Genomic DNA, 72,089 nt, shown 5'->3' on the forward strand with positions numbered 1-72,089 from the left:
CCTGTATATCACTGTCACGAAAGTTTTAGTCGTTATATCAGTTTTTCTAGATCGTAAAAGGACCATTTGTGTAAACACTCAACGTATGCTTTCCCGGCACTGAAAGTGTTCTACGTTTTTCTTTGTTAAAAAATGTTCTCAGCTATCACCTGTTCCGCTGAAAGAAGTGACATCAATTGTTCCCATGACAGAACTGCTAGCGTCAAGCTTTGCTGCAACATCAGAAAACACTGTAGCACTCTCCATATCAGGATAATAAGGAGCAGCATCACTCTGACCTTTGACAAATGTTTGAGAGCGCTGCTATTCCTTCACAAGAACTGGCACATCACTGGCAGGTGTGGCTTTGAAGACACCTCCACAACGGTTGGTGCTGCCTTCCCCTAAAAAAAAGCAAGAGAATGAAATGCATGGACAAAATAAAACTAAAATGAAGTACTACTATCAAAAATGTCATTGAAAAAAGAAGAAAAACAACGAACAAAGCAAACCTGCTCCGTTCCCAGTGTCCTCTTGGAGGCAGTAGCTTTCTGCCAATGTCCCACCGTGGCTTTCCCATGTAAGCAAAGCAAAATTTTCTTGATATAAAATTGATATACAATTGTTGATATAAAAACAATATAAAATTCTCCACACTGGACAGCGCTAGAAAGATGCGATGGAACAAGTTGATAACGGGATGGATCATTCCGGCGACGCTACTGGTGTTGTGTCCACCTGTGAAATCATAGAGCAAAATGTCGATTTAAGACAATGTCTTGACAAAAGGCCAACTAAAAGCACTAACTACTAAACTAAACTAAACTAAACTACTAACTAAAAAGAGAATAAAAAAACCAACAAACTGCAGAAAATCTCCTGGATACAAAACAATAGAGGACGGTTGAGGGGAGCCGACAGCAGAATCAACTGTAGCCCGGAGCGCTCACTGGTAAGTTGTTCAGTTAATTAAAGTGTGTTAGACATGTGTGTGTGTGTGTGTGTGTGTGTGTGTGTTAATGTCCATATGTTTCATAACAAACATATTAAAATTGTTTAATGAAAATCGGTACACTTTGAGTGAATATCAGAGACTATCACAGTTTCCAGAGGGTCTTACCCCAACAATAACAGTGTGCAACCGATTATCTTTCTGCCCCTTCCAACCAGTCTCCACTCAAAAGGGTTAGGTGAAGGATGAGGCACGATGAGCTCTCCCTTCACAACCACTTTTGGAGAGAATGTTGGAAGTGACCTGCCGGGAGAAACCTTTGACTTTCGTGCTGTTGGCGGCGCTGTTGTCTCCAGTTGGCGATAAGCAGCATTTCACAGCAATGTCACAGGGACATGGTTTCACAACATAGCAAAGTTATTCATAAAATAGCCATCACGTGACATGACAACAAATTGTACAATTGTACTTACACCATCTCTGCTTCACAGCTCTGGGTGGTTCAATGGGAAGTGGTTGGCTGCAGAAAAGTACTTGATGCCTTAAAACAACGATTAGGACGAATAGAAATATGCATACATAGATGTCAACTTTGTTCATTAGAAATATTTATTGAATTGGTTTGTCTAAAAATATATACTCCGTTATACATTTAACTGTACTAAAATTAAAATATGCTTCCCATGCATGCCGCCACAGGATGGTATTCCTCACGGAGCAAATAGTCAGACGCGGAAGGAAGTCCAGGACAAACACCTATACAAACACACATAAAAAAAAAGGTGTTTATTACAGTACATTTGTTTTCAAAATGTAAAATATGTTCTGCAGAGCTCACAAAGCAAAAGTATTAATAGTACCAATACTACCAAAAATGTACTAAACATGAAGCGTAACTTTGGCCAGCGACTGCAGACACTGACCAGGAGGCTGCGAAAGTCTACTGCTGCCTCGTCGATGGTCCTGCTGGCCGTCAAGTCGCTGCTAGGGGCTACAACACAAACTGCGTCAGGTCTCCGAGACAAAAAAGCATTCAGTACCTCGGTCCCCTGGCATCTTCACAAATCCATCCACAATGCTCCGTAGATGGGAGTCACCAACAAGAAGTACAAACTAGAAACATAGAAAGTCTTTTTTTTTCATGAAAATCACAACTTTTGTCTTCAAGTATTGTTCATAAATAATCAAACAAAAATACCTTCTTATCTGGAGACTCTGCTGTAATGACCAGCTCGTGGCTTCGTCCAGTCACGGTGGAAATTGGCTACAGGCGCACTTTCTGGTGATCACCTGTTTCTTAACAGACAAAAACCCAAAATAAATACTACTGACTTTCCACGAGGCTTCTAAAAGTGTTGAGGCACAATAGATAAATAAGAACAGCACAAGACACTAATTCGACAATAACATTTTGAAATGGCTCCATAACTTAGAAACTGATCATTTTCTAGAACAAGTGTACTGCAATTTAAAGCATCCAAAAACCTTACTGCTGGCTGTAAAGGTGAAACTATTTTTTCTATTGATTGGTCTATAGACCATCATATCGGTTAGTCAATTAACTCTACAAGTACCAGCAGAATGTAGAGAAATAGCTGTAGCTTGAATGTTATTCTCCCTTGTAAGTCGCTTTGGATAAAAGCATCTGCTAAATGACTAAATGTAAATGTAAATGTAAATAACAAGAATATAAACAATTAACAAAATGCGGACAAATAATAGACAGGAATACGAAGGTACGCCCCCCATTGCATGCTGGGGTTTTCACGTGGCATACCCCATGCTAACGCGTCCTTGTGTCTCGTAAAATGTTTAGTGTTGAGTACATAAATCACGGATCATTTTTTGATGATACAAAAACTACTTTAAAAAATGATAACCCTCAAAAAGATTTTAGACCTGAATTTTTGAGCCTCATGGGAACCCCACCTGACTTTTTGATTACACAGGGGACCCACCATGTTATGGTCTATTGACATGCAAACTTTGACACTGAACACTTTTTTTAATCAATAGGTCAGATTCTGATTGAAAAATATAAACCTTCCAAAAGTATAATTATTAATTTGAAAGGATATACAACCAATTTAAGAAATCAGGCCTCAGGCCAACACCACTTAAACATATCAAAAATTGGAAAGTAAAGATTATTTTTCTACCTAAGCACGCTGTAAGTAAATGTAGTAAATTTGAGCATATTATGCAGATCATTTTCGACTTAAATACCGGTTCATCAATTGATTTCCAGATAAGTATGACAAATACCACATATACTTTAAAAGAGAGCACAGACTCAATTGTTATTGAATTTGATGGTTTTGACAGTATAATATTTTCTTCCAAACGTAATCGAACGGGGAATAAACCTACACCCACTGTACAAAAGGTAGATAAAAAATTACAATTATTTATTATAAAATAAAAAGGAGCAGATGGCACAAGAAAACAAACAAGGGCTCACACAGGGCTCAGTAAGTCTCCTGATATGCTTTGTAACAAAGAAAAAGTGCAATGTATTCACGCGGGGGAAGAGTAGTATGGTGGTAAACCCTGACCTTTGGCCTTTGCCTGCACCTAACTATCCATTTTCAATTAATCTGCTGATAAAAACCTACCCTACGGTGGTCGGCAGGAAAACTCACTGCAAATAGACAAAACACAAGCAAATTCAGAAAACATCATCATCAATTTGACAACACAGGCAAGAGATGCAAAACAATGGAAACATTTGCACAGAAACAAACTTAAAAGCAATTCACCACGGACACTTCATTTGGGGAATATATCAGATATGATACACAAACATTTCTTGATGTTTTTATTTTAAGTTTGTTCCTTCGTGAACTTTTCCATTGTGTTGTTGCCTGTGTTGTCAAATTGATGATGACATTTTCTAAATTTGCTTGCGTTTTGTCTATTTACATGTATTTTCTTTAGTTGCAGAGTTTTCCCGTTGGCCACCGTAGAGTCAGTTGTTATCAGCAGATGAATTGACTTGCGGCCTTTGACTGCACCTAACTACTAATTATCAATGTTTTCGCCTGATAAAATCAATAACTAGTTGAACTCCAGTGTATACCTGGGTACTCAGGATGCCAACGAACAACACAAACATCATCAAAAATGAAGTTGCATCAAATGAACCAACATTTTTGAGCAACGTGAACCAACATGTTTGAGCAAATGCTTTAACAACTCTATTAATAAATTCTTCTCGCACTTTCGCATTGGATGGCAGTGATACGATTTTTTACATAGTACTTCAATGCAGTCCAGCTTCGCTGGTTTAGAGCTTCAGGTGAAGCTCTAATACATGCATCACACTCAGTCCTTCCCGGCACTTTACCACTTTCAATGAAAGCCTTCAGGTTCTTTTCCACCGCATGGACCTCCTCAGGTAACCACCTCCTTCTCTCAGAGATTTCTAAGATAGAAATAGAAATGTAAAAGGACAAATACAATTAGGAGTGTAGACCAGGTCTTTCAATCGCTGTATCTTTTGGTTACTCTATTCTCAATTCAGAATCAGAAATGGAAAAAATGGGGTATGAGTGGTTTTCAAATTTTGCTTTTTTGGAGATACAAAAATCAAAATTGAAAAATTATTTTTCCATTTCATGACCAAAGGATGAGTGAAATTTAAAATCAGGTTTGACTTTCATTTTTTTTTATTTCAATAGGAAAAAATAAAATCACAACAACATCATACAACAACATACACACCGATCAGCCACAACATTAGAACCAGTTACAACTATTTAGGACTCCAAAATTCAGTGGTACATTTCTCATGCTGCTAAATCACCTCCATACAGCAATGTGTATGAACCAGCAAAATGGGATGCTGTGATTGTTCCAGATGTCCCACATGATCGCGACTTTATAAATGTTATCTTTTACTGTTTATCCTTAAAGTCAGGCACTGCCCGAGGATAACGGATATCATTGCAGAAAATATTCTATTTCAGCAGGCAACCACTTGTACAGCCGGCCCACCCAAATGACAGAGAGCACATATTGCTTTCATAAGTTAAAAAACAAAAAAACAAAATGCACAGCACAAACACAGTAAATATGAAAAAAAAATCGATAAGCCACGAACAACGTGCACACACGATGTAGGTCGCCCGCTGACTGACGCCGACGCGCCAACTACAAATTTCCACGGTCGTATCTTGGAGCAGTCAGTCGTAAGACGATGCTAATTTTCGCGACTATCGTATCTTGGATTAGTAAGTAGATGCAGTCATAAGTCGAGGTACCATTGTACCTTCAAATAAAGTCTAAACTGGCAAAAAACAGTCCGGACTCTCTCAGCACGCTTTGGTGGAGAACCGATCAAGTGAAACTTAGCTAGCGGGTCCGTCTGTCTGTTTGAAAACCGTCTCTCTCTCACAGTACCGTCTCCCTGCCCCAACACACAGTAAACTAAATCTAAATGCTAGTTAACACTCCACTCCAACACACATTTAACTAAAGCTAGATACTGTGCATGTTAAAAACGGCTTTATAAAATAAAACAAAGTCATTAACTTTTGCATGCATAATCTCTCCGTGTTATATCGTGTTATAACACAAAACCTGCTAGCATTTAACAGCAAAAACGTGTAACAATTGAAAAGTTAACTTTCTAAAACATTTTTTTTTCGTGCACTTACTCTATATCCATTTTATTGCCCCCGTTCTTCTTCTGCTGTTTCAATATTTGGCACAGTCACGGCATGAGGAGATAGGGTAAATATAGTGTGCTTCTCTCAGACGTTCTCCTCCCGCAATGCGGAAGCTTCTCCAAAAAATTACTCCATCCAAATAAATTATTTTAATATATTTTAATAATGCATTCCCAAAATTATTATTACATCATGCTAATGTGATCGTACAAAATATACCATTAAGATATTAAAAAAAACGTCTATAATGACGCATTTTGATAACCAAATTATTATTTATTATTATGAATACGTGGATTATTCTTTGTAAAGAAGAACGATTGGGCATTAATTTAATGAGATTAAGTTTCTCGGTGTTCGGCATAATTATTAAAATTACTACTATTCATTGTAGGATAAGATAGTAATCTTTATTAATGAGGGCATCAGACTCCCTGGACTCCTGCCGAAACGCTGACGGAGGGAGAGCGAGGGGTAACGCAGGTAGCCGAGCTCGCTAATGATCCTTCCCCGTAAACACCCCGTGGAGGTGATTTAGCTACGTCGCCTTCAGCCGTGCGCCACATTTCCCGGCCCCGCTCCTTGTAAAGCTCTGAGTCTGCCTACCCCCACCACCCGACTCCACTACCGCCGCCAAGCTTGCACGTCAATGCCGGGCTTCGTCATCGTCGACAGGTGAACCCAACTTGGCCCCTGTAACCCGTGAGATTGTTCCGCCACACACACACTTTGTTTATCCCCCCTATTATAAAAAAAAAACAACACAACGGGCCGTGTCGGCCAGGGGATGTGTGCAGCGGTGGACTCTGGCCACACACAGAAGCAGGATGGCAAGCTCCCTGCTAAAGGGGGGGGGGGGGGTCAGAAGGACCCTGGATGGCAGGGGAGCTCGGAGGGTGGGGGCAAACGAGCGTCCGCCCGCTGAACGTTGACAGCCTTTAGCAGCAGAACAACTGCACGGCAGCTCTGCTGGGACACGAGGAGCTGCTGGAGAGCTACTGGAGAGCTGAAGGCTGCGGCATGAGAGGAATTCATAACACAAGGCGGCTTCAGCTGTGTTGATATGACTTGCATCATTGTGTGTGTGTGTGTGTGTGTGTGTGTGTGTGTGTGTGTGTGTGTGTGTGTGTGTGTGTGTGTGTGTGTGCCGGGACGGTTTGTTATGTGAATGTGTGTGGTGGGAGAGGATATACACAGTGCTGTGAGTGCATATGGGTAGTACGTAGTCCTGTTTAAACCACAGTGTATAGGTTAACATGACTGTGTGTGTATACATACTGGATGTACTGTCACGACCAGAACAGGGAGGAACCCAAACGCACGACACAGGGACACGGGAGGCAGGCAAATAATAAAGTGATGTTTATTAACCGGGACGGTGGAGCTGGCCGGGGGGACCTGGTCGGGGGGGGATGGAGCAGGGCAGGACAGGGACGATGATGACCAGGAGATGGGGTCCAGGATCCGGATGGAGAGACGGGGAACCAGGCTGGGTGGAGAGTCCTGGTCGACCAGCGGAGACAGACAGGTGAAGGGAAGGCGAGACAACAAGACATAAACTAGGAACTTGGAACTTGGAACTGGGAACTAGGAACTAGGAAGGGAGCCAATGGCTGACGCGGCTGACGCAGCTGACGCGGCTGACGCGGCTGACGCGGCGATGCAACTCGGGGAAAGCTAGTTGCTAACCTCCCGTTAATTAGGGCCTGGAAGACCGCTGGGGCATTTGACAGCCCAAAGGGCATAACAAGGTACTCAAAGTGTCCGAGCGGGGTGTTAAAGGCAGTCTTCCACTCGTCCCCTTTGCGGATGCGGACCAGGTGGTAAGCGTTGCGGAGGTCCAGCTTGGAAAAGTGGGTGGCCCCCTGGATGGGGACGAAGACTGAATCCATCAGGGGCAAGGGGTACTTGTCTTTGATCGTGATATCGTTCAGTCCCCTGAAATCGACGCAAGGACGGAGGGTCTTGTCCTTCTCCGCAACAAAGAAGAACCCTGCGCCTAGCGGAGAAAACGAGGGACGAGTAATCCTGGCAGCGAGAGAGTCGCGGATGTGAGTCTCCATGGCCTCCTGTTCAGGCCGGGAGACGTTATACAGGCGACTGCAGGGGAGTGGGGCGCCTGGCAGGAGGTTGATTGCGCAGTCATAGGGGCGATGAGGTGGTAAGGATAGCGCCTCCTGCTTGCTGAAGACCGGGGCTAGGTCCAGATATTGCGATGGGACCGAGGGCAGGTCAGGGCTCCTGGGGACCCCCGGCGGCGCGCCCAGCGGCGCACCCCGCAGCGGGGTTGGGGCCGAGCCGAGGCAGTGGGCATGACAGTGTGTGCTCCAGGAGCTCACGCTGCCCGAGCGCCAGTCCATCTGAGGGTTATCGGTCTGGAGCCAGGGGTACCCCAGCACCACGGGATTCAGTGGGGAATCAATAAGGAAGAACCTTAAAGACTCATGGTGGTTGCCGGAGAGTAGCAGCTTGAGGGGAGCTGTCTGGTGGGTAATCCGGGTCAGATGCGACCCATTCAGCTCCTTGACCTCGAGCGGTGCGGGGAGAGGAACGGGTGTCAGCCCTAGCTGGCGTGCTAGTCCCTAGTCGAGGAAACTCGCATCTGCCCCGGAATCTATGAGAGCAGAGGAAGAGAGTGTTATATTTCCCCAAGAGAGGGTAGCTGGGAGCAGCGGACGGGAGAGAGGGTCGGTGCTGGAGCGGCCGGAGCGTAGCCCTACCGAGGAGTCGCCCTCTCGTGGCCGGACCGGGCAGGTGGCTCAGAGGTGTCCCAGCCGACCGCAATACAGAGAGGCACCGGTCTGTAGGCGGCGTGCTCGCTCCTCTGGGTAGATCCGGGAGCGACCAAGCTGCATTGGCTCGGCATCGGAGAGAGTCGGGGGACTTGTGCGGCGCCCAAGAGTAGCGGGCGCTGGAGACTGGGGCGTGGCCGCCCAGGCGGGAGGCACGGACTGGAGGCTCGCCCCCTCCCTCTCGCGCTGGCGCTCCCGTAGCCGGTTGTCCAGGCGGATTGAGGTCTCCACTAGTTGGTCCAGGTCCGTGGGCTCGTCCCGCCGTGCCAGCTCGTCCCGCAACTCGTCGTTCAGGGCACGCTGGAACACGTCCTGCAGGGCTCCGTCATTCCAGCCGCTTTCCGCGGCTAGAGTCCGGAACTCGACGACGAGGGAGGCGACGCTACGGGAACCCTGGCGGAGGGAGAGGAGTCTTCTGGCGGCCTCCTTGCCGCAAACTGGGTGGTCGAAGACTCTCCTCATTTCGCGGGTAAACAGATCGTAGGAGAGACTCACGGGACCCCCCTGACTCCAAACCGCGGAACCCCAGCCGAGAGCCGCCCCTCTCAGGCAGGAGATGAGGAACGCGATGTGGGCACTATCGGAGGCGTACGACGACGGCCGCTGTTGGAAAACCACCGCGCACTGCACAAGGAAGGCGCGGCAGGTGCCGAAATCGCCGTCGTAAGGCGCTGGAGCCGGAACGTGGGGCTCAGGGGGAACGAGAGAGGCGCTGGGAGCCCTGGTGGGGGAAGGAGGGCAGGTCGGAGGAGCAGGGGAGGCCACGGGGGCCGGAGGGCCCTGCAGGCTGCTGACGGCCGCAGAGATGGTCCGGAGGTGTTCCGCGATGTCCCGGAGGACCCGGTCATGTTGCCCAAGCAACACTCCTCTGTCCCGGAGTGCGCGGCGGAGCCCTTCTGTGTCGGCTGGGTCCATGTTTTCCTGGCCAGACTGTACTGTCACGACCCGAACAGGGAGGAACCCAAACGCACGACACAGGGACACGGGAGGCAGGCAAGGGATGTTTATTAACCGGGACGGTGGAGCTGGCCGGGGGGACCTGGTCTGGAGGGGATGGAGCAGGGCAGGGCAGGGACGATGATGACCAGGAGATGGGGTCCAGGATCCGGGTGGAGAGACGGGGAACCAGGCTGGGTGGAGAGTCCTGGTCGACAAGCGGAGACAGACAGGTGAAGGGAAGGCGAGACAACAAGACATAAACTAGGAACTTGGAACTGGGAACTGGGAACTAGGAACTAGGAACTAGGAACTAGGAAGGGAGCCAATCGCGATGCAACTCGGGGAAAGCTAGTTGACGGTCTGGCAAGGAATGGCTAGGAAGCTGGGGCTAAATACAGTGCGGGTAATTGATCCCAGGTGTGTGCAATTGGGTCTGAGTAGGGAGCTGCAGATTGGGCAAGGGCGGCCTCTAGTGGCGCTGGGAGGCCGTGGGCCTAACATGAACGGGTACATTTATTCCTGTGCTAGTGTGTGTGTGTGTGTGTGTGTGTGTGTGTGTGCATGTACGCATGTGTGTGTGGGTGTTGGGAGGATTGGTCATGTGAATGTGTGTGGGGTGGGAGGGGAGAGATGCAAGTGTGTATGGCATTTAATCCATAGGACAAATGATTTTTTAAAAGTGACTAGTACTCATTTTTTTTAAATCTTTCTTTCAATCTTTGTTTCTTTCAATCTTATTTTCAAACTTTCTTTCAATCTTATCATAGAACAATAAACACAATGGGGTTGTGCTGATGTTAATGGATCAACCTTTCTTTCGTTCTCCTTTATTTCAATCGTTCTTTCAATCTTTCTTTCAATCTTTCAATCTTTCTTTCAATTTTTCTTTCTTTCTTTCAATCTTTCTTTCAATCTTTCTTACATTCTTTCTTTCAGTCTTTCAATATTTCTTTCAATCTCTCTTTCAATCTATCTTTCAATCTTTCTTTCATTCTTTCTTTCAGTCGTTCAATCTTTCTTTCAATCTTTCTTTCAATCTTTCTTTTTTCCATCTTTCTTTCAATCTTTAAATCTTTCTTTCATTCTTTCTTTCAATCTTTCTTACTTTCAATCTTTCTTTCTTTCAATATTTCTTTCAATCTTTCTTTCAATCTTTCTTTCATTCTTTCTTTCATTCTTTCATTCCTTCTTTCAATCTTTCATTCTTTCTTTCAATCTTTCTTTCTTTCAATCTTTCTTTCAATCTTTCAATCATTCAATCTTTCTTTCATTCTTTCTTTCAATCTTTCAATCTCTCTTTCAATCTTTCAATCTTTCTTTCAATGTTTCTTTCAATCTTTCATTCTTTCTTTCAATCTTTCAATCGTTCTTTCAATCTTTCTTTTATTCTTTCTTTCAATCTTTCATTTTTTCAATCTTTCTTTCAATCTTTCAATCTTTCTTTCAATCTTTCATTCTTTCTTTCAATCTTTCAATCGTTCTTTCTTTCAATATTTCTTTCAATCTTTCAATCTTTCTTTCATTCTTTCATTCCTTCTTTCAATCTTTCTTTCATTATTTATTTCAATCTTTCTTTCATTCTTTCAATCTTTCTTTTATTCTTTTTTTAATCTTTCTTTCAATCTTTCAATCTTTCAATCTTTCTATCAATCTTTCTTTCAATCTTTCTTTCAATCTTTCTTACTTTCAATCTTTCTTTCATTCTTTCTTTAAATTTTTATTACTTTCAATCTTTCTTTCTTTCAATATTTCTTTCAATCTTTAAATCTTTTTTTCATTCTTTCATTCTTTCTTTCAATCTTTCTTTCATTCTTTTTCAATCTGTCTTTCATTCTTTCTTTCAATCTTTCTTTCTTTCAATCTTTCTTTCAATCGTTCAATCTTTCTTTCATTCTTTCTTTCAATTTATATGACTTTCAATCTTTCTTTCTTTCAATCTTTCTTTCAATCTTTCTTTCATTCTTTCATTCTTTCATTCTTTCTTTCAATCTTTCTTTCAGTCTTTCAATCTTTGTTTACATTTTTCTTTCAATATTTCTTTAAATCTTTCTTTTTTTCAATCTTTCTTTCAATCTTTCTTTCATTCTTTTTTTCAATCTTTCTTACTTTCAATATTTCCTTCAATCTTTCTTTCATTCTTTCATTCCTTCTTTCATTAATTCTTTCAATCTTTCTTTCATTATTTCTTTCAATCTTTTTTTCAATCTTTCAATCTTTCTTTTATTCTTTTTTTCAATCTTTCAATCTTTCTTACTTTCAATATTTCTTTCTTTCAATATTTCTTTCAATCTTTCAATCTTTCTTTTCATTCTTTCATTCCTTCCTTTAATCTTTCTTTCATTATTTATTTCAATCTTTTTTTCAATCTTTCAATCTTTCTTTTATTCTTTTTTTCAATCTTTCTTTCAATCTTTCAATCTTTCAATCTTTCTATCAATCTTTCTTTCAATCTTTCTTTCAATCTTTCTTACTTTCAATCTTTCTTTCAGTCTTTCTTTCAATTTTTATTACTTTCAATCTTTCTTTCTTTCAATATTTCTTTCAATCTTTAAATCTTTTTTTCATTCTTTCATTCTTTCTTTCAATCTTTCTTTCATTCTTTCTTTCAATCTTTCTTTCATTCTTTCTTTCAATTTATATGACTTTCAATCTTTCTTTCTTTCAATCTTTCTTTCAATCTTTCTTTCATTCTTTCATTCTTTCTTTCAATCTTTCTTTCAGTCTTTCAATCTTTGTTTAAATTTTTCTTTCAATATTTCTTCAAATCTTTCTTTTTTTCAATCTTTCTTTCAATCTTTCTTTCATTCTTTTTTTCAATCTTTCTTACTTTCAATATTTCTTTCAATCTTTCTTTCATTCTTTCATTCCTTCTTTCATTATTTCTTTCAATCTTTCTTTCATTATTTCTTTCAATCTTTTTTTCAATCTTTCAATCTTTCTTACTTTCAATCTTTCTTTCTTTCAATATTTCTTTCAATCTTTCAATCTTTCTTTCATTCTTTCATTCCTTCCTTTAATCTTTCTTTCATTATTTATTTCAATCTTTCTTTCAATCTTTCAATCTTTCAATCTTTCTTTCAATATTTCTTTAAATCTTTCTTTTTTTCCATCTTTCTTTCAATCTTTCTTTCATTCTTTTTTTCAATCTTTCTTACTTTCAGTATTTCTTTCAATCTTTCTTTCATTCTTTCATTCCTTCTTCCATTATTTCTTTCAATCTTTTTTTCATTATTTCTTTCAATCTTTCTTTCAATCATTTAATCTTTCAATCTTTCTTTCATTCTTTCTTTCAATTTATATGACTTTCAATCTTTCTTTCTTTCAATCTTTCTTTCATTCTTTCATTCTTTCATTCTTTCTTTCATTCTTTCTTTCATTCTTTCATTCCTTCTTTCAATCTTTCATTCTTTCTTTCAATCTTTCTTTCTTTCAATCTTTCTTTCAATCTTTCAATCATTCAATCTTTCTTTCATTCTTTCTTTCAATCTTTCAATCTCTCTTTCAATCTTTCAATCTTTCTTTCAATGTTTCTTTCAATCTTTCATTCTTTCTTTCAATCTTTCAATCGTTCTTTCAATCTTTCTTTTATTCTTTCTTTCAATCTTTCATTTTTTCAATCTTTCTTTCAATCTTTCAATCTTTCTTTCAATCTTTCATTCTTTCTTTCAATCTTTCAATCGTTCTTTCTTTCAATATTTCTTTCAATCTTTCAATCTTTCTTTCATTCTTTCATTCCTTCTTTCAATCTTTCTTTCATTATTTATTTCAATCTTTCTTTCATTCTTTCAATCTTTCTTTTATTCTTTTTTTAATCTTTCTTTCAATCTTTCAATCTTTCAATCTTTCTATCAATCTTTCTTTCAATCTTTCTTTCAATCTTTCTTACTTTCAATCTTTCTTTCATTCTTTCTTTAAATTTTTATTACTTTCAATCTTTCTTTCTTTCAATATTTCTTTCAATCTTTAAATCTTTTTTTCATTCTTTCATTCTTTCTTTCAATCTTTCTTTCATTCTTTCTTTCAATCTGTCTTTCATTCTTTCTTTCAATCTTTCTTTCTTTCAATCTTTCTTTCAATCGTTCAATCTTTCTTTCATTCTTTCTTTCAATTTATATGACTTTCAATCTTTCTTTCTTTCAATCTTTCTTTCAATCTTTCTTTCATTCTTTCATTCTTTCATTCTTTCTTTCAATCTTTCTTTCAGTCTTTCAATCTTTGTTTACATTTTTCTTTCAATATTTCTTTAAATCTTTCTTTTTTTCAATCTTTCTTTCAATCTTTCTTTCATTCTTTTTTTCAATCTTTCTTACTTTCAATATTTCTTTCAATCTTTCTTTCATTCTTTCATTCCTTCTTTCATTATTTCTTTCAATGTTTCTTTCAATCTTTCATTCTTTCTTTCAATCTTTCAATCGTTCTTTCAATCTTTCTTTTATTCTTTCTTTCAATCTTTCATTTTTTCAATCTTTCTTTCAATCTTTCAATCTTTCTTTCAATCTTTCATTCTTTCTTTCAATCTTTCAATCGTTCTTTCTTTCAATATTTCTTTCAATCTTTCAATCTTTCTTTCATTCTTTCATTCCTTCTTTCAATCTTTCTTTCATTATTTATTTCAATCTTTCTTTCATTCTTTCAATCTTTCTTTTATTCTTTTTTTAATCTTTCTTTCAATCTTTCAATCTTTCAATCTTTCTATCAATCTTTCTTTCAATCTTTCTTTCAATCTTTCTTACTTTCAATCTTTCTTTCATTCTTTCTTTAAATTTTTATTACTTTCAATCTTTCTTTCTTTCAATATTTCTTTCAATCTTTAAATCTTTTTTTCATTCTTTCATTCCTTCTTTCAATCTTTCTTTCATTCTTTTTCAATCTGTCTTTCATTCTTTCTTTCAATCTTTCTTTCTTTCAATCTTTCTTTCAATCGTTCAATCTTTCTTTCATTCTTTCTTTCAATTTATATGACTTTCAATCTTTCTTTCTTTCAATCTTTCTTTCAATCTTTCTTTCATTCTTTCATTCTTTCATTCTTTCTTTCAATCTTTCTTTCAGTCTTTCAATCTTTGTTTACATTTTTCTTTCAATATTTCTTTAAATCTTTCTTTTTTTCAATCTTTCTTTCAATCTTTATTTCATTCTTTTTTTCAATCTTTCTTACTTTCAATATTTCCTTCAATCTTTCTTTCATTCTTTCATTCCTTCTTTCATTATTTCTTTCAATCTTTCTTTCATTATTTCTTTCAATCTTTTTTTCAATCTTTCAATCTTTCTTTTATTCTTTTTTTCAATCTTTCAATCTTTCTTACTTTCAATATTTCTTTCTTTCAATATTTCTTTCAATCTTTCAATCTTTCTTTTCATTCTTTCATTCCTTCCTTTAATCTTTCTTTCATTATTTATTTCAATCTTTCTTTCAATCTTTCAATCTTTCTTTTATTCTTTTTTTCAATCTTTCTTTCAATCTTTCAATCTTTCAATCTTTCTATCAATCTTTCTTTCAATCTTTCTTACTTTCAATCTTTCTTTCAGTCTTTCTTTCAATTTTTATTACTTTCAATCTTTCTTTCTTTCAATATTTCTTTCAATCTTTAAATCTTTTTTTCATTCTTTCATTCTTTCTTTCAATCTTTCTTTCATTCTTTCTTTCAATCTTTCTTTCATTCTTTCTTTCAATTTATATGACTTTCAATCTTTCTTTCTTTCAATCTTTCTTTCAATCTTTCTTTCATTCTTTCATTCTTTCTTTCAATCTTTCTTTCAGTCTTTCAATCTTTGTTTAAATTTTTCTTTCAATATTTCTTCAAATCTTTCTTTTTTTCAATCTTTCTTTCAATCTTTCTTTCATTCTTTTTTTCAATCTTTCTTACTTTCAATATTTCTTTCAATCTTTCTTTCATTCTTTCATTCCTTCTTTCATTATTTCTTTCAATCTTTCTTTCATTATTTCTTTCAATCTTTTTTTCAATCTTTCAATCTTTCTTACTTTCAATCTTTCTTTCTTTCAATATTTCTTTCAATCTTTCAATCTTTCTTTCATTCTTTCATTCCTTCCTTTAATCTTTCTTTCATTATTTATTTCAATCTTTCTTTCAATCTTTCAATCTTTCAATCTTTCTTTCAATATTTCTTTAAATCTTTCTTTTTTTCCATCTTTCTTTCAATCTTTCTTTCATTCTTTTTTTCAATCTTTCTTACTTTCAGTATTTCTTTCAATCTTTCTTTCATTCTTTCATTCCTTCTTCCATTATTTCTTTCAATCTTTTTTTCATTATTTCTTTCAATCTTTCTTTCAATCATTTAATCTTTCAATCTTTCTTTCATTCTTTCTTTCAATTTATATGACTTTCAATCTTTCTTTCTTTCAATCTTTCTTTCATTCTTTCATTCTTTCATTCTTTCTTTCATTCTTTCTTTCATTCTTTCATTCCTTCTTTCATTCCTTCTTTCAATCTTTCATTCTTTCTTTCAATCTTTCTTTCTTTCAATCTTTCTTTCAATCTTTCAATCATTCAATCTTTCTTTCATTCTTTCTTTCAATCTTTCAATCTCTCTTTCAATCTTTCAATCTTTCTTTCAATGTTTCTTTCAATCTTTCATTCTTTCTTTCAATCTTTCAATCGTTCTTTCAATCTTTCTTTTATTCTTTCTTTCAATCTTTCATTTTTTCAATCTTTCTTTCAATCTTTCAATCTTTCTTTCAATCTTTCATTCTTTCTTTCAATCTTTCAATCGTTCTTTCTTTCAATATTTCTTTCAATCTTTCAATCTTTCTTTCATTCTTTCATTCCTTCTTTCAATCTTTCTTTCATTATTTATTTCAATCTTTCTTTCATTCTTTCAATCTTTCTTTTATTCTTTTTTTAATCTTTCTTTCAATCTTTCAATCTTTCAATCTTTCTATCAATCTTTCTTTCAATCTTTCTTTCAATCTTTCTTACTTTCAATCTTTCTTTCATTCTTTCTTTAAATTTTTATTACTTTCAATCTTTCTTTCTTTCAATATTTCTTTCAATCTTTAAATCTTTTTTTCATTCTTTCATTCTTTCTTTCAATCTTTCTTTCATTCTTTCTTTCAATCTGTCTTTCATTCTTTCTTTCAATCTTTCTTTCTTTCAATCTTTCTTTCAATCGTTCAATCTTTCTTTCATTCTTTCTTTCAATTTATATGACTTTCAATCTTTCTTTCTTTCAATCTTTCTTTCAATCTTTCTTTCATTCTTTCATTCTTTCATTCTTTCTTTCAATCTTTCTTTCAGTCTTTCAATCTTTGTTTACATTTTTCTTTCAATATTTCTTTAAATCTTTCTTTTTTTCAATCTTTCTTTCAATCTTTCTTTCATTCTTTTTTTCAATCTTTCTTACTTTCAATATTTCTTTCAATCTTTCTTTCATTCTTTCATTCCTTCTTTCATTATTTCTTTCATTATTTCTTTCAATCTTTTTTTCAATCTTTCAATCTTTCTTTTATTCTTTTTTTCAATCTTTCAATCTTTCTTACTTTCAATATTTCTTTCTTTCAATATTTCTTTCAATCTTTCAATCTTTCTTTTCATTCTTTCATTCCTTCCTTTAATCTTTCTTTCATTATTTATTTCAATCTTTCTTTCAATCTTTCTTTTATTCTTTTTTTCAATCTTTCTTTCAATCTTTCAATCTTTCAATCTTTCTATCAATCTTTCTTTCAATCTTTCTTTCAATCTTTCTTACTTTCAATCTTTCTTTCAGTCTTTCTTTCAATTTTTATTACTTTCAATCTTTCTTTCTTTCAATATTTCTTTCAATCTTTAAATCTTTTTTTCATTCTTTCATTCTTTCTTTCAATCTTTCTTTCATTCTTTCTTTCAATCTTTCTTTCATTCTTTCTTTCAATTTATATGACTTTCAATCTTTCTTTCTTTCAATCTTTCTTTCAATCTTTCTTTCATTCTTTCTTTCAATCTTTCTTTCAGTCTTTCAATCTTTGTTTAAATTTTTCTTTCAATATTTCTTCAAATCTTTCTTTTTTTCAATCTTTCTTTCAATCTTTCTTTCATTCTTTTTTTCAATCTTTCTTACTTTCAATATTTCTTTCAATCTTTCTTTCATTCTTTCATTCCTTCTTTCATTATTTCTTTCAATCTTTCTTTCATTATTTCTTTCAATCTTTTTTTCAATCTTTCAATCTTTCTTACTTTCAATCTTTCTTTCTTTCAATATTTCTTTCAATCTTTCAATCTTTCTTTCATTCTTTCATTCCTTCCTTTAATCTTTCTTTCATTATTTATTTCAATCTTTCTTTCAATCTTTCAATCTTTCAATCTTTCTTTCAATATTTCTTTAAATCTTTCTTTTTTTCCATCTTTCTTTCAATCTTTCTTTCATTCTTTTTTTCAATCTTTCTTACTTTCAGTATTTCTTTCAATCTTTCTTTCATTCTTTCATTCCTTCTTCCATTATTTCTTTCAATCTTTTTTTCATTATTTCTTTCAATCTTTCTTTCAATCATTTAATCTTTCAATCTTTCTTTCATTCTTTCTTTCAATTTATATGACTTTCAATCTTTCTTTCTTTCAATCTTTCTTTCATTCTTTCATTCTTTCATTCTTTCTTTCAATCTTTCTTTCAGTCTTTCAAACTTTGTTTAAATTTTTCTTTCAATATTTCTTTAAATCTTTCTTTTTTTCAATCTTTCTTTCAATCTTTTATTCATTCTTTTTTTCAATCTTTCTTACTTTCAATATTTCTTTCAATCTTTCTTTCATTCTTTCATTCCTTCTTTCATTATTTCTTTCAATCTTTCTTTCATTATTTCGTTCAATCTTTTTTTCAATCTTTCAATCTTTCTTTTATTCTTTTTTTTAATCTTTCGATCTTTCTTACTTTCAATCTTTCTTCCTTTCAATATTTCTTTCAATCTTTCAATCTTTCTTTCATTCTTTCATTCCTTCCTTTAATCTTTCTTTCATTCTTTCTTTCAATCTTTCAATCGTTCTTTCAATCTTTCTTTTATTCTTTCTTTCAATCTTTCATTTTTTCAATCTTTCTTTCAATCTTTCAATCTTTCTTTCCACCTTCATTCTTTCTTTCAATCTTTCAATCGTTCTTTCTTTCAATATTTCTTTCAATCTTTCAATCTTTCTTTCATTCTTTCATTCCTTCTTTCAATCTTTCTTTCATTATTTATTTCAATCTTTCTTTCATTCTTTCAATCTTTCTTTTATTCTTTTTTTCAATCTTTCTCTCAATCTTTCAATCTTTCAATCTTTCTATCAATCTTTCTTTCAATCTTTCTTTCAATCTTTCTTACTTTCAATCTTTCTTTCATTCTTTCTTTAAATTTTTATTACTTTCAATCTTTCTTTCTTTCAATATTTCTTTCAATCTTTAAATCTTTTTTTCATTCTTTCATTCTTTCTTTCAATCTTTCTTTCATTCTTTCTTTCAATCTGTCTTTCATTCTTTCTTTCAATCTTTCTTTCTTTCAATCTTTCTTTCAATCGTTCAATCTTTCTTTCATTCTTTCTTTCAATTTATATGACTTTCAATCTTTCTTTCTTTCAATCTTTCTTTCAATCTTTCTTTCATTCTTTCATTCTTTCATTCTTTCTTTCAATCTTTCTTTCAGTCTTTCAATCTTTGTTTAAATTTTTTTTCAATATTTCTTTAAATCTTTCTTTTTTTCGATCTTTCTTTCAATCTTTCTTTCATTCTTTTTTTCAATTTTTCTTAGTTTCAATATTTCTTTCAATCTTTCTTTCATTCTTTCATTCCTTCTTTCATTATTTCTTTCAATCTTTCTTTCATTATTTCTTTCAATCTTTTTTTCAATCTTTCAATCTTTCTTTTATTCTTTTTTTCAATCTTTCTTTCAATCTTTCAATCTTTCAATCTTTCTATCAATCTTTCTTTCAATCTTTCTTTCAATCTTTCTTACTTTCAATCTTTCTTTCATTCTTTCTTTACATTTTTATTACTTTCAATCTTTCTTTCTTTCAATATTTCTTTCAATCTTTAAATCTTTTTTTCATTCTTTCATTCTTTCTTTCAATCTTTCTTTCATTCTTTCTTTCAATCTGTCTTTCATTCTTTCTTTCAATCTTTCTTTCTTTCAATCTTTCTTTCAATCGTTCAATCTTTCTTTCATTCTTTCTTTCAATTTATATGACTTTCAATCTTTCTTTCTTTCAATCTTTCTTTCAATCTTTCTTTCATTCTTTCATTCTTTCATTCTTTCTTTCAATCTTTCTTTCAGTCTTTCAATCTTTGTTAAAATTTTTCTTTCAACATTTCTTTAAATCTTTCTTTTTTTCAATCTTTCTTTCAATCTTTCTTTCATTCTTTTTTTCAATCTTTCTTACTTTCAATATTTCTTTCAATCTTTCTTTCATTCTTTCATTCCTTCTTTCATTATTTCTTTCAATCTTTCTTTCAATCTTTTTTTCAATCTTTCAATCTTTCTTTTATTCTTTTTTTCAATCGTTCAATCTTTCTTACTTTCAATCTTTCTTTCTTTCAATATTTCTTTCAATCTTTCAATCTTTCTTTCATTCCTTCATTCCTTCCTTTAATCTTTCTTTCATTATTTATTTCAATCTTTCTTTCAATCTTTCAATCTTTCTTTTATTCTTTTTTTCAATCTTTCTTTCAATCTTTCAATCTTTCAATCTTTCTATCAATCTTTCTTTCAATCTTTCTTTCAATCTTTCTTACTTTCAATCTTTCTTTCAGTCTTTCTTTCAATTTTTATTACTTTCAATCTTTCTTTCTTTCAATACTTCTTTCAATCTTTAAATCTTTTTTTCATTCTTTCATTCTTTCTTTCAATCTTTCTTTCATTCTTTCTTTCAATCTGTCTTTCATCCTTTCTTTCAATCTTTCTTTATTTCAATCTTTCTTTCAATCGTTCAATCTTTCTTTCATTCTTTCTTTCTATTTAAATGACTTTCAATCTTTCTTTCTTTCAATCTTTCTTTCAATCTTTCTTTCATTCTTTAAATCTTTTTCTCATTCTTTCAATCTTTCTTTCATTCTTTCCTTCAATCTTTCTTTCATTCTTTCTTTCAATTTATATGACTTTCAATCTTTCTTTCTTTCAATCTTTCTTTCAATCTTTCTTTCATTCTTTCATTCTTTCATTCTTTCTTTCAATCTTTCTTTCAGTCTTTCAATCTTTGTTTAAATTTTTCTTTCAATATTTCTTCAAATCTTTCTTTTTTTCAATCTTTCTTTCAATCTTTCTTTCATTCTTTTTTTCAATCTTTCTTACTTTCAATATTTCTTTCAATCTTTCTTTCATTCTTTCATTCCTTCTTTTATTATTTCTTTCATTATTTCTTTCAATCTTTTTTTCAATCTTTCAATCTTTCTTACTTTCAATCTTTCTTTCTTTCAATATTTCTTTCAATCTTTCAATCTTTCTTTCATTCTTTCATTCCTTCCTTTAATCTTTCTTTTATTATTTATTTCAATCTTTCTTTCAATCTTTCAATCTTTCTTTTATTCTTTTTTTCAATCTTTCTTTCAATCTTTCAATCTTTCAATCTTTCTTTAAATTTTTCTTTCAATATTTCTTTCAATCTTTATTTTTTTCCATCTTTCTTTCAATCTTTCTTTCATTCTTTTTTTCAATCTTTCTTACTTTCAGTATTTCTTTCAATCTTTCTTTCATTCTTTCATTCCTTCTTCCATTATTTCTTTCAATCTTTCTTTCATTATTTCTTTCAATCTTTCTTTCAATCATTTAATCTTTCAATCTTTCTTTCATTCTTTCTTTCAATTTATATGACTTTCAATCTTTCTTTCTTTCAATCTTTCTTTCAATCTCTCTTTCATTCTTTCATTCTTTCATTCTTTCTTTCAATCTTTCTTTCAGTAATTCAATCTTTGTTTAAATTTTTCTTTCAATATTTCTTTAAATCTTTCTTTTTTTCAATCTTTCTTTCAATCTTTTATTCATTCTTTTTTTCAATCTTTCTTACTTTCAATATTTCTTTCAATCTTTCTTTCATTCTTTCATTCCTTCTTTCATTATTTCTTTCAATCTTTCTTTCATTATTTCGTTCAATCTTTTTTTCAATCTTTCAATCTTTCTTTTATTCTTTTTTTTAATCTTTCAATCTTTCTTACTTTCAATCTTTCTTCCTTTCAATATTTCTTTCAATCTTTCAATCTTTCAATCTTTCTTTCATTCTTTCATTCCTTCCTTTAATCTTTCTTTCATTCTTTCTTTCAATCTTTCAATCGTTCTTTCAATCTTTCTTTTATTCTTTCTTTCAATCTTTCATTTTTTCAATCTTTCTTTCAATCTTTCAATCTTTCTTTCAATCTTTCATTCTTTCTTTCAATCTTTCAATCGTTCTTTCTTTCAATATTTCTTCAATCTTTCTTTCATTCTTTCATTCCTTCTTTCAATCTTTCTTTCATTATTTATTTCAATCTTTCTTTTATTCTTTTTTTCAATCTTTCAATCTTTCTTTCAATATTTCTTTCAATCTTTTTTACTTTCAATCTTTCTTTCTTTAAAACTTTCTTTCAATCTTTCTTTCAAACTTTCATTCTTTATTTCAATATTTCAATCGTTCAATCTTTCTTTCATTCTTTCTTTCAATCTTTCTTTCAATCTTTCAATCTTTCTTTCAATATTTCTTTCAATCTTTCTTTCTTTCAATCTTTCTTTCAAACTTTCAATCTTTATTTCAATCTTTCAATCTGTCAATCTTTCTTTCATTCTTTCTTTCAATATTTCAATCTTTCAATCTTTCTTTCATTCTTTCTTTCAATCTTTCAATCTTTCTTTAATTCTTTTTTTCAATCTTTCTTTCTTTCAATTTTTCTATCTTTCAATATTTCTTCCAATCTTTCAATCTTTCTTTCATTCTTTCTTTCAATCTTTCTTTCATTCTTTCTTTCAATATTTCAATCTTTCAATCTTTCTTTCATTCTTTCTTTCAATCTTTCAATCTTTCTTTAATTATTTTTTTCAATCTTTCTTTCTTTCAATTTTTCTATCTTTCAATATTTCTTCCAATCTTTCAATCTTTCTTTTGTTATTCTTTCAATCTTTCTTTCTTTCAATCTTTCTTTCCATCTATCTTTCAATCTTTCTTTCAATCTTTCTTTCAATCTTTCTTTCTTTAAATCTTTCTTTCAAACATTCAATCTTTCTTTCAATCTTTCAATCTTTCAATCTTTTTTTCAATCTTTCTTTCAATCTTTCAATCTTTCTTTCATTCTATCTTTCAATATTTCAATCTTTCAATCTTTCTTTCATTCTTTCTTTCAATCTTTCAATCTTTCTTTCATTATTTCTTTCAATCTTTCTTACTTTCAATTTTTCTATCTTTCAATATTTCTTCCAATCGTTCAATCTTTCTTTCATTCTTTCATTCCTTCCTTTAATCTTTCTTTCATTCTTTCTTTCAATCTTTCAATCGTTCTTTCAATCATTCTTTTATTCTTTCTTTCAATCTTTCATTTTTTCAATCTTTCTTTCAATCTTTCAATCTTTCTTTTATTCTTTTTTTTAATCTTTCAATCTTTCTTACTTTCAATCTTTCTTCCTTTCAATATTTCTTTCAATCTTTCAATCTTTCTTTCATTCTTTCATTCCTTCCTTTAATCTTTCTTTCATTCTTTCTTTCAATCTTTCAATAGTTCTTTCAATCTTTCTTTTATTCTTTCTTTCAATCTTTCATTTTTTCAATCTTTCTTTCAATCTTTCAATCTTTCTTTCAATCTTTCATTCTTTCTTTCAATCTTTCAATCGTTCTTTCTTTCAATATTTCTTCAATCTTTCAATCTTTCTTTCATTCTTTCATTCCTTCTTTCAATCTTTCTTTCATTATTTATTTCAATCTTTCTTTTATTCTTTTTTTCAATCTTTCAATCTTTCTTTCAATATTTCTTTCAATCTTTTTTACTTTCAATCTTTCTTTCTTTAAAACTTTCTTTCAATCTTTCTTTCAAACTTTCATTCTTTATTTCAATATTTCAATCGTTCAATCTTTCTTTCATTCTTTCTTTCAATCTTTCTTTCAATCTTTCAATCTTTCTTTCAATATTTCTTTCAATCTTTCTTTCTTTAAATCTTTCTTTCAATCTTTCTTTCAAACTTTCAATCTTTATTTCAATCTTTCAATCTTTCAATCTTTCTTTCATTCTTTCTTTCAATCTTTCAATCTTTCTTTAATTCTTTTTTTCAATCTTTCTTTCTTTCAATTTTTCTATCTTTCAATATTTCTTCCAATCTTTCAATCTTTCTTTCATTCTTTCTTTCAATCTTTCTTTCATTCTTTCTTTCAATATTTCAATCTTTCAATCTTTCTTTCATTCTTTCTTTCAATCTTTCAATCTTTCTTTAATTATTTTTTTCAATCTTTCTTTCTTTCAATTTTTCTATCTTTCAATATTTCTTCCAATCTTTCAATCTTTCTTTTGTTATTCTTTCAATCTTTCTTTCTTTCAATCTTTCTTTCCATCTATCTTTCAATCTTTCTTTCAATCTTTCTTTCAATCTTTCTTTCTTTAAATCTTTCTTTCAATCTTTCTTTCAAACATTCAATCTTTCTTTCAATCTTTCAATCTTTCAATCTTTTTTTCAATCTTTCTTTCAATCTTTCAATCTTTCTTTCATTCTATCTTTCAATATTTCAATCTTTCAATCTTTCTTTCATTCTTTCTTTCAATCTTTCAATCTTTCTTTTATTATTTCTTTCAATCTTTCTTACTTTCAATTTTTCTATCTTTCAATATTTCTTCCAATCGTTCAATCTTTCTTTCATTATTTCTTTCAATCTTTCTTTTTTCAATCTTTCTTGCAATCTTTCTTTCAATTGTTTAATCTTTCAATCTTTCTTTAATTCTTTCATTCTTTCTTTCAAACTTTCAATCTTTCTTTCATTCTTTCTTTCAGTCTTTCAATCTTTCTTTCAATCTTTCTTTCTTTCTTTATTTCAATCTTTGTTTCATTCTTTCTTACAATCTTTCTTTCTTTCAATCTTTCTTTCAATCTTTCTTTCAATCTTTCTTTCAATCTTTCTTTCTTTCTTTTAGTCTTTCTTTCAATCTTTCAATTTTTCAATCTTTCTTTCATTCTTTCTTTTAATCTTTCAATCTTTCTTTCATTGAATCTTTCAATCTTTTTTTCTTTTTTCAATCTTTCTTGCAATCTTTCTTTCAGTCTTTCAATATTTCTTTCAAACTTTCAATCTTTCTTTCAATCTTTCAATCTTTCAATCTTTCTTTCAATTTTTCTTTCAATCTTTCACTCTTTCTTTCATTCTTTCTTTCAATCTTTCAATCTTTCAATCTTTCAATCTTTTTTTCATTCTTTCTTTCAGTCTTTCAATCTTTCTTTCAATATTTCTTTCAATCTTTCTTACTTTCAATCTTTCTTTCATTCAATCTTTTTTCAATCTTTCTTTCATTCTTTCTTTCAATCTTTCAATATTTCTTTCAATTTTTCTTTCTTTTTTCAGTCTTTCTTACATTCTTTCTATAAATCTTTCTTTCTTTCAATCTTTCTTTCAATCTTTCAATCTTTCAATCTTTCTTTAATTCTTTTATTCATTCTTTTTTTCAGTCTTTCAATCTTTCTTTCATTCTTTCTTTCAATCTTTCTTTCAATCTTTCAATCTTTCTTTCAATATTTCTTTCAATCTTTCTTACTTTCAATCTTTCTTTCTTTAAATCGTTCTTTCAATCTTTCTTTCAAACTTTCAATCATTATTTCAATCTTTTAATCTTTCAATCTTTCTTTCAATCTTTCAATCTTTCTTTCAATATTTCTTTCAATCTTTCTTTCTTTAAATCTTTCTTTCAATCTTTCTTTCAAACATTCAATCTTTCTTTCAATCTTTCAATCTTTCTTTCAATCTTTATTTCAATCTTTCAATCTTTCTTTCATTCTATCTTTCAATATTTCAATCTTTCAATCTTTCTTTCATTCTTTCTTTCAATCTTTCAATCTTTCTTTCATTCTTTCTTTCAATCTTTCTTACTTTCAATTTTTCTATCTTTCAATATTTCTTCCAATCTTTCAATCTTTCTTTTGTTATTTCTTTCAATCTTTTTTTCTTTCAATCTTTCTTTCATCTATCTTTCAATCTTTCTTTCATTCTTTCTTTCAATCTTTATTTTTTCAATCTTTCTTGCAATCTTTCTTTCAATTGTTTAATCTATCAATCTTTCTTTCATTCTTTCTTTCAGTCTTTCAATCCTTTTTTCAATCTTTCTTTCAATCTTTCAATCTTTCTTTCATTCTTTCTTTCAATATTTCAATCTTTCAATCTTTCTTTCATTCTTTCTTTCAATCTTTCAATCTTGCTTTCATTCTTTCTTACTTTCAATTTTTCTATCTTTCAATATTTCTTCCAATCTTTCTATCTTTCTTTCATTATTTCTTTCAATCTTTCTTTCTTTCAATCTTTCTTTCCAACTTTCTTTCAATCTTTCTTTCATTCTTTCTTTCAATATTTCTTTTTTCAATCTTTCTTGCAATCTTTCTTTCAATTGTTTAATCTTTCATTCTTTCTTTCATTCATTCATTCTTTCTTTCAATCGTTCTTTCATTCTTTCTTTCAATCTTTCAATCTTTCTTTAAATATTTCTTTCGATCTTTAATACTTTCAATCTTTTTTCAAACATTCAATCTTTCTTTCAATATTTCAATCTTTCAATCTTTCAATCTTTCTTTCATTCATTCTTTCAATCTTTCTTACTTTCAATTTTTCTATCTTTCATTATTTCTTTCAATCTTTCTTTTGTTATTTCTTTCAATCTTTATTTCTTTCAATATTGCTTTCCATCTTTCTTGCAATCTTTCTTTCAATTGTTTAATCTTTCAATGTTTCTTTCATTCTTTCTTTCAGTCTTTCAATCTTTTTTTCAATCTTTCTTTCATTCTTTCTTTCAATCTTTCTGTCCGTCATTCTTTCTTTCAATCTTTCTTACAATCTTTCTTTCATTCTTTATTTCAATCTTTGTTTCATTCTTTCTTTCAATCTTTCTTTCAATCTTTCTTTCTTTCTTTAAATCTTTCTTTCAATCTTTCTTTCAAACTTTCAATCTTTATTTCAATCTTTCAATCTTTCAATCATTCTTTCTTTCAATCTTTCAATCTTTCTTTCATTATTTCTTTCAATCTTTCTTACTTTCAATTTTTCTATCTTTCAATATTTCTTCCAATTGTTCAATCTTTCTTTCATTATTTCTTTCAATCTTTCTTTTTTCAATCTTTCTTGCAATCTTTCTTTCAATTGTTTAATCTTTCAATCTTTCTTTAATTCTTTCATTCTTTCTTTCAAACTTTCAATCTTTCTTTCATTCTTTCTTTCAGTCTTTCAATCTTTCTTTCAATCTTTCTTTCTTTCTTTATTTCAATCTTTGTTTCATTCTTTCTTACAATCTTTCTTTCTTTCAATCTTTCTTTCAATCTTTCTTTCAATCTTTCTTTCAATCTTTCTTTCTTTCTTTTAGTCTTTCTTTCAATCTTTCAATTTTTCAATCTTTCTTTCATTCTTTCTTTTAATCTTTCAATCTTTCTTTCATTGAATCTTTCAATCTTTTTTTCTTTTTTCAATCTTTCTTGCAATCTTTCTTTCAGTCTTTCAATATTTCTTTCAATCTTTCTTTCAATCTTTCTTTCAATCTTTCAATCTTTCAATCTTTCTTTAAATCTTTCTTTCAATCTTTCTTACTTTCAATTTTTCTATCTTTCAATATTTCTTCCAATCTTTCAATCTTTCTTTCATTATTTCTTTCAATCTTTCTTTCAATCATTTAATCTTTCAATCTTTCTTTCATTCTTTCTTTCAATTTATATGACTTTCAATCTTTCTTTCTTTCAATCTTTCTTTCAATCTCTCTTTCATTCTTTCATTCTTTCATTCTTTCTTTCAATCTTTCTTTCAGTAATTCAATCTTTGTTTAAATTTTTCTTTCAATATTTCTTTAAATCTTTCTTTTTTTCAATCTTTCTTTCAATCTTTTATTCATTCTTTTTTTCAATCTTTCTTACTTTCAATATTTCTTTCAATCTTTCTTTCATTCTTTCATTCCTTCTTTCATTATTTCTTTCAATCTTTCTTTCATTATTTCGTTCAATCTTTTTTTCAATCTTTCAATCTTTCTTTTATTCTTTTTTTTAATCTTTCAATCTTTCTTACTTTCAATCTTTCTTCCTTTCAATATTTCTTTCAATCTTTCAATCTTTCAATCTTTCTTTCATTCTTTCATTCCTTCCTTTAATCTTTCTTTCATTCTTTCTTTCAATCTTTCAATCGTTCTTTCAATCTTTCTTTTATTCTTTCTTTCAATCTTTCATTTTTTCAATCTTTCTTTCAATCTTTCAATCTTTCTTTCAATCTTTCATTCTTTCTTTCAATCTTTCAATCGTTCTTTCTTTCAATATTTCTTCAATCTTTCTTTCATTCTTTCATTCCTTCTTTCAATCTTTCTTTCATTATTTATTTCAATCTTTCTTTTATTCTTTTTTTCAATCTTTCAATCTTTCTTTCAATATTTCTTTCAATCTTTTTTACTTTCAATCTTTCTTTCTTTAAAACTTTCTTTCAATCTTTCTTTCAAACTTTCATTCTTTATTTCAATATTTCAATCGTTCAATCTTTCTTTCATTCTTTCTTTCAATCTTTCTTTCAATCTTTCAATCTTTCTTTCAATATTTCTTTCAATCTTTCTTTCTTTCAATCTTTCTTTCAAACTTTCAATCTTTATTTCAATCTTTCAATCTGTCAATCTTTCTTTCATTCTTTCTTTCAATATTTCAATCTTTCAATCTTTCTTTCATTCTTTCTTTCAATCTTTCAATCTTTCTTTAATTCTTTTTTTCAATCTTTCTTTCTTTCAATTTTTCTATCTTTCAATATTTCTTCCAATCTTTCAATCTTTCTTTCATTCTTTCTTTCAATCTTTCTTTCATTCTTTCTTTCAATATTTCAATCTTTCAATCTTTCTTTCATTCTTTCTTTCAATCTTTCAATCTTTCTTTAATTATTTTTTTCAATCTTTCTTTCTTTCAATTTTTCTATCTTTCAATATTTCTTCCAATCTTTCAATCTTTCTTTTGTTATTCTTTCAATCTTTCTTTCTTTCAATCTTTCTTTCCATCTATCTTTCAATCTTTCTTTCAATCTTTCTTTCTTTAAATCTTTCTTTCAAACATTCAATCTTTCTTTCAATCTTTCAATCTTTCAATCTTTTTTTCAATCTTTCTTTCAATCTTTCAATCTTTCTTTCATTCTATCTTTCAATATTTCAATCTTTCAATCTTTCTTTCATTCTTTCTTTCAATCTTTCAATCTTTCTTTCATTATTTCTTTCAATCTTTCTTACTTTCAATTTTTCTATCTTTCAATATTTCTTCCAATCGTTCAATCTTTCTTTCATTCTTTCATTCCTTCCTTTAATCTTTCTTTCATTCTTTCTTTCAATCTTTCAATCGTTCTTTCAATCATTCTTTTATTCTTTCTTTCAATCTTTCATTTTTTCAATCTTTCTTTCAATCTTTCAATCTTTCTTTTATTCTTTTTTTTAATCTTTCAATCTTTCTTACTTTCAATCTTTCTTCCTTTCAATATTTCTTTCAATCTTTCAATCTTTCTTTCATTCTTTCATTCCTTCCTTTAATCTTTCTTTCATTCTTTCTTTCAATCTTTCAATAGTTCTTTCAATCTTTCTTTTATTCTTTCTTTCAATCTTTCATTTTTTCAATCTTTCTTTCAATCTTTCAATCTTTCTTTCAATCTTTCATTCTTTCTTTCAATCTTTCAATCGTTCTTTCTTTCAATATTTCTTCAATCTTTCAATCTTTCTTTCATTCTTTCATTCCTTCTTTCAATCTTTCTTTCATTATTTATTTCAATCTTTCTTTTATTCTTTTTTTCAATCTTTCAATCTTTCTTTCAATATTTCTTTCAATCTTTTTTACTTTCAATCTTTCTTTCTTTAAAACTTTCTTTCAATCTTTCTTTCAAACTTTCATTCTTTATTTCAATATTTCAATCGTTCAATCTTTCTTTCATTCTTTCTTTCAATCTTTCTTTCAATCTTTCAATCTTTCTTTCAATATTTCTTTCAATCTTTCTTTCTTTAAATCTTTCTTTCAATCTTTCTTTCAAACTTTCAATCTTTATTTCAATCTTTCAATCTTTCAATCTTTCTTTCATTCTTTCTTTCAATCTTTCAATCTTTCTTTAATTCTTTTTTTCAATCTTTCTTTCTTTCAATTTTTCTATCTTTCAATATTTCTTCCAATCTTTCAATCTTTCTTTCATTCTTTCTTTCAATCTTTCTTTCATTCTTTCTTTCAATATTTCAATCTTTCAATCTTTCTTTCATTCTTTCTTTCAATCTTTCAATCTTTCTTTAATTATTTTTTTCAATCTTTCTTTCTTTCAATTTTTCTATCTTTCAATATTTCTTCCAATCTTTCAATCTTTCTTTTGTTATTCTTTCAATCTTTCTTTCTTTCAATCTTTCTTTCCATCTATCTTTCAATCTTTCTTTCAATCTTTCTTTCAATCTTTCTTTCTTTAAATCTTTCTTTCAATCTTTCTTTCAAACATTCAATCTTTCTTTCAATCTTTCAATCTTTCAATCTTTTTTTCAATCTTTCTTTCAATCTTTCAATCTTTCTTTCATTCTATCTTTCAATATTTCAATCTTTCAATCTTTCTTTCATTCTTTCTTTCAATCTTTCAATCTTTCTTTTATTATTTCTTTCAATCTTTCTTACTTTCAATTTTTCTATCTTTCAATATTTCTTCCAATCGTTCAATCTTTCTTTCATTATTTCTTTCAATCTTTCTTTTTTCAATCTTTCTTGCAATCTTTCTTTCAATTGTTTAATCTTTCAATCTTTCTTTAATTCTTTCATTCTTTCTTTCAAACTTTCAATCTTTCTTTCATTCTTTCTTTCAGTCTTTCAATCTTTCTTTCAATCTTTCTTTCTTTCTTTATTTCAATCTTTGTTTCATTCTTTCTTACAATCTTTCTTTCTTTCAATCTTTCTTTCAATCTTTCTTTCAATCTTTCTTTCAATCTTTCTTTCTTTCTTTTAGTCTTTCTTTCAATCTTTCAATTTTTCAATCTTTCTTTCATTCTTTCTTTTAATCTTTCAATCTTTCTTTCATTGAATCTTTCAATCTTTTTTTCTTTTTTCAATCTTTCTTGCAATCTTTCTTTCAGTCTTTCAATATTTCTTTCAAACTTTCAATCTTTCTTTCAATCTTTCAATCTTTCAATCTTTCTTTCAATTTTTCTTTCAATCTTTCACTCTTTCTTTCATTCTTTCTTTCAATCTTTCAATCTTTCAATCTTTCAATCTTTTTTTCATTCTTTCTTTCAGTCTTTCAATCTTTCTTTCAATATTTCTTTCAATCTTTCTTACTTTCAATCTTTCTTTCATTCAATCTTTTTTCAATCTTTCTTTCATTCTTTCTTTCAATCTTTCAATATTTCTTTCAATTTTTCTTTCTTTTTTCAGTCTTTCTTACATTCTTTCTATAAATCTTTCTTTCTTTCAATCTTTCTTTCAATCTTTCAATCTTTCAATCTTTCTTTAATTCTTTTATTCATTCTTTTTTTCAGTCTTTCAATCTTTCTTTCATTCTTTCTTTCAATCTTTCTTTCAATCTTTCAATCTTTCTTTCAATATTTCTTTCAATCTTTCTTACTTTCAATCTTTCTTTCTTTAAATCGTTCTTTCAATCTTTCTTTCAAACTTTCAATCATTATTTCAATCTTTTAATCTTTCAATCTTTCTTTCAATCTTTCAATCTTTCTTTCAATATTTCTTTCAATCTTTCTTTCTTTAAATCTTTCTTTCAATCTTTCTTTCAAACATTCAATCTTTCTTTCAATCTTTCAATCTTTCTTTCAATCTTTATTTCAATCTTTCAATCTTTCTTTCATTCTATCTTTCAATATTTCAATCTTTCAATCTTTCTTTCATTCTTTCTTTCAATCTTTCAATCTTTCTTTCATTCTTTCTTTCAATCTTTCTTACTTTCAATTTTTCTATCTTTCAATATTTCTTCCAATCTTTCAATCTTTCTTTTGTTATTTCTTTCAATCTTTTTTTCTTTCAATCTTTCTTTCATCTATCTTTCAATCTTTCTTTCATTCTTTCTTTCAATCTTTATTTTTTCAATCTTTCTTGCAATCTTTCTTTCAATTGTTTAATCTATCAATCTTTCTTTCATTCTTTCTTTCAGTCTTTCAATCCTTTTTTCAATCTTTCTTTCAATCTTTCAATCTTTCTTTCATTCTTTCTTTCAATATTTCAATCTTTCAATCTTTCTTTCATTCTTTCTTTCAATCTTTCAATCTTGCTTTCATTCTTTCTTACTTTCAATTTTTCTATCTTTCAATATTTCTTCCAATCTTTCTATCTTTCTTTCATTATTTCTTTCAATCTTTCTTTCTTTCAATCTTTCTTTCCAACTTTCTTTCAATCTTTCTTTCATTCTTTCTTTCAATATTTCTTTTTTCAATCTTTCTTGCAATCTTTCTTTCAATTGTTTAATCTTTCATTCTTTCTTTCATTCATTCATTCTTTCTTTCAATCGTTCTTTCATTCTTTCTTTCAATCTTTCAATCTTTCTTTAAATATTTCTTTCGATCTTTAATACTTTCAATCTTTTTTCAAACATTCAATCTTTCTTTCAATATTTCAATCTTTCAATCTTTCAATCTTTCTTTCATTCATTCTTTCAATCTTTCTTACTTTCAATTTTTCTATCTTTCATTATTTCTTTCAATCTTTCTTTTGTTATTTCTTTCAATCTTTATTTCTTTCAATATTGCTTTCCATCTTTCTTGCAATCTTTCTTTCAATTGTTTAATCTTTCAATGTTTCTTTCATTCTTTCTTTCAGTCTTTCAATCTTTTTTTCAATCTTTCTTTCATTCTTTCTTTCAATCTTTCTGTCCGTCATTCTTTCTTTCAATCTTTCTTACAATCTTTCTTTCATTCTTTATTTCAATCTTTGTTTCATTCTTTCTTTCAATCTTTCTTTCAATCTTTCTTTCTTTCTTTAAATCTTTCTTTCAATCTTTCTTTCAAACTTTCAATCTTTATTTCAATCTTTCAATCTTTCAATCATTCTTTCTTTCAATCTTTCAATCTTTCTTTCATTATTTCTTTCAATCTTTCTTACTTTCAATTTTTCTATCTTTCAATATTTCTTCCAATTGTTCAATCTTTCTTTCATTATTTCTTTCAATCTTTCTTTTTTCAATCTTTCTTGCAATCTTTCTTTCAATTGTTTAATCTTTCAATCTTTCTTTAATTCTTTCATTCTTTCTTTCAAACTTTCAATCTTTCTTTCATTCTTTCTTTCAGTCTTTCAATCTTTCTTTCAATCTTTCTTTCTTTCTTTATTTCAATCTTTGTTTCATTCTTTCTTACAATCTTTCTTTCTTTCAATCTTTCTTTCAATCTTTCTTTCAATCTTTCTTTCAATCTTTCTTTCTTTCTTTTAGTCTTTCTTTCAATCTTTCAATTTTTCAATCTTTCTTTCATTCTTTCTTTTAATCTTTCAATCTTTCTTTCATTGAATCTTTCAATCTTTTTTTCTTTTTTCAATCTTTCTTGCAATCTTTCTTTCAGTCTTTCAATATTTCTTTCAATCTTTCTTTCAATCTTTCTTTCAATCTTTCAATCTTTCAATCTTTCTTTAAATCTTTCTTTCAATCTTTCTTACTTTCAATTTTTCTATCTTTCAATATTTCTTCCAATCTTTCAATCTTTCTTTCATTATTTCTTTCAATCTTTCTTTCAATCATTTAATCTTTCAATCTTTCTTTCATTCTTTCTTTCAATTTATATGACTTTCAATCTTTCTTTCTTTCAATCTTTCTTTCAATCTCTCTTTCATTCTTTCATTCTTTCATTCTTTCTTTCAATCTTTCTTTCAGTAATTCAATCTTTGTTTAAATTTTTCTTTCAATATTTCTTTAAATCTTTCTTTTTTTCAATCTTTCTTTCAATCTTTTATTCATTCTTTTTTTCAATCTTTCTTACTTTCAATATTTCTTTCAATCTTTCTTTCATTCTTTCATTCCTTCTTTCATTATTTCTTTCAATCTTTCTTTCATTATTTCGTTCAATCTTTTTTTCAATCTTTCAATCTTTCTTTTATTCTTTTTTTTAATCTTTCAATCTTTCTTACTTTCAATCTTTCTTCCTTTCAATATTTCTTTCAATCTTTCAATCTTTCAATCTTTCTTTCATTCTTTCATTCCTTCCTTTAATCTTTCTTTCATTCTTTCTTTCAATCTTTCAATCGTTCTTTCAATCTTTCTTTTATTCTTTCTTTCAATCTTTCATTTTTTCAATCTTTCTTTCAATCTTTCAATCTTTCTTTCAATCTTTCATTCTTTCTTTCAATCTTTCAATCGTTCTTTCTTTCAATATTTCTTCAATCTTTCTTTCATTCTTTCATTCCTTCTTTCAATCTTTCTTTCATTATTTATTTCAATCTTTCTTTTATTCTTTTTTTCAATCTTTCAATCTTTCTTTCAATATTTCTTTCAATCTTTTTTACTTTCAATCTTTCTTTCTTTAAAACTTTCTTTCAATCTTTCTTTCAAACTTTCATTCTTTATTTCAATATTTCAATCGTTCAATCTTTCTTTCATTCTTTCTTTCAATCTTTCTTTCAATCTTTCAATCTTTCTTTCAATATTTCTTTCAATCTTTCTTTCTTTCAATCTTTCTTTCAAACTTTCAATCTTTATTTCAATCTTTCAATCTTTCAATCTTTCTTTCATTCTTTCTTTCAATATTTCAATCTTTCAATCTTTCTTTCATTCTTTCTTTCAATCTTTCAATCTTTCTTTAATTCTTTTTTTCAATCTTTCTTTCTTTCAATTTTTCTATCTTTCAATATTTCTTCCAATCTTTCAATCTTTCTTTCATTCTTTCTTTCAATCTTTCTTTCATTCTTTCTTTCAATATTTCAATCTTTCAATCTTTCTTTCATTCTTTCTTTCAATCTTTCAATCTTTCTTTAATTATTTTTTTCAATCTTTCTTTCTTTCAATTTTTCTATCTTTCAATATTTCTTCCAATCTTTCAATCTTTCTTTTGTTATTCTTTCAATCTTTCTTTCTTTCAATCTTTCTTTCCATCTATCTTTCAATCTTTCTTTCAATCTTTCTTTCAATCTTTCTTTCTTTAAATCTTTCTTTCAAACATTCAATCTTTCTTTCAATCTTTCAATCTTTCAATCTTTTTTTCAATCTTTCTTTCAATCTTTCAATCTTTCTTTCATTCTATCTTTCAATATTTCAATCTTTCAATCTTTCTTTCATTCTTTCTTTCAATCTTTCAATCTTTCTTTCATTATTTCTTTCAATCTTTCTTACTTTCAATTTTTCTATCTTTCAATATTTCTTCCAATCGTTCAATCTTTCTTTCATTCTTTCATTCCTTCCTTTAATCTTTCTTTCATTCTTTCTTTCAATCTTTCAATCGTTCTTTCAATCATTCTTTTATTCTTTCTTTCAATCTTTCATTTTTTCAATCTTTCTTTCAATCTTTCAATCTTTCTTTTATTCTTTTTTTTAATCTTTCAATCTTTCTTACTTTCAATCTTTCTTCCTTTCAATATTTCTTTCAATCTTTCAATCTTTCTTTCATTCTTTCATTCCTTCCTTTAATCTTTCTTTCATTCTTTCTTTCAATCTTTCAATAGTTCTTTCAATCTTTCTTTTATTCTTTCTTTCAATCTTTCAATCTTTCAATCTTTCTTTCAATCTTTCATTCTTTCTTTCAATCTTTCAATCGTTCTTTCTTTCAATATTTCTTCAATCTTTCAATCTTTCTTTCATTCTTTCATTCCTTCTTTCAATCTTTCTTTCATTATTTATTTCAATCTTTCTTTTATTCTTTTTTTCAATCTTTCAATCTTTCTTTCAATATTTCTTTCAATCTTTTTTACTTTCAATCTTTCTTTCTTTAAAACTTTCTTTCAATCTTTCTTTCAAACTTTCATTCTTTATTTCAATATTTCAATCGTTCAATCTTTCTTTCATTCTTTCTTTCAATCTTTCTTTCAATCTTTCAATCTTTCTTTCAATATTTCTTTCAATCTTTCTTTCTTTAAATCTTTCTTTCAATCTTTCTTTCAAACTTTCAATCTTTATTTCAATCTTTCAATCTTTCAATCTTTCTTTCATTCTTTCTTTCAATCTTTCAATCTTTCTTTAATTCTTTTTTTCAATCTTTCTTTCTTTCAATTTTTCTATCTTTCAATATTTCTTCCAATCTTTCAATCTTTCTTTCATTCTTTCTTTCAATCTTTCTTTCATTCTTTCTTTCAATATTTCAATCTTTCAATCTTTCTTTCATTCTTTCTTTCAATCTTTCAATCTTTCTTTAATTATTTTTTTCAATCTTTCTTTCTTTCAATTTTTCTATCTTTCAATATTTCTTCCAATCTTTCAATCTTTCTTTTGTTATTCTTTCAATCTTTCTTTCTTTCAATCTTTCTTTCCATCTATCTTTCAATCTTTCTTTCAATCTTTCTTTCAATCTTTCTTTCTTTAAATCTTTCTTTCAATCTTTCTTTCAAACATTCAATCTTTCTTTCAATCTTTCAATCTTTCAATCTTTTTTTCAATCTTTCTTTCAATCTTTCAATCTTTCTTTCATTCTATCTTTCAATATTTCAATCTTTCAATCTTTCTTTCATTCTTTCTTTCAATCTTTCAATCTTTCTTTTATTATTTCTTTCAATCTTTCTTACTTTCAATTTTTCTATCTTTCAATATTTCTTCCAATCGTTCAATCTTTCTTTCATTATTTCTTTCAATCTTTCTTTTTTCAATCTTTCTTGCAATCTTTCTTTCAATTGTTTAATCTTTCAATCTTTCTTTAATTCTTTCATTCTTTCTTTCAAACTTTCAATCTTTCTTTCATTCTTTCTTTCAGTCTTTCAATCTTTCTTTCAATCTTTCTTTCTTTCTTTATTTCAATCTTTGTTTCATTCTTTCTTACAATCTTTCTTTCTTTCAATCTTTCTTTCAATCTTTCTTTCAATCTTTCTTTCAATCTTTCTTTCTTTCTTTTAGTCTTTCTTTCAATCTTTCAATTTTTCAATCTTTCTTTCATTCTTTCTTTTAATCTTTCAATCTTTCTTTCATTGAATCTTTCAATCTTTTTTTCTTTTTTCAATCTTTCTTGCAATCTTTCTTTCAGTCTTTCAATATTTCTTTCAAACTTTCAATCTTTCTTTCAATCTTTCAATCTTTCAATCTTTCTTTCAATTTTTCTTTCAATCTTTCACTCTTTCTTTCATTCTTTCTTTCAATCTTTCAATCTTTCAATCTTTTTTTCATTCTTTCTTTCAGTCTTTCAATCTTTCTTTCAATATTTCTTTCAATCTTTCTCACTTTCAATCTTTCTTTCATTCAATCTTTTTTCAATCTTTCTTTCATTCTTTCTTTCAATCTTTCAATATTTCTTTCAATTTTTCTTTCTTTTTTCAGTCTTTCTTACATTCTTTCTATAAATCTTTCTTTCTTTCAATCTTTCTTTCAATCTTTCAATCTTTCAATCTTTCTTTAATTCTTTTATTCATTCTTTTTTTCAGTCTTTCAATCTTTCTTTCATTCTTTCTTTCAATCTTTCTTTCAATCTTTCAATCTTTCTTTCAATATTTCTTTCAATCTTTCTTACTTTCAATCTTTCTTTCTTTAAATCGTTCTTTCAATCTTTCTTTCAAACTTTCAATCATTATTTCAATCTTTTAATCTTTCAATCTTTCTTTCAATCTTTCAATCTTTCTTTCAATATTTCTTTCAATCTTTCTTTAATTCTTTTATTCATTCTTTTTTTCAGTCTTTCAATCTTTCTTTCATTCTTTCTTTCAATCTTTCTTTCAATCTTTCAATCTTTCTTTCAATATTTCTTTCAATCTTTCTTACTTTCAATCTTTCTTTCTTTAAATCGTTCTTTCAATCTTTCTTTCAAACTTTCAATCATTATTTCAATCTTTTAATCTTTCATTCTTTCTTTCAATCTTTCAATCTTTCTTTCATTCTTTCTTTCAATCTTTCTTACTTTCAATTTTTCTATCTTTCAATATTTCTTCCAATCTTTCAATCTTTCTTTAGTTATTTCTTTCAATCTTTTTTTCTTTCAATCTTTCTTTCATCTATCTTTCAATCTTTCTTTCATTCTTTCTTTCAATCTTTATTTTTTCAATCTTTCTTGCAATCTTTCTTTCAATTGTTTAATCTATCAATCTTTCTTTCATTCTTTCTTTCAGTCTTTCAATCCTTTTTTCAATCTTTCTTTCAATCTTTCAATCTTTCTTTCATTCTTTCTTTCAATATTTCAATCTTTCAATCTTTCTTTCATTCTTTCTTTCAATCTTTCAATCTTGCTTTCATTCTTTCTTACTTTCAATTTTTCTATCTTTCAATATTTCTTCCAATCTTTCTATCTTTCTTTCATTATTTCTTTCAATCTTTCTTTCTTTCAATCTTTCTTTCCAACTTTCTTTCAATCTTTCTTTCATTCTTTCTTTCAATATTTCTTTTTTCAATCTTTCTTGCAATCTTTCTTTCAATTGTTTAATCTTTCATTCTTTCTTTCATTCATTCATTCTTTCTTTCAATCGTTCTTTCATTCTTTCTTTCAATCTTTCAATCTTTCTTTAAATATTTCTTTCGATCTTTAATACTTTCAATCTTTTTTCAAACATTCAATCTTTCTTTCAATATTTCAATCTTTCAATCTTTCAATCTTTCTTTCATTCATTCTTTCAATCTTTCTTACTTTCAATTTTTCTATCTTTCATTATTTCTTTCAATCTTTCTTTTGTTATTTCTTTCAATCTTTATTTCTTTCAATATTGCTTTCCATCTTTCTTGCAATCTTTCTTTCAATTGTTTAATCTTTCAATGTTTCTTTCATTCTTTCTTTCAGTCTTTCAATCTTTTTTTCAATCTTTCTTTCATTCTTTCTTTCAATCTTTCTGTCCGTCATTCTTTCTTTCAATCTTTCTTACAATCTTTCTTTCATTCTTTATTTCAATCTTTGTTTCATTCTTTCTTTCAATCTTTCTTTCAATCTTTCTTTCTTTCTTTAAATCTTTCTTTCAATCTTTCTTTCAAACTTTCAATCTTTATTTCAATCTTTCAATCTTTCAATCATTCTTTCTTTCAATCTTTCAATCTTTCTTTCATTATTTCTTTCAATCTTTCTTACTTTCAATTTTTCTATCTTTCAATATTTCTTCCAATTGTTCAATCTTTCTTTCATTATTTCTTTCAATCTTTCTTTTTTCAATCTTTCTTGCAATCTTTCTTTCAATTGTTTAATCTTTCAATCTTTCTTTAATTCTTTCATTCTTTCTTTCAAACTTTCAATCTTTCTTTCATTCTTTCTTTCAGTCTTTCAATCTTTCTTTCAATCTTTCTTTCTTTCTTTATTTCAATCTTTGTTTCATTCTTTCTTACAATCTTTCTTTCTTTCAATCTTTCTTTCAATCTTTCTTTCAATCTTTCTTTCAATCTTTCTTTCTTTCTTTTAGTCTTTCTTTCAATCTTTCAATTTTTCAATCTTTCTTTCATTCTTTCTTTTAATCTTTCAATCTTTCTTTCATTGAATCTTTCAATCTTTTTTTCTTTTTTCAATCTTTCTTGCAATCTTTCTTTCAGTCTTTCAATATTTCTTTCAAACTTTCAATCTTTCTTTCAATCTTTCAATCTTTCAATCTTTCTTTCAATTTTTCTTTCAATCTTTCACTCTTTCTTTCATTCTTTCTTTCAATCTTTCAATCTTTCAATCTTTCAATCTTTTTCATTCTTTCTTTCAGTCTTTCAATCTTTCTTTCAATATTTCTTTCAATCTTTCTTACTTTCAATCTTTCTTTCATTCAATCTTTTTTCAATCTTTCTTTCATTCTTTCTTTCAATCTTTCAATATTTCTTTCAATTTTTCTTTCTTTTTTCAGTCTTTCTTCCATTCTTTCTATAAATCTTTCTTTCTTTCAATCTTTCTTTCAATCTTTCAATCTTTCAATCTTTCTTTAATTCTTTTATTCATTCTTTTTTTCAGTCTTTCAATCTTTCTTTCATTCTTTCTTTCAATCTTTCTTTCAATCTTTCAATCTTTCTTTCAATATTTCTTTCAATCTTTCTTACTTTCAATCTTTCTTTCTTTAAATCGTTCTTTCAATCTTTCTTTCAAACTTTCAATCATTATTTCAATCTTTTAATCTTTCAATCTTTCTTTCAATCTTTCAATCTTTCTTTCAATATTTCTTTCAATCTTTCTTTCTTTAAATCTTTCTTTCAATCTTTCTTTCAAACATTCAATCTTTCTTTCAATCTTTCAATCTTTCTTTCAATCTTTCAATCTTTCTTTCATTCTATCTTTCAATATTTCAATCTTTCAATCTTTCTTTCATTCTTTCTTTCAATCTTTCAATCTTTCTTTCATTCTTTCTTTCAATCTTTCTTACTTTCAATTTTTCTATCTTTCAATATTTCTTCCAATCTTTCAATCTTTCTTTTGTTATTTCTTTCAATCTTTTTTTCTTTCAATCTTTCTTTCATCTATCTTTCAATCTTTCTTTCATTCTTTCTTTCAATCTTTATTTTTTCAATCTTTCTTGCAATCTTTCTTTCAATTGTTTAATCTATCAATCTTTCTTTCATTCTTTCTTTCAGTCTTTCAATCCTTTTTTCAATCTTTCTTTCAATCTTTCAATCTTTCTTTCATTCTTTCTTTCAATATTTCAATCTTTCAATCTTTCTTTCATTCTTTCTTTCAATCTTTCAATCTTGCTTTCATTCTTTCTTACTTTCAATTTTTCTATCTTTCAATATTTCTTCCAATCTTTCTATCTTTCTTTCATTATTTCTTTCAATATTTCTTTTTTCAATCTTTCTTGCAATCTTTCTTTCAATTGTTTAATCTTTCATTCTTTCTTTCATTCATTCATTCTTTCTTTCAATCGTTCTTTCATTCTTTCTTTCAATCTTTCAATCTTTCTTTAAATATTTCTTTCGATCTTTAATACTTTCAATCTTTTTTCAAACATTCAATCTTTCTTTCAATATTTCAATCTTTCAATCTTTCAATCTTTCTTTCATTCATTCTTTCAATCTTTCTTACTTTCAATTTTTCTATCTTTCATTATTTCTTTCAATCTTTCTTTTGTTATTTCTTTCAATCTTTATTTCTTTCAATATTGCTTTCCATCTTTCTTGCAATCTTTCTTTCAATTGTTTAATCTTTCAATGTTTCTTTCATTCTTTCTTTCAGTCTTTCAATCTTTTTTTCAATCTTTCTTTCATTCTTTCTTTCAATCTTTCTGTCCGTCATTCTTTCTTTCAATCTTTCTTTCAATCTTTCTTTCATTCTTTATTTCAATCTTTGTTTCATTCTTTCTTTCAATCTTTCTTTCTTTCTTTAAATCTTTCTTTCAATCTTTCTTTCAAACTTTCAATCTTTATTTCAATCTTTCAATCTTTCAATCATTCTTTCTTTCAATCTTTCAATCTTTCTTTCATTATTTCTTTCAATCTTTCTTACTTTCAATTTTTCTATCTTTCAATATTTCTTCCAATCGTTCAATCTTTCTTTCATTATTTCTTTCAATCTTTCTTTTTTCAATCTTTCTTGCAATCTTTCTTTCAATTGTTTAATCTTTCAATCTTTCTTTAATTCTTTCATTCTTTCTTTCAAACTTTCAATCTTTCTTTCATTCTTTCTTTCAGTCTTTCAATCTTTCTTTCAATCTTTCTTTCTTTCTTTATTTCAATCTTTGTTTCATTCTTTCTTACAATCTTTCTTTCTTTCAATCTTTCTTTCAATCTTTCTTTCAATCTTTCTTTCAATCTTTCTTTCTTTCTTTTAGTCTTTCTTTCAATCTTTCAATTTTTCAATCTTTCTTTCATTCTTTCTTTTAATCTTTCAATCTTTCTTTCATTGAATCTTTCAATCTTTTTTTCTTTTTTCAATCTTTCTTGCAATCTTTCTTTCAGTCTTTCAATATTTCTTTCAAACTTTCAATCTTTCTTTCAATCTTTCAATCTTTCAATCTTTCTTTCAATTTTTCTTTCAATCTTTCACTCTTTCTTTCATTCTTTCTTTCAATCTTTCAATCTTTCAATCTTTCAATCTTTTTTTCATTCTTTCTTTCAGTCTTTCAATCTTTCTTTCAATATTTCTTTCAATCTTTCTTACTTTCAATCTTTCTTTCATTCAATCTTTCTTTCCATCTTTCTTTCATTCTTTCCTTCAGTCTTTCAATATTTCTTTCAATCTTTCTTTCAATTTTTCTTTTTTTCAATCTTTTTTCAATCTTTCTTTCATTCTTTCTTTCAATCTTTCAATATTTCTTTCAAATTTTCTTTCTTTTTTCAGTCTTTCTTCCATTCTTTCTATAAATCTTTCTTTCTTTCAATCTTTCTTTCAATCTTTCAATCTTTCAATCTTTCTTTAATTCTTTTATTCATTCTTTTTTTCAGTCTTTCAATCTTTCTTTCATTCTTTCTTTCAATCTTTCTTTCAATCTTTCAATCTTTCTTTCAATATTTCTTTCAATCTTTCTTACTTTCAATCTTTCTTTCTTTAAATCGTTCTTTCAATCTTTCTTTCAAACTTTCAATCATTATTTCAATCTTTTAATCTTTCAATCTTTCTTTCAATCTTTCAATCTTTCTTTCAATATTTCTTTCAATCTTTCTTTCTTTAAATCTTTCTTTCAATCTTTCTTTCAAACATTCAATCTTTCTTTCAATCTTTCAATCTTTCAATCTTTCTTTCAATCTTTCTTTCAATCTTTCAATCTTTCTTTCATTCTATCTTTCAATATTTCAATCTTTCAATCTTTCTTTCATTCTTTCTTTCAATCTTTCAATCTTTCTTTCATTCTTTCTTTCAATCTTTCTTACTTTCAATTTTTCTATCTTTCAATATTTCTTCCAATCTTTCAATCTTTCTTTTGTTATTTCTTTCAATCTTTTTTTCTTTCAATCTTTCTTTCATCTATCTTTCAATCTTTCTTTCATTCTTTCTTTCAATCTTTATTTTTTCAATCTTTCTTGCAATCTTTCTTTCAATTGTTTAATCTATCAATCTTTCTTTCATTCTTTCTTTCAGTCTTTCAATCCTTTTTTCAATCTTTCTTTCAATCTTTCAATCTTTCTTTCATTCTTTCTTTCAATATTTCAATCTTTCAATCTTTCTTTCATTCTTTCTTTCAATCTTTCAATCTTGCTTTCATTCTTTCTTACTTTCAATTTTTCTATCTTTCAATATTTCTTCCAATCTTTCTATCTTTCTTTCATTATTTCTTTCAATCTTTCTTTCTTTCAATCTTTCTTTCCAACTTTCTTTCAATCTTTCTTTCATTCTTTCTTTCAATATTTCTTTTTTCAATCTTTCTTGCAATCTTTCTTTCAATTGTTTAATCTTTCATTCTTTCTTTCATTCATTCATTCTTTCTTTCAATCGTTCTTTCATTCTTTCTTTCAATCTTTCAATCTTTCTTTAAATATTTCTTTCGATCTTTAATACTTTCAATCTTTTTTCAAACATTCAATCTTTCTTTCAATATTTCAATCTTTCAATCTTTCAATCTTTCTTTCATTCATTCTTTCAATCTTTCTTACTTTCAATTTTTCTATCTTTCATTATTTCTTTCAATCTTTCTTTTGTTATTTCTTTCAATCTTTATTTCTTTCAATATTGCTTTCCATCTTTCTTGCAATCTTTCTTTCAATTGTTTAATCTTTCAATGTTTCTTTCATTCTTTCTTTCAGTCTTTCAATCTTTTTTTCAATCTTTCTTTCATTCTTTCTTTCAATCTTTCTGTCCGTCATTCTTTCTTTCAATCTTTCTTTCAATCTTTCTTTCATTCTTTATTTCAATCTTTGTTTCATTCTTTCTTTCAATCTTTCTTTCAATCTTTCTTTCTTTCTTTAAATCTTTCTTTCAATCTTTCTTTCAAACTTTCAATCTTTATTTCAATCTTTCAATCTTTCTATCAATCTTTCTTTCATTCTTTCAATCTTTCTTACTTTCAATTTTTCTATCTTTCATTTTTTCTTTCAATCTTTCTTTTGTTATTTCTTTCAATCTTTATTTCTTTCAATCTTACTTTCCATCTTTCTTGCAATCTTTCTTTCAATTGTTTAATCTTTCAATGTTTCTTTCATTCTTTCTTTCAGTCTTTCAATCTTTTTTTCAATCTTTCTTTCATTCTTTCTTTCAATCTTTCTGTCCGTCATTCTTTCTTTCAGTCTTTCTTTCAATCATTCAATCTTTCAATCTTTCTTTCGTTCAATCTTTCTTTCAATCTTTCTTTCATTCTTTATTTCAATCTTTGTTTCATTCTTTCTTTCAATCTTTCTATCAATCTTTCTTTCAATCTTTCTTTCTTTCTTTAAATCTTTCTTTCAATCTTTCTTTCAAACATTCAATCTTTATTTCAATCTTTCAATCTTTCTTTCAATCTTTCTTTCAATCTTTCAATCTTTCTTTCATTCTTTCTTTCAATATTTCAATCTTTCAATATTTCTTTCATTCTTTCTTGCAATCTTTCAATCTTTCTTTCATTCTTTCTTTCAATCTTTCTTACTTTCAATCTTTCTTTCAATCTGCCTTTCATTCTTTCTTTCAGTCTTTCAATCTTTCTTTAAATCTTTCTTTCAATCTTTCTTTCAAACTTTCAATCTTTCTTTTATTCTTTCTTTCAATCTTTCTTTCATTCTTTCTTTCAATCTTTCTGTCTGTCAATCTTTCTTTCAATCTTTCTTTCTTTCTTTAAATCTCTCTTTCAATCTTTCTTTCAAACTTTCAATCTTTATTTCAATCTTTCAATCTTTCTTTCAATCTTTCTTTCAATCTTTCAATCTTTCTTTCATTCTTTCTTTCAATATTTCAATCTTTCAATATTTCTTTCATTCTTTCTTGCAATCTTTCAATCTTTCTTTCATTCTTTCTTTCAATCTTTCTTACTTTCAATCTTTCTTTCAATCTGCCTTTCATTCTTTCTTTCAGTCTTTCAATCTTTCTTTAAATCTTTCTTTCAATCTTTCTTTCAAACTTTCAATCTTTCTTTCATTCTTTCTTTTAATCTTTCTTTCATTCTTTCTTTCAATCTTTCTGTCTGTCAATCTTTCTTTCAGTCTTTCTTTCAGTCATTCAATCTTTCAATCTTTCCTTCAATATTTATTTCTTTCAATCTTTCTTTCAATCTTTCTTTCATTCTTTCCTTCAGTCGTTCAATCATTCTTTCAATCTTTGTTTTTTTCAATCTTTCTTTCAATCTTTCTTTCATCCTTTCTTTCAATCTTTCGTTCAATATTTCTTTCAATCTTTCTTACTTTCAATCTTTCTTTGTTTAAATCTTTCTTTCAAACTTTCTTTCAAACTTTTAATCATTATTTCAATCTTTCATTCTTTCCATCTTTCTTGCAATCTTTCTTTCAATTGTTTAATCTTTCAATGTTTCTTTCATTCTTTCTTTCAGTCTTTCAATCTTTTTTCAATCTTTCTTTCATTCTTTCTTTCAATCTTTCTGTCCGTCATTCTTTTTCAGTCTTTCTTTCAATTATTCAATCTTTCAATCTTTCTTTCTTTCAATCTTTCTTTCAATCTTTCTTTCTTTCTTTAAATCTTTCTTTCAATCTTTCTTTCAAACTTTCAATCTTTATTTCAATCTTTCAATCTTTCTTTAAATCTTTCAATCTTTCTTTCATTCTTTCTTTCAATATTTCAATCTTTCAATATTTCTTTCATTCTTTCTTGCAATCTTTCAATCTTTCTTTCATTCTTTCTTTCAATTTTTCTTACTTTCAATCTTTCTTTCAATCTGCCTTTCATTCTTTCTTTCAGTCTTTCAATCTTTCTTTCATTCTTTCTTTCAATCTTTCTTTTGTTATTTCTTTCAATCTTTCTTTCTTTCCATCTTTCTTTCAATCTTTCTTTTATTCTTTCTTTCAATCTTTATTTTTTCAATCTTTCTTGCAATCTTTCTTTCAATTGTTTAATCTTTCAATCTTTCTTTCATTCTTTCTTTCAATCTTTCTGTCGGTCAATCTTTCTTTCAGTCTTTCTTTCAATCATTCAATCTTTCAATCTTTCCTTCAATATTTCTTTCTTTCAATCTTTCTTTCAATCTTTCTTTCATTCTTTTCTTCAGTCGTTCAATCTTTCTTTCAATCTTTCTTTTTTTCAATCTTTCTTTCAATCTTTCTTTCATCCTTTCTTTCAATCTTTCGTTCAATATTTCTTTCAATCTTTCTTACTTTCAATCTTTCTTTGTTTAAATCTTTCTTTCAATCTTTCTTTCATCCTTTCTTTCAATCTTTCGTTCAATATTTCTTTCAATCTTTCTTACTTTCAATCTGAGTCGAGCTAACTCTGAGTCGAGCTCTAGTGCTGAGGTTGCTGTGTAGTGTATCACTGCTCGTATTGTAGTATTGCAACTTGGACTACTGGATTGACTCTGTACATTTCACTGCTATTTGCTGATCTGCCAACAAGCTTGTGTTCCAGACACACCCCCTATTCAGGTAAGTCCTCTCTTATGTGGGCGTGCTCTTAGCCAGGTGCAACCCTAATCACACGAGCAGCTGTATTCTATCACCTATTTATGGTCCTGCCCTTCAAGCGTTGGCCCATTTGTAGTCGCTCTCGTGTGAAGACGCTCTGTGTAAAGACGCACGTCTACCTCTGCACGTCAACCGAAGCAAGGACACCGAACAAGGCAAACCTGCCTTCTTTCTCTCACTCCATACAAAGTGTGCTACTACCGCATCCCTACAACTTCAAGGTCACCCAGAAAGCGTCGTTATACCATACGCCGATGCAATCCGGGTAACCTCAGGTCCCTGCAGCAAACATCTTCTGCAAAGACCTCCTTCTCTGTTGGCTTGTGGAATTGTCGATCTGCAGTTAACAAGGCAGACTTCATTTCTGGTCATGCCAACCAACTCTCCTTAGAGCTCCTTGCTCTCACTGAGACATGGATTAAACCGGAAGATAGCGCAACCCCGGCTGCACTCTCCACTAACTACTCATTCTCCCACACATCCAGACCATCTGGCCGTGGTGGTGGGACTGGCCTGCTAATTTCCAACACATGGAAATTTAATCCACTGCTGCCTTTAAACAACTTTGCCTCCTTTGAATATCACGCCGTCTTGGTGACTGCTCCGGTGAAAGCCTATGTGGTCGTCATCTACCGTCCACCAGGACAACTAGGTGACTTCCTACATGAGCTTGACACCCTGCTGTCATCAATCCCTGAGCACGAGTGTCCCATGCTCATCCTCGGAGACATGAACATTCACTTGGACAGTGCGAGCTCGGCTGACTTCCTGTCTTTGGTTCGCTCGTTCGACCTAAGGCAGATCCCGACTCCACCGACTCACAAGGCTGGCAAAGAGCTTGATCTCATTCTTGCTCGGAGCTGTACCACCGACAACCTATGGGTCACTCCTCTTCATCTCTCTGACCACTTCTTCATCCACTTCAATGTCCAGCTACCAAAACAACCCCCACCTCCCCACCCATGGATACTATCCGCAGCAATCTCCGCAACTTGTCTCCCACCCACTTCTCCTCTGTGCTCTCCTCTTCTCTTCCACCCCATGGCACTTTCTCCTCTCTGCAGGTTAATGATGCCACTGACTCCCTCTGCTCCACCTTGAGCTCATGTCTGGATATCCTGTGTCCACTATCCACCAGACCTGCTCGTTCAACCCAGTCGCACCCTTGGCTGACTGACACCCTCCGGACAACGCGCACTGACCTCAGAGCAGCCGAGAGGAAATGGCACAAATCCAAAACAACTGAGGATCTTGCTAGCTACCAGACACTGCTGTCCTGCTTCTCTTCCGGCATCACTGCTGCCAAGAAGGCCTTCTTCAACGATAGGATCAACGGTGCCACAGACACACGTACGTTATTCACCACCTTCAAGTCTCTGCTTTACCCTCCACCACCTCCCCCAGCTACTAACCTCACTGCTGACTGCCTTGCCTCCTTTTTTACTAACAAAGTGGCAGCCATCAGCAGCCAATTCACTAAACAACTTACTCACAACCTGTCTTCTCCAGCCCTAGGCTCATCGTTCCCTGGTTTCGCCCCCCTCGCTGAAAGTGAGGTATCTAAACTACTAACATGTAGCCGTCCTACTACCTGTCCGCTAGATCCGATCCCATCCAACCTCCTTCAAGCCATATCACCGACTATCACCCCGGCAATCACACATGTGATAAATTCTTCCCTAACTTCCGGCACTTTCCCTTTCGCTTTCAAAGCGGCTCGGGTCGCACCACTGCTCAAAAAACCCTCACTCGATCCCAATCAAGTAGGAAACTATCGGCCGGTCTCTCTCCTCCCATTCCTTTCCAAAACCTTAGAGAGGGCGGTCTCTAGACAGGTTACAGAGTACCTGTCAAGGAACAACCTTCTTGATACACTTCAATCTGGCTTCAAAAGTGGTCACTCCACTTAAACAGCCCTGTTGTCTGTGACAGAGGCCTTAAAAACTGCTAGAGCTGCTGCCAAATCCTCGGTCCTCATTCTGCTAGACTTATCAGCTGCTTTTGACACTGTCAATCATTGCATACTCCTGTCCATACTCTCAAGCATGGGCATAACGGGCAGTGCACTTTCCTGGTTCGAATCTTACCTTACTGGGCGCTCGTTCAGTGTGACATGGCGAGGCCAGCTGTCTGTGCCTCACAACCTCACCACAGGGGTGCCCCAAGGCTCGGTGCTAGGACCCCTCCTCTTTGCCATATACACCACCTCACTGGGCCCGATCATCCGCTCACAAGGCTTTTCATATCACTGCTATGCGGATGATACTCAACTCTATCTGTCCTTCCCGCCCGACGACCCTACTGTCTCGACGCGGATCTCGGATTGTCTCGCTGACATATCCACATGGATGAAGGATTATCATCTTCAACTAAATCTGGCGAAAACGGAACTGCTGGTCTTCCAAGCCAAACAAGGTATTTATCACAACATTGATATTAAAATCGACTCTCTATCTCTTGTTCCTACCAAGGCTGCAAGGAATCTTGGTGTCATTATTGATGACCAACTGACATTCTCGGACCATGTTGCCGCCGTCTCCCGGTCCTGCCGCTTCGCACCAGCCAAAGAGGGCACATGTCACTCCGCTGCTCATCGAGCTCCACTGGTTACCTGTAGCCGCCCGCATCAAGTTCAAGTCTCTTATGCTGGCCTACAGAGTGATTGTTGGGAATGCTCCCGCCTACTTAAATGTTCTTGTAAGAGCACATGTTGCCCCCCGGATGCTGCCCTCGTCTAATGAGTGTCGCCTGGCTCTGCCGGCCATACAGCCACGGCAATCCAGGCTATTCTCATTTGTAGTTCCACGTTGGTGGAACGAGCTGCCAAAAATGACCAGAGCGGGGACCTCCCTCTCTGTCTTTAAGAAGCACCTGAAGACCCAGCTCTTCAGTGAGTACCTCCTGTCCTAATCTACAATTACTGAGCACCACCTTGCAGTATTTATTGTTACACCAATGTTGTTGTTACACTAATCTCTGTCGCAATGTAGCTGAATGTTATTCTCCCTTGTAAGTCGCTTTGGATAAAAGCGTCTGCTAAATGACTAAATGTAAATGTAAATGTAATCTTTCTTTGTTTAAATCTTTCTTTCAATCATTCTTTCAAACTTTCAATCATTATTTCAATCTTTCATTCTTTCCATCTTTCTTGCAATCTTTCTTTCAATTGTTTAATCTTTCAATGTTTCTTTCATTCTTTCTTTCAGTCTTTCAATCTTTTTTTCAATCTTTCTTTCATTCTTTCTTTCAATCTTTCTGTCCGTCATTCTTTCTTTCAGTCTTTCTTTCAATCATTTAATCTTTCAATCTTTCTTTCTTTCAATCTTTCTTTCAATCTTTCTTTCATTCTTTATTTCAATCTTTGTTTCATTCTTTCTTTCAATCTTTCTTTCAATCTTTCTTTCTTTCTTTAAATCTTTCTTTCAATCTTTCTTTCAAACTTTCAATCTTTATTTCAATCTTTCAATCTTTCTTTCAATCTTTCTTTAAATCTTTCTTTCAATCTTTCTTTCTTACTTTCAATCTTTCTTTCATTCTTTCTTTCAATATTTCAATCTTTCAATATTTCTTTCATTCTTTCTTTCAATCTTTCAATCTTTCTTTCATTCTTTCTTTCAATCTTTCTTACTTTAAATCTTTCTTTCAATCTGCCTTTCATTCTTTCTTTCAGTCTTTCAATCTTTCTTTAAATCTTTCTTTAAATCTCTCTTTCAATCATTCTTTCAAACTTTCAGTCTTTATTTCAATCTTTCAATCTTTCAATCTTTCTTTCAATCTTTCAATCTTTCTTTCAATCTTTCAATCTTTCTTTCATTATTTCTTTCTATATTTCAATCTTTCAATCTTTCTTTCATTCTTTCTTTAAATCTTTCAATCTTTCTTTCATTCTTACTTTCAATCTATCTTACTTTCAATCTTTCTTTCTTTCAATATTTCTTCCAATCGTTCAATCTTTCTTTCATTCTTTCTTTCAATCTTTCTTTTGTTATTTCTTTCAATCTTTCTTTCATCCTTTCTTTCAATCTTTCGTTCAATATTTCTTTCAATCTTTCTTACTTTCAATCTTTCTTTGTTTAAATCTTTCTTTCAATCTTTCTTTCAAACTTTCAATCATTATTTCAATCTTTCATTCTTTCAATCTTTCTTTCAATCTTTCTTTCAATATTTCAATCTTTCAATCTTTCTTTCAATCTTTCTTTCAATCTTTCAATCTTTCTTTCAGTCTTTCTTTCAATCTTTCTTTCAAACTTTCAATCTTTATTTCAATCTTTCAATCTTTCAATCTTTCTTTCAATCTTTCTTTCATTCTTTCTTTCAATCTTTCAATCTTTCTTTCATTCTTACTTTCAATCTATCTTACTTTCAATCTTTCTTTCTTTCAATATTTCTTCAATCGTTCAATCTTTCTTTCATTCTTTCTTTCAATCTTTCTTTTGTTATTTCTTTCAATCTTTCTTTCATCCTTTCTTTCAATCTTTCGTTCAATATTTCTTTCAATCTTTCTTACTTTCAATCTTTCTTTGTTTAAATCTTTCCTTCAATCTTTCTTTCAAACTTTCAATCATTATTTCAATCTTTCATTCTTTCAATCTTTCTTTCAATCTTTCTTTCATTCTTTCTTTCAATATTTCAATCTTTCAATCTTTCTTTCAATCTTTCAATCTTTCTTTCAGTCTTTCTTTCAATCTTTCTTTCAAACTTTCAATCTTTATTTCAATCTTTCAATCTTTCAATCTTTCTTTCAATCTTTCTTTCATTCTTTCTTTCAATCTTTCAATCTTTCTTTCATTCTTTCTTTCAATATTTCAATCTTTCAATCTTTCTTTCATTCTTTCTTGCAATCTTTCAATCTTTCTTTCATTCTTTCTTTCAATCCTTATTACATTCAATCTTTCTTTCAATCTGCCTTTCATTCTTTCTTTCAGTCTTTCAATCTTTCTTTAAATCTTTCTTTCAAACTTTCAATCTTTATTTCAATCTTTCAATCTTTCAATCTTTCTTTCAATCTTTCAATCTTTCTTTCATTCTTTCTTTCAATCTTTCAATCTTTCTTTCATTCTTTCTTTCAATCTATCTTACTTTCAATCTTTCTTTCTTTCAATATTGTTTCCAATCGTTCAATCTTTCTTTCAATCTTTCTTTTGTTATTTCTTTCAATCTTTCTTTCTTTCCATCTTTCTTTCAATCTTTCTTTTATTCTTTCTTTCAATCTTTCTTTTTTCAATCTTTCTTGCAATCTTTCTTTCAATTGTTTAATCTTTCAATCTTTCTTTCATTCTTTCTTTCAATCTTTCTTTCATTCTTTCATTCAATCTTTCTGTCCGTCAATCTTTCTTTCAGTCTTTCTTTCAATCATTCAATCTTTCAATCTTTCCTTCAATATTTCTTTCTTTCAATCTTTCTTTCAATCTTTATTTCATTCTTTCCATCAGTCTTTCAATCTTTCTTTCAATCTTTCTTTCAATCTTTCTTTTTTTCAATCTTTCTTTCAATATTTCTTTCAATCTTTCTTACTTTCAATCTTTCTTTCTTTAAATCTTTCTTTCAATCTTTCTTTCAAACTTTCAATCTTTATTTAAATCTTTCAATCTTTCAATCTTTCAATCTTTCTTTCAACCTTTCTTTCATCTTTCAATCTTTCTTTCATTCTTTCTTTCAATATTTCAATCTTTCAATCTTTCTTTCATTCTTTCTTACTTTCAATTTTTCTATCTTTATTTCTTTCAATCTTTCTTTCTTTCTTACTTTCAATCTTTCTTTCATTTTTTCTTTCAATATTTCAATCTTTCAATATTTCTTTCATTCTTTCTTGCAATCTTTCAATCTTTCTTTCATTCTTTCTTTCAATCTTTCTTACTTTCAATCTTTCTTTCAATCTGCCTTTCATTCTTTCTTTCAGTCTTTCAATCTTTCTTTAAATCTTTCTTTAAATCTCTCTTTCAATCATTCTTTCAAACTTTCAATCTTTATTTCAATCTTTCAATCTTTCAATCTTTCTTTCAATCTTTCAATCTTTCTTTCATTCTTTCTTTCAATATTTCAATCTTTCAATCTTTCTTTCATTCTTTCTTTAAATCTTTCAATCTTTCTTTCATTCTTACTTTCAATCTATCTTACTTTCAATCTTTCTTTCTTTCAATATTTCTTCCAATCGTTCAATCTTTCTTTCATTCTTTCTTTCAATCTTTCTTTTGTTATTTCTTTCAATCTTTCTTTCTTTCCATCTTTCTTTCAATCTTTCTTTTATTCTTTCTTTCAATCTTTCTTTTTTCAATCTTTCTTGCAATCTTTCTTTCAATTGTTTAATCTTTCAATATTTCTTTTATTCTTTCTTTCAATCTTTCTTTCATTCTTTCTTTCAATCTTTCTGTCTGTCAATCTTTCTTTCAGTCTTTCTTTCAATCATTCAATCTTTCCTTCAATATTTCATTCTTTCAATCTTTCTTTCAATCTTTCTTTCATTCTTTCCTTCAGTCGTTCAATCTTTCTTTCAATCTTTCTTTTTTTCAATCTTTCTTTCAATCTTTCTTTCAATCTTTCGTTCAATATTTCTTTCAATCTTTCTTACTTTCAATCTTTCTTTGTTTAAATCTTTCTTTCAATCTTTCTTTCAAACTTTCAATCATTATTTCAATCTTTCATTCTTTCAATCTTTCTTTCAATCTTTCTTTCAATCTTTCAATCTTTCTTTCATTCTTTCTTTCAATATTTCAATCTTTCAATCTTTCTTTCAATCTTTCTTTCAATCTTTCAATCTTTCTTTCAGTCTTTCTTTCAATCTTTCTTTCAAACTTTCAATCTTTATTTCAATCTTTCAATCTTTCAATCTTTCTTTCAATCTTTCTTTCATTCTTTCTTTCAATCTTTCAATCTTTCTTTCATTCTTTCTTTCAATATTTCAATCTTTCAATCTTTCTTTCATTCTTTCTTGCAATCTTTCAATCTTTCTTTCATTCTTTCTATCAATCCTTCTTACTTTCAATCTTTCTTTCAATCTGCCTTTCATTCTTTCTTTCAGTCTTTCAATCTTTCTTTAAATCTTTCTTTCAAACTTTCAATCTTTATTTCAATCTTTCAATCTTTTAATCTTTCTTTCAATCTTTCAATCTTTCTTTAATTCTTTCTTTCAATCTTTCAATCTTTCTTTCAGTCTATCTTACTTTCAATCTTTCTTTCTTTCAATATTGTTTCCAATCGTTCAATCTTTCTTTCATTCTTTCTTTCAATCTTTCTTTTGTTATTTCTTTCAATCTTTCTTTCTTTTCATCTTTCTTTCAATCTTTCTTTTATTCTTTCTTTCAATCTTTCTTTTTTCAATCTTTCTTGCAATCTTTCTTTCAATTGTTTAATCTTTCAATCTTTCTTTCATTCTTTCTTACAATCTTTCTTTCAATTGTTTAATCTTTCAAAATTTCTTTTATTCTTTCTTTCAATCTTTCTTTCAATCTTTCTGTCTGTCAATCTTTCTTTCAGTCTTTCTTTCAATCATTCAATCTTTCAATCTTTCCTTCAATATTTCATTCTTTCAATCTTTCTTTCAATCTTTCTTTCATTCTTTCCTTCAGTCGTTCAATCTTTCTTTCAATCTTTCTTTTTTTCAATCTTTCTTTCAATCTTTCTTTCATCCTTTCTTTCAATCTTTCTTACTTTCAATATTTCTTTGTTTAAATCTTTCTTTCAATTGTTTAATCTTTCAATGTTTCTTTCATTCTTTCTTTCAGTCTTTCAATCTTTTTTTCAATCTTTCTTTCATTCTTTCTTTCAATCTTTCTGTCCGTCATTCTTTCTTTCAGTCTTTCTTTCAATCATTTAATCTTTCAATCTTTCTTTCTTTCAATCTTTCTTTCAATCTTTCTTTCATTCTTTATTTCAATCTTTGTTTCATTCTTTCTTTCAATCTTTCTTTCAATCTTTCTTTCTTTCTTTAAATCTTTCTTTCAATCTTTCTTTCAAACTTTCAATCTTTATTTCAATCTTTCAATCTTTCTTTCAATCTTTCTTTAAATCTTTCTTTCAATCTTTCTTTCTTACTTTCAATCTTTCTTTCATTCTTTCTTTCAATATTTCAATCTTTCAATATTTCTTTCATTCTTTCTTTCAATCTTTCAATCTTTCTTTCATTCTTTCTTTCAATCTTTCTTACTTTAAATCTTTCTTTCAATCTGCCTTTCATTCTTTCTTTCAGTCTTTCAATCTTTCTTTAAATCTCTCTTTCAATCATTCTTTCAAACTTTCAATCTTTATTTCAATCTTTCAATCTTTCAATCTTTCTTTCAATCTTTCTTTCAATCTTTCAATCTTTCTTTCATTCTTTCTTTCAATATTTCAATCTTTCAATCTTTCTTTCATTCTTTCTTTAAATCTTTCAATCTTTCTTTCATTCTTACTTTCAATCTATCTTACTTTCAATCTTTCTTTCTTTCAATATTTCTTCCAATCGTTCAATCTTTCTTTCATTCTTTCTTTCAATCTTTCTTTTGTTATTTCTTTCAATCTTTCTTTCATCCTTTCTTTCAATCTTTCGTTCAATATTTCTTTCAATCTTTCTTACTTTCAATCTTTCTTTGTTTAAATCTTTCTTTCAATCTTTCTTTCAAACTTTCAATCATTATTTCAATCTTTCATTCTTTCAATCTTTCTTTCAATCTTTCTTTCAATATTTCAATCTTTCAATCTTTCTTTCAATCTTTCTTTCAATCTTTCAATCTTTCTTTCAGTCTTTCTTTCAATCTTTCTTTCAAACTTTCCATCTTTATTTCAATCTTTCAATCTTTCAATCTTTCTTTCAATCTTTCTTTCATTCTTTCTTTCAATCTTTCAATCTTTCTTTCATTCTTACTTTCAATCTATCTTACTTTCAATCTTTCTTTCTTTCAATATTTCTTCAATCGTTCAATCTTTCTTTCATTCTTTCTTTCAATCTTTCTTTTGTTATTTCTTTCAATCTTTCTTTCATCCTTTCTTTCAATCTTTCGTTCAATATTTCTTTCAATCTTTCTTACTTTCAATCTTTCTTTGTTTAAATCTTTCCTTCAATCTTTCTTTCAAACTTTCAATCATTATTTCAATCTTTCATTCTTTCAATCTTTCTTTCAATCTTTCTTTCATTCTTTCTTTCAATATTTCAATCTTTCAATCTTTCTTTCAATCTTTCAATCTTTCTTTCAGTCTTTCTTTCAATCTTTCTTTCAAACTTTCAATCTTTATTTCAATCTTTCAATCTTTCAATCTTTCTTTCAATCTTTCTTTCATTCTTTCTTTCAATCTTTCAATCTTTCTTTCATTCTTTCTTTCAATATTTCAATCTTTCAATCTTTCTTTCATTCTTTCTTGCAATCTTTCAATCTTTCTTTCATTCTTTCTTTCAATCCTTATTACATTCAATCTTTCTTTCAATCTGCCTTTCATTCTTTCTTTCAGTCTTTCAATCTTTCTTTAAATCTTTCTTTCAAACTTTCAATCTTTATTTCAATCTTTCAATCTTTCAATCTTTCTTTCAATCTTTCAATCTTTCTTTCATTCTTTCTTTCAATCTTTCAATCTTTCTTTCATTCTTTCTTTCAATCTATCTTACTTTCAATCTTTCTTTCTTTCAATATTGTTTCCAATCGTTCAATCTTTCTTTCATTCTTTCTTTCAATCTTTCTTTTGTTATTTCTTTCAATCTTTCTTTCTTTCCATCTTTCTTTCAATCTTTCTTTTATTCTTTCTTTCAATCTTTCTTTTTTCAATCTTTCTTGCAATCTTTCTTTCAATTGTTTAATCTTTCAATCTTTCTTTCATTCTTTCTTTCAATCTTTCTTTCATTCTTTCATTCAATCTTTCTGTCCGTCAATCTTTCTTTCAGTCTTTCTTTCAATCATTCAATCTTTCAATCTTTCCTTCAATATTTCTTTCTTTCAATCTTTCTTTCAATCTTTATTTCATTCTTTCCATCAGTCTTTCAATCTTTCTTTCAATCTTTCTTTCAATCTTTCTTTTTTTCAATCTTTCTTTCAATATTTCTTTCAATCTTTCTTACTTTCAATCTTTCTTTCTTTAAATCTTTCTTTCAATCTTTCTTTCAAACTTTCAATCTTTATTTAAATCTTTCAATCTTTCAATCTTTCAATCTTTCTTTCAACCTTTCTTTCATCTTTCAATCTTTCTTTCATTCTTTCTTTCAATATTTCAATCTTTCAATCTTTCTTTCATTCTTTCTTACTTTCAATTTTTCTATCTTTATTTCTTTCAATCTTTCTTTCTTTCTTACTTTCAATCTTTCTTTCATTTTTTCTTTCAATATTTCAATCTTTCAATATTTCTTTCATTCTTTCTTGCAATCTTTCAATCTTTCTTTCATTCTTTCTTTCAATCTTTCTTACTTTCAATCTTTCTTTCAATCTGCCTTTCATTCTTTCTTTCAGTCTTTCAATCTTTCTTTAAATCTTTCTTTAAATCTCTCTTTCAATCATTCTTTCAAACTTTCAATCTTTATTTCAATCTTTCAATCTTTCAATCTTTCTTTCAATCTTTCAATCTTTCTTTCATTCTTTCTTTCAATATTTCAATCTTTCAATCTTTCTTTCATTCTTTCTTTAAATCTTTCAATCTTTCTTTCATTCTTACTTTCAATCTATCTTACTTTCAATCTTTCTTTCTTTCAATATTTCTTCCAATCGTTCAATCTTTCTTTCATTCTTTCTTTCAATCTTTCTTTTGTTATTTCTTTCAATCTTTCTTTCTTTCCATCTTTCTTTCAATCTTTCTTTTATTCTTTCTTTCAATCTTTCTTTTTTCAATCTTTCTTGCAATCTTTCTTTCAATTGTTTAATCTTTCAATATTTCTTTTATTCTTTCTTTCAATCTTTCTTTCATTCTTTCTTTCAATCTTTCTGTCTGTCAATCTTTCTTTCAGTCTTTCTTTCAATCATTCAATCTTTCCTTCAATATTTCATTCTTTCAATCTTTCTTTCAATCTTTCTTTCATTCTTTCCTTCAGTCGTTCAATCTTTCTTTCAATCTTTCTTTTTTTCAATCTTTCTTTCAATCTTTCTTTCAATCTTTCGTTCAATATTTCTTTCAATCTTTCTTACTTTCAATCTTTCTTTGTTTAAATCTTTCTTTCAATCTTTCTTTCAAACTTTCAATCATTATTTCAATCTTTCATTCTTTCAATCTTTCTTTCAATCTTTCTTTCAATCTTTCAATCTTTCTTTCATTCTTTCTTTCAATATTTCAATCTTTCAATCTTTCTTTCAATCTTTCTTTCAATCTTTCAATCTTTCTTTCAGTCTTTCTTTCAATCTTTCTTTCAAACTTTCAATCTTTATTTCAATCTTTCAATCTTTCAATCTTTCTTTCAATCTTTCTTTCATTCTTTCTTTCAATCTTTCAATCTTTCTTTCATTCTTTCTTTCAATATTTCAATCTTTCAATCTTTCTTTCATTCTTTCTTGCAATCTTTCAATCTTTCTTTCATTCTTTCTATCAATCCTTCTTACTTTCAATCTTTCTTTCAATCTGCCTTTCATTCTTTCTTTCAGTCTTTCAATCTTTCTTTAAATCTTTCTTTCAAACTTTCAATCTTTATTTCAATCTTTCAATCTTTCAATCTTTCTTTCAATCTTTCAATCTTTCTTTAATTCTTTCTTTCAATCTTTCAATCTTTCTTTCAGTCTATCTTACTTTCAATCTTTCTTTCTTTCAATATTGTTTCCAATCGTTCAATCTTTCTTTCATTCTTTCTTTCAATCTTTCTTTTGTTATTTCTTTCAATCTTTCTTTCTTTTCATCTTTCTTTCAATCTTTCTTTTATTCTTTCTTTCAATCTTTCTTTTTTCAATCTTTCTTGCAATCTTTCTTTCAATTGTTTAATCTTTCAATCTTTCTTTCATTCTTTCTTACAATCTTTCTTTCAATTGTTTAATCTTTCAAAATTTCTTTTATTCTTTCTTTCAATCTTTCTTTCAATCTTTCTGTCTGTCAATCTTTCTTTCAGTCTTTCTTTCAATCATTCAATCTTTCAATCTTTCCTTCAATATTTCATTCTTTCAATCTTTCTTTCAATCTTTCTTTCATTCTTTCCTTCAGTCGTTCAATCTTTCTTTCAATCTTTCTTTTTTTCAATCTTTCTTTCAATCTTTCTTTCATCCTTTCTTTCAATCTTTCTTACTTTCAATATTTCTTTGTTTAAATCTTTCTTTCAATCTTTCTTTCAAACTTTCAATCATTATTTCAATCTTTCATTCTTTCAATCTTTCTTTCAATCTTTCTTTTTTAAATCTTTCTTGCAATCTTTCTTTCAATTGTTGAATCTTTCATTCTTTCTTCCAGTCTTTCAATCTTTTTTTCAATCTTTCTTTCAATCTTTCAATTTTTCAATCTTTCTTTCATTCTTTCTTTTAATCTTTCAATCTTTCAATCTTTCTTTCATTCTTTCTTCAATCTTTCTTTCAAATTTTCTTTCAATCTTTCTTTTTTCAATCTTTCTTGCAATCATTCTTTCAATTGTTGAATCTTTCAATCTTTCTTTCATTCTTTCTTCCAGTCTTTCAATCTTTTTTTCAATCTTTCTTTCAATGTTTCAATTTTTCAATCTTTCTTTTATTCTTTCTTTTAATCTTTCAATCTTTCTTTCATTGTTTCTTTCAATCTTTCTGTCTTTCAATATTTCATTCAATCTTTCTTTCATTCCTTCTTTCAATCTTTCTTTCAAATTTTCTTTCAATCTTTCTTTTTTCAATCTTTCTTTCAATCTTTCTTTCATTCTTTCTTTCAGTCTTTCAAAATTTGTTTCAAACTTTCAATCTATCTTTCAGTCTTTCTTTCAATCATTCAATCTTTCTTTCAATTTTTCTTTCTTTCAATCTTTCTTTCAATCTTTCTTTCATTCTTTCCTTCAGTCTTTCAATCTTTCTTTCAATCTTTCTTTCAATCTTTCTTTCAATCTTTCTTTCATTCTTTCTTACAATCTTTCTTTCAATCTTTCTTTCAATCTTTCTTTCAATATTTCTTTCAATCTTTCTTACTTTCAATCTTTCTTTCTTTAAATCTTTCTTTCAATCTTTCTTTCAAACTTTCATTCTTTATTTCAATCTTTCAATCTTTCAATCTTTCTTTCATTCTTTCTTTCAATCTTTCTTTCAATCTTTCAGTCTTTCTTTCAATATTTCTTTCAATCTTTCTTTCTTTAAATCTTTCTTTCAATCTTTCTTTCAAACTTTCAATCTTTATTTCAAACTTTCAATCTTTCAATCTTTCTTTCAATCTTTCTTTCAATCTTTCAATCTTTCTTTCATTCTTTCTTTCAATATTTCAATCTTTCAACCTTTCTTTCATTCTTTCTTTCAATCTTTCAATCTTTCTTTAATTTTTTCTTTCAATCTTTCTTACTTTCAATTTTTCTATCTTTCAATAATTCTTCCAATCTTTCAATCTTTCTTTTGTTATTCTTTCAATCTTTCTTTCTTTCAATCTTTCTATCCATCTATCTATCAATCTTTTTTTCATTCTTTCTTTCAATCTTTCTTTTTTCAATCTTTCTTGCAAACTTTCTTTCAATTGTTTAATCTTTCAATCTTTCTTTCATTCTTTCTTTCAGTCTTTCAATCTTTTTTTCATTCTTTCTTTCAATATTTCAATCTTTCAATCTTTCTGTCATTCTTTCTGTCAATCTTTCAATCTTTCTTTCATTCTTTCTTTCAATCTTTCTTACTTTCAATTTTTCTATCTTTCAATATTTCTTCCAATCGTTCAATCTTTCTTTTATTATTTCTTTCAATCTTTCTTTCTTTCAATCTTTCTTTCCATCTTTCTTTCAATCTTTCTTTCATTCTTTCTTTCAATCTTTCAATCTTTCTTTCATTCTTTCTTTCAATCTTTCAATCTTTCAATTTTTCTATCTTTCAATATTTCTTCCAATCGTTCAATCTTTCTTTCATTATTTCTTTCAATCTTTCTTTTGTTATTTATTTCAATCTTTCTTTCTTTCAATCTTTCTTTCCATCTTTCTTTCAATCTTTCTTTCATTCTTTCTTTCAATCTTTCTTTCATTATTTCTTTCAGTCTTTCAATCTTTCTTTCAAACTTTCAATCTTTCTTTCAATCTTTCAGTCGTTCAATCTTTCTTTCAATCTTTCTTTCAATCTTTCAATCTTCAGTCTTTCAATCTTTCTTTCAATCTTTCAATCTTTCTTTCAATATTTCTTTCAATCTTTCTTTCTTTAAATCTTTCTTTCAATCTTTCTTTCAAACTTTCAATCTTTATTTCAATCTTTCAATCGTTCAATCTTTCTTTCAATCTTTCTTTCAATCTTTCAATCTTTCTTTCATTCTTTCTTTCAATATTTCAATCTTTCTTTCATTCTTTCTTTCAATCTTTCAATCTTTCATTAATTCTTTCTTTCAATCTTTCTTACTTTCAATTTTTCTATCTTTCAATATTTCTTCCAATCTTTCAATCTTTCTTTTGTTATTCTTTCAATCTTTCTTTCTTTCAATCTTTCTATCCATCTATCTTTCAATCTTTCTTTCATTCTTTCTTTCAATCTTTCTTTTTTCAAACTTTCTTGCAAACTTTCTTTCAATTGTTTAATCTTTCAATCTTTCTTTCATTCTTTCTTTCAGTCTTTCAATCTTTTTTTCATTCTTTCTTTCAATATTTCAATCTTTCAATCTTTCTTTCATTCTTTCTTTCAACCTTTCAATCTTTCTTTCATTCTTTCTTGCAATCTTTCTTTCAATCTTTCTTTCATTCTTTCCTTCAGTCTTTCAATCTTTCTTTCAATCTTTCTTACTTTCAATTTTTCTATCTTTCAATATTTCTTCCAATCGTTCAATCTTTCTTTTATTATTTCTTTCAATCTTTCTTTCTTTCAATCTTTCTTTCCATCTTTCTTTCAATCTTTCTTTCATTCTATCTTTCAATCTTTCAATCTTTCTTTCATTCTTTCTTTCAATCTTTCAATCTTTCAATTTTTCTATCTTTCAATATTTCTTCCAATCGTTCAATCTTTCTTTCATTATTTCTTTCAATCTTTCTTTTGTTATTTATTTCAATCTTTCTTTCTTTCAATCTTTCTTTCCATCTTTCTTTCAATCTTTCTTTCATTCTTTCTTTCAATCTTTCTTTCATTATTTCTTTCAGTCTTTCAATCTTTCTTTCAAACTTTCAATCTTTCTTTCAATCTTTCAGTCGTTCAATCTTTCTTTCAATCTTTCTTTCAATCTTTCAATCTTCAGTCTTTCAATCTTTCTTTCAATCTTTCAATCTTTCTTTCAATATTTCTTTCAATCTTTCTTTCTTTAAATCTTTCTTTCAATCTTTCTTTCAAACTTTCAATCTTTATTTCAATCTTTCAATCGTTCAATCTTTCTTTCAATCTTTCTTTCAATCTTTCAATCTTTCTTTCATTCTTTCTTTCAATGTTTCAATCTTTCTTTCATTCTTTCTTTCAATCTTTCAATCTTTCATTAATTCTTTCTTTCAATCTTTCTTACTTTCAATTTTTCTATCTTTCAATATTTCTTCCAATCTTTCAATCTTTCTTTTGTTATTCTTTCAATCTTTCTTTCTTTCAATCTTTCTATCCATCTATCTTTCAATCTTTCTTTCATTCTTTCTTTCAATCTTTCTTTTTTCAAACTTTCTTGCAAACTTTCTTTCAATTGTTTAATCTTTCAATCTTTCTTTCATTCTTTCTTTCAGTCTTTCAATCTTTTTTTCATTCTTTCTTTCAATATTTCAATCTTTCAATCTTTCTTTCATTCTTTCTTTCAACCTTTCAATCTTTCTTTCATTCTTTCTTGCAATCTTTCTTTCAATTGTTTAATCTTTCAATCTTTCTTTCATTCTTTCTTTCATTCTTTCTTTCAATCTTTCTTTCAATCATTCTTTCTTTCTTTTAGTCTTTCTTTCAATCTTTCAATTTTTCAATCTTTCTTTCATTCTTTCTTTGAATCTTTCAATCTTTCTTTCATTGTTTCTTTCAATCTTTCTGTCCATCTTTCTTTCATTCTTTCCTTCAGTCTTTCATTCTTTCTTTCAATCTTTCTTTTTTCAATCATTCTTGCAATCATTCTTTCAATTGTTTAATCTTTCAATCTTTCTTTCATTCTTTCTTTCAATCATTCTGTCCGTCATTCTTTCTTTCAGTCTTTCTTTCAATCATTCAATCTTTCATTCTTTCCTTCTATCTTTCTTTCAATCTTTCTTTCATTCTTTATTTCAATCTTTGTTTCATTCTTTCTTTCAATCTTTCCTTCAATCTTTCTTTCAATCTTTCTTTCAATCTTTCTTTCAATCTTTCTTTCATTCTTTATTTTAATCTTTCAATCTTTCTTTAATTGTTTCTTTCAATCTTTCTGTCTTTCAATATTTCTTTCAATCTTTCAATCTTTCTTTTTTTTTCAATCTTTCTTTCAATCTTTCTTTTATTCTATCTTTAAATCTTTGTTTTTTTAATCTTTCTTGCAATCTTTCTTTCAGTCTTTCAATCTGTCTTTCAAACTTTCAATCTTTCTTTCAATCTTTCAATCTTTCAATCTTTCTTTCAATTTTTCTTTCAATCTTTCAGTCTTTCTTTCATTCTTTCTTTCAATCTTTCAATCTTTCAATCTTTCTTTCATTCTTTCTTTCAATCTTTCAATCTTTCTTTCAATATTTCTTTCAATCTTTCTTTCTGTCAATCTTTCTTTCCATCTTTCTTTCATTCTTTCCTTCAGTCTTTCAATCTTTCTTTCAATCTTTCTTTCAATTTTTCTTTCAATCTTTCTTTCATTCTTTCCTTCAATCTTTCAATCTTTCTTTCAATCTTTCTTTCAATATTTCATTCATTCTTTCTTTCAATCTTTCTTTCAATATTTCTTTCAATCTTTTTTACTTTCAATCTTTCTTTCTTTAAATCTTGCTCTCAATCTTTCTTTCAAACTTTCATTATTTATTTCAATATTTCAATCGTTCAATCTTTCTTTCATTCTTTCTTTCAATCTTTCTTTCAATCTTTCAATCTTTCTTTCAATCTTTCTTTCTTTAAATCTTTCTTTCAATCTTTCTTTCAAACTTTCAATCTTTATTTCAATCTTTCAATCTTTCAATCTTTCTTTCATTCTTTCTTTCAATATTTCAATTTTTCAATCTTTCTTTCATTCTTTCTTTTAATCTTTCAATCTTTCTTTCATTGTTTCTTTCAATCTTTCTGTCTTTCAATATTTCATTCAATCTTTCTTTCATTCCTTCTTTCAATCTTTCTTTCAAATTTTCTTTCAATCTTTCTTTTTTCAATATTTCTTTCAATCTTTCTTTCATTCTTTCTTTCAGTCTTTCAAAATTTGTTTCAAACTTTCAATCTTTCTTTCAATCTTTCAGTCGTTCAATCTTTCTTTCAATCTTTCTTTGAATCTTTCAATCTTCAATCTTTCAATCTATCTTTCAGTCTTTCTTTCAATCATTCAATCTGTCAATCCTTCTTTCAATCTTTCTTTTTTTCAATCTTTCTTTCAATCTTTCTTTCATTCTTTCCTTCAGTCTTTCAATCTTTCTTTCAATCCTTCTTTCAATCTTTCTTTCAATCTTTCTTTCATTCTTTCTTTCAATCTTTCTTTCAATCTTTCAATCTTTCTTTCAATATTTCTTTCAATCTTTGTTACTTTCAATCTTTCTTTCTTAAAATCTTTCTTTCAATCTTTCTTTCAAACTTTCATTCTTTATTTCAATCTTTCAATCTTTCAATCTTTCTTTCATTCTTTCTTTCAATCTTTCAATCTTTCTTTCAATATTTCTTTCAATCTTTCTTTCTTTAAATCTTTCTTTCAATCTTTCTTTCAATCTTTCTTTCAATCTTTCAATCTTTCTTTCATTCTTTCTTTCAATATTTCAATCTTTCAACCTTTCTTTCATTCTTTCTTTCAATCTTTGAATCTTTGAATCTTTCTTTAATTTTTTCTTTCAATCTTTCTTACTTTCAATTTTTTTATCTTTCAATATTTCTTCCAATCTTTCAATCTTTCTTTTGTTATTCTTTCAATCTTTCTTTCTTTCAATCTTTCTATCCATCTATCTATCAATCTTTTTTTCATTCTTTCTTTCAATCTTTCTTTTTTCAATCTTTCTTGCAAACTTTCTTTCAATTGTTTAATCTTTCAATCTTTCTTTCATTCTTTCTTTCAGTCTTTCAATCTTTTTTTCATTCTTTCTTTCAATATTTCAATCTTTCAATCTTTCTGTCATTCTTTCTGTCAATCTTTCAATCTTTCTTTCATTCTTTCTTTCAATCTTTCTTACTTTCAATTTTTCTATCTTTCAATATTTCTTCCAATCGTTCAATCTTTCTTTTATTATTTCTTTCAATCTTTCTTTCTTTCAATCTTTCTTTCCATCTTTCTTTCAATCTTTCTTTCATTCTTTCTTTCAATCTTTCTTTTTTCAATATTTCTTTCAATCTGTCAATTTTTCTTTCATTCTTTCATTCTTTCTTTCAATTTTTCTTTCATTCTTTCTTTCAATTTTTCTTTCATTCTTTCTTTCAATCTTTCTTTAAATATTTCAATCTTTCAATCTTTCTTTCAATCTTTCTTTCAATCTTTCAGTCTTTCTTTCATTCTTTCTTTCAATATTTCAATCTTTCAATCTTTCTTTCATTCTTTCTTTCAATCTTTCTTTCATTCTTTCTTTCAATCTTTCAATCTTTCAATTTTTCTATCTTTCAATATTTCTTCCAATCGTTCAATCTTTCTTTCATTATTTCTTTCAATCTTTCTTTTGTTATATCTTTCAATCTTTCTTTCTTTCAATCTTTCTTTCCATCTTTCTTTCAATCTTTCTTTCATTCTTTCTTTCAATCTTTCTTTCATTATTTCTTTCAGTCTTTCAATCTTTCTTTCAAACTTTCAATCTTTCTTTCAATCTTTCAGTCGTTCAATCTTTCTTTCAATCTTTCAATCTTCAATCTTTCAATCTATCTTTCAGTCTTTCAATCTTTCTTTCAAACTTTCAATATTTCTTTCAATATTTCTTTCAATCTTTCAGTCGTTCAATCTTTCTTTCAATCTTTCAATCATTCAATCTTTCAATCATTCAATCTTTCAATCTTTCAATCTTTCTTTCTTTCAAACTTTCTTTCAATCTTTATATCATTCTTTCCTTCAGTCTTTCAATCTTTCTTTCAATCTTTCTTTCATTCTTTCTTTCAATCTTTCTTTCAATCTTTCAATCTTTCTTTCAATATGTCTTTCAATCTTTCTTACTTTCAATCTTTCTTTTTTTAAATCTTTCTTTCAATCTTTCTTTCAAACTTTCATTCTTTATTTCAATCTTTCAATCTTTCAATCTTTCTTTCATTCTTTATTTCAATCTTTCAATCTTTCAATCTTTCTTTCATTCTTTCTTTCAATCATTCTTTCAATCTTTCAATCTTTCTTTCAATATTTCTTTCAATCTTTCTTTCTTTAAATCTTTCTTTCAATCTTTCTTTCAAACTTTCAATCTTTATTTCAATCTTTCTTTCAATATTTCAATCTTTCTTTCATTCTTTCTTTCAATCTTTCAATCTTTCTTTAATTCTTTCTTTCAATCTTTCTTACTTTCAATTTTTCTATCTTTCAATATTTCTTCCAATCTTTCAATCTTTCTTTTGTTATTCTTTCAATCTTTCTTTCTTTCAATCTTTCTTTCCATCTTTCTTTCCATCTTTCTTTCATTCTTTCCTTCAGTCTTTCAATCTTTCTTTCAATCTTTCTTTCAATCTTTCTTTTTTTCAATCTTTTTTTCAATCTTTCTTTCATTCTTTCTTTCAATCTTTCAATCTTTCTTTCAATCTATCTTTCTTTTTTCAATCTTTCTTTCATTCTTTCTATAAATCTTTCTTTCTTTCAATCTTTCTTTCAGTCTTTCAATCTTTCTTTAAATCTATCTTTCATTCTTTCTTTCAATCTTTCAATCTTTCTTTCATTCTTTCTTTCAATCTTTCTTACTTTCAATTTTTCTATCTTTCAATATTTCTTCCAATCGTTCAATCTTTCTTTCATTATTTCTTTCAATCTTTCTTTCTTTCCATCTTTCTTTCAATCTTTCTTTCATTCTTTCTTTCAATGTTTCTTTTTTCAATATTTCTTTCAATCAGTCAATTTTTCTTTCATTCTTTCTTTCAATCGTTCTTTCATTCTTTCTTTCAATCTTTCAATCTTTCAATCTTTCAATCTTTCTTTCATTCTTTCTTTCAATCTTTCAATCTTTCTTTCAATATTTCTTTCAATCTTTCTTTCTTTCAATCTTTCTTTCCATCTTTCTTTCTTTCAATCTTTCTTTCCATCTTTCTTTCAATCTTTCTTTCATTCTTTCTTTCAATGTTTCTTTTTTCAATATTTCTTTCAATCAGTCAATTTTTCTTTCATTCTTTCTTTCAATCGTTCTTTCATTCTTTCTTTCAATCTTTCAATCTTTCTTTAAATATTTCAATCATTCAATCTTTCTTTCAATCTTTCTTTCAATCGTTCAATCTTTCTTTCATTCTTTCTTTAAATATTTCAATCTTTCAATCTTTCTTTCATTCTTTCTTTCAATCTTTCTTACTTTCAATTTTTCTCTTTCAATATTTCTTCCAATCGTTCAATCTTTCTTTCATTATTTCTTTCAATCTTTCTTTTATCTCTTTCAATCTTTCTTTCTTTCAATCTTTCTGTCCATCTTTCTTTCAATCGTTCTTTCTTTCTTTTAGTCTTTCTTTCAATCTTTCAATTTTTCAATCTTTCTTTCATTCTTTCTTTTAATCTTTCAATCTTTCTTTCATTGTTTCTTTCAATCTTTCTTTCATTCTTTCTTTCATTCTTTCTTTCAATCTTTCTTTCAATCGTTCTTTCTTTCTTTTAGTCTTTCTTTCAATCTTTCAATTTTTCAATCTTTCTTTCATTCTTTCTTTTAATCTTTCAATCTTTCTTTCATTCTTTCCTTCAGTCTTTCATTCTTTCTTTCAATCTTTCTTTTTTCAATCTGTCTTGCAATCGTTCCTTCAATTGTTTAATCTTTCAATCTTTCTTTCATTCTTTCTTTCAGTCTTTCAATCTTTTTTTCAATCTTTCTTTCATTCTTTCTTTCAATCTTTCTGTCCGTCATTCTTTCTTTCAGTCTTTCTTTCATTCTTTATTTCAATCTTTGTTTCATTCTTTCTTTCAATCTTTCATTCAATCTTTCTTTCAATCTTTCTTTCATTCTTTCTTTCAATCTTTCTTTCAATCTTTCAATCTTTCTTTCAATATTTCTTTCAATCTTTCTTTCTTTAAATCTTTCTTTCAATCTTTCTTTCAAACTTTCAATCTTTATTTCAATCTTTCTTTCAATATTTCAATCTTTCTTTCATTCTTTCTTTCAATCTTTCAATCTTTCTTTAATTCTTTCTTTCAATCTTTCAATCTTTCTTTTGTTATTCTTTCAATCTTTCTTTCTTTCAATCTTTCTATCCATCTATCTTTCAATCTTTCTTTCATTCTTTCTTTCAATCTTTCTTTTTTCAAACTTTCTTGCAAACTTTCTTTCAATTGTTTAATCTTTCAATCTTTCTTTCATTCTTTCTTTCAGTCTTTCCATCTTTTTTTCATTCTTTCTTTCAATATTTCAATCTTTCAATCTTTCTTTCATTCTTTCTTTCAATCTTTCAATCTTTCTTTCATTGTTTCTTTCAATCTTTCTTACTTTCAATTTTTCTATCTTTCAAAATTTCTTCCAATCGTTCAATCTTTCTTTCATTATTTCTTTCAATCTTTCTTTCTTTCAATCTTTCTTTCCATCTTTCTTTCAATCTTTCTTTCATTCTTTCTTTCAATCTTTCAATCTTTCAATCTTTCAATCTTTCTTTCATTCTTTCTTTCAATCTTTCAATCTTTCTTTCAATATTTCTTTCAATCTTTCTTTCTTTCAATCTTTCTTTCCATCTTTCTTTCTTTCAATCTTTCTTTCCATCTTTCTTTCAATCTTTCTTTCATTCTTTCTTTCAATGTTTCTTTTTTCAATATTTCTTTCAATCAGTCAATTTTTCTTTCATTCTTTCTTTCAATCGTTCTTTCATTCTTTCTTTCAATCTTTCAATCTTTCTTTAAATATTTCAATCATTCAATCTTTCTTTCAATCGTTCAATCTTTCTTTCATTCTTTCTTTAAAAATTTCAATCTTTCAATCTTTCTTTCATTCTTTCTTTCAATCTTTCTTACTTTCAATTTTTCTCTTTCAATATTTCTTCCAATCGTTCAATCTTTCTTTCATTATATCTTTCAATCTTTCTTTTATCTCTTTCAATCTTTCTTTCTTTCAATCTTTCTTTCCATCTTTCTTTCAATCTTTCTTTCATTCTTTCTTTCAATCTTTCTTTTTTCAATCTTTCTTGCAATCTTTCTTTCAATTGTTTAATCTTTCAATCTTTCTTTCATTCATTCTTTCATTCTTTCTTTCAATCTTTCTTTCAATCGTTCTTTCTTTCTTTTAGTCTTTCTTTCAATCTTTCAATTTTTCAATTTTTCTTTCATTCTTTCTTTTAATCTTTCAATCTTTCTTTCATTGTTTCTTTCAATCTTTCTTTCATTCTTTCTTTCATTCTTTCTTTCAATCTTTCTTTCAATCGTTCTTTCTTTCTTTAAGTCTTTCTTTCAATCTTTCAATTTTTCAATCTTTCTTTCATTCTTTCTTTTAATCTTTCAATCTTTCTTTCATTCTTTCCTTCAGTCTTTCATTCTTTCTTTCAATCTTTCTTTTTTCAATCTTTCTTGCAATCGTTCTTTCAATTGTTTAATCTTTCAATCTTTCTTTCATTCTTTCTTTCAGTCTTTCAATCTTTTTTTCAATCTTTCTTTCATTCTTTCTTTCAATCTTTCTGTCCGTCATTCTTTCTTTCAGTCTTTCTTTCATTCTTTATTTCAATCTTTGTTTCATTCTTTCTTTCAATCTTTCATTCAATCTTTCTTTCAATCTTTCTTTCATTCTTTCTTTCAATCTTTCTTTCAATCTTTCTTTCAATATTTCTTTCAATCTTTCTTTCTTTAAATCTTTCTTTCAATCTTTCTTTCAAACTTTCAATCTTTATTTCAATCTTTCTTTCAATATTTCAATCTTTCTTTCATTCTTTCTTTCAATCTTTCAATCTTTCTTTAATTCTTTCTTTCAATCTTTCAATCTTTCTTTTGTTATTCTTTCAATCTTTCTATCCATCTATCTTTCAATCTTTCTTTCATTCTTTCTTTCAATCTTTCTTTTTTCAAACTTTCTTGCAAACTTTCTTTCAATTGTTTAATCTTTCAATCTTTCTTTCATTCTTTCTTTCAGTCTTTCAATCTTTTTTTCATTCTTTCTTTCAATATTTCAATCTTTCAATCTTTCTTTCATTCTTTCTTTCAATCTTTCAATCTTTCTTTCATTCTTTCTTTCAATCTTTCTTACTTTCAATTTTTCTATCTTTCAAAATTTCTTCCAATCGTTCAATCTTTCTTTCATTATTTCTTTCAATCTTTCTTTCTTTGAATCTTTCTTTCCATCTTTCTTTCAATCTTTCTTTCATTCTTTCTTTCAATCTTTCAATCTTTCAATCTTTCAATCTTTCTTTCATTCTTTCTTTCAATCTTTCAATCTTTCTTTCAGTATTTCTTTCAATCTTTCTTTCTTTCAATCTTTCTTTACATCTTTCTTTCCATCTTTCTTTCATTCTTTCCTTCAGTCTTTCAATCTTTCTTTCAATCTTTCTTTCAATCTTTCTTTTTTTCAATCTTTTTTTCAATCTTTCTTTCATTCTTTCTTTCAATCTTTCAATCTTTCTTTCAATCTATCTTTCTTTTTTCAATCTTTCTTTCATTCTTTCTATAAATCTTTCTTTCTTTCAATCTTTCTTTCAGTCTTTCAATCTTTCTTTAAATCTATCTTTCATTCTTTCTTTCAATCTTTCAATCTTTCTTTCATTCTTTCTTTCAATCTTTCTTACTTTCAATTTTTCTATCTTTCAATATTTCTTCCAATCGTTCAATCTTTCTTTCATTATTTCTTTCAATCTTTCTTTCTTTCAATCTTTCTTTCCATCTTTCTTTCAATCTTTCTTTCATTCTTTCTTTCAATGTTTCTTTTTTCAATATTTCTTTCAATCAGTCAATTTTTCTTTCATTCTTTCTTTCAATCGTTCTTTCATTCTTTCTTTCAATCTTTCATTCAATCTTTCTTTCAATCTTTCTTTCAATCTTTCTTTCAATCTTTCTTTCAATCGTTCTTTCATTCTTTATTTTAATCTTTCAATCTTTCTTTAATTGTTTCTTTCAATCTTTCTGTCTTTCAATATTTCTTTCTATCTTTCAATCTTTCTTTTTTTTTCAATCTTTCTTTCAATCTTTCTTTTATTCTATCTTTAAATCTTTCTGTTTTTTCAATCTTTCTTGCAATCTTTCTTTCAGTCTTTCAAACTTTCAATCTTTCTTTCAATCTTTCAATCTTTCAATCTTTCTTTCAATTTTTCTTTCAATCTTTCAGTCTTTCTTTCATTCTTTCTTTCAATCTTTCAATCTTTCAATCTTTCAATCTTTCTTTCATTCTTTCTTTCAATCTTTCAATCTTTCTTTCAATATTTCTTTCAATCTTTCTTTCTGTCAATCTTTCTTTCCATCTTTCTTTCCATCTTTCTGTCATTCTTTCCTTCAGTCTTTCAATCTTTCTTTCAATCTTTCTTTCAATTTTTCTTTCAATCTTTCTTTCATTCTTTCCTTCAATCTTTCAATCTTTCTTTCAATCTTTCTTTCAATCTTTCATTCATTCCTTCTTTCAATCTTTCAATCTTTCTTTCAATATTTCTTTCAATCTTTTTTTCTTTAAATCTTTCTTTCAATCTTTCTTTCAAACTTTCATTCTTTATTTCAATATTTCAATCGTTCAATCTTTCTTTCATTCTTTCTTTCAATCTTTCTTTCAATCTTTCAATCTTTCTTTCAATGTTTCTTTCAATCTTTCTTTCTTTAAATCTTTCTTTCAATCTTTCTTTCAAACTTTCAATCTTTATTTCAATCTTTCAATCTTTCAATCTTTCTTTCATTCTTTCTTTCAATATTTCAATCTTTCAATCTTTCTTTCATTCTTTCTTTCAATCTTTCAATCTTTCTTTAATTCTTTCTTTCAATCTTTCTTTCTTTCAATTTTTCTATCTTTCAATATTTCTTCCAATCTTTCAATCTTTCTTTTGTTATTCTTTCAATCTTTCTTTCTTTCAATCTTTCTTTCCATCTATCTTTCAATCTTTCTTTCATTCTTTCTTTCAATCTTTCTTTTTTCAATCTTTCTTGCAAACTTTCTTTCAATTGTTTAATCTTTCAATCTTTCTTTCATTCTTTCTTACAGTCTTTCAATCTTTTTTTCAATCTTACTTTCAATCTTTCAATCTTTCTTTCTATCTATCTTTCAATCTTTCTTTCATTCTTTATTTCAATCTTTGTTTCATTCTTTCTTTCAATCTTTCTTTCTTTCAATCTTTCTTTCAATCGTTCTTTCAATCTTTCTTTCAATCTTTCTTTCATTCTTTCTTTTAATCTTTCAATCTTTCTTTCATTGTTTCTTTCAATCTTTCTGTCTTTCAATATTTCTTTCAATCTTTCAATCTTTCTTTCTTTTTTCAATCTTTCTTTCAATCTTTCTTTTATTCTATCTTTAAATCTTTCTTTTTTTTGTAACATGTATTTGTCGAGTTATGATCATTTTCATCATTATGTGTACATGTGGGAAAAAACGCATTTTCAGCCGATTTAAACGTCGAAAAGGGGAATTGGTTAAACGCTTAAGTCATTACTCTGTGTGACAGTGTCAGACAGTTTAAATACAATGGTGAACTAGTATATGCTGCTAAAGCGTTGTTTGTCAAACAGTTTTAGGCCCATACAACATGTATTTGTCGAGGTATGAGCATTTTCAGAACTTGTGACGGTTTGCTGTCTAGCTGAATTAGAGAAACACCGAACCATTGTCTCTTCAGAGGTCAATGATTCAGAATGCTGCAGTACAGCATTGAAATTTAATTAATATGATGAACTATTATGTGCTTCCTAAGTTTTTCTCTCAGATTTCTATGCCCATCTAACATGTATTTCTGGAGTTATGATCATTTTCAGAACTTGTGACGGTTTGCTGTCTAGCTGAATTAGAGAAACACCGAACCATTGTCTCTTCAGAGGTGAATGATTCAGAATGCTGCAGTAC

Source organism: Zeus faber (genome assembly GCF_960531495.2).
Source record: "Zeus faber genome assembly, chromosome: 8".
Lineage (NCBI taxonomy): Eukaryota > Metazoa > Chordata > Actinopteri > Zeiformes > Zeidae > Zeus > Zeus faber.